Below are 72,089 nucleotides of genomic sequence, written 5' to 3'. Positions count from 1 at the left end.
TTTCAATCTCTCTCTTTCTAGGCCTGCCAAGTTATTTGCCATCGCCCATAAGTGCACTTTTATTTCCATCCAAATTAGAAAAATGAGTGTGCCATGTCGAGTTCTGACAATTGGGATGCTTGCCCTTCACCACTCTTTCAGGACCACTATTGAGTGGGACCAGAGTGTAGCAGCAGTACATGTTAGGCTTACACACACCTATCATGCTGATTCATTCATGAATCATGTTGTCTCACGCATGAGACAATCTTGGTATTTTCCCTACTCTGTTAGCTTATGACTGCAATGGTGTGACACTAGAGCAGCATCAGTGGATGACACGGGGATTTGGGCTACTTTCATGTGCAGCTTACTTCTGATTCTGTTCATGCTTCATCCTGGGTGTCCCACTTCCATCATACAAAAGGATTGCTTCCGGGCCTGGCCATATTTATGTCTGGGCTAAAAATTAGTATTAATAACTCTGGCTGGCTGATCATTTAATGCTCCATGACCAGGTGCTCTGTTTCTACCTGGGCCCAGGTAGATGAAATATCTTTGCTACAGAACCCTGGAATTTTAAGTGATTCTATTTCAGGGACTATTAATTCCACATTACACAGATACCTCTAAAAGAATACCATAGAACTACCACAATATATACCCAAGTGGCAGGGCTTCTTACATCATAGCGTGAACCTACTGCCAGGCTGTTTCCTTCTTTGGGCCCCCAAAACTGGAAGTTTTCCTTGGCTTTCAGTAAATGTGTTGGAGCAATATTCTCAAGTGTGAAACATGCTGCCTCTGTATACCCTGAAAAGGCCTAACAGGTGATGGGTTTTCTCCTTATTGGTGGGAACAGAGAAATGTGATAATCTGTGTTTTACTATGAAATGAATGTTCTAGGAGATCTTAGACTACTGGACACCTAAAAATTTTACTGATATGGCAGACCACTTTTTGGAGCTTATGATTCTTATCAAAACCTCCAATGTACTTGCTACTTTTTAATCAGATGTCTTGGTTAACATGAAGTCTTTAACACAGTAGACCAATATGTCATTCTGCAAAATATCTGGAGAATGTTAGTCCTTTTGAACTACATTTTGAGAGAGTGTAGTAGCCTAAGAACAAGAATAGAAACATATATTTCTTGCCTTTCCCATATAAATGTGAACTACTTATGGTCCTCATTTTGATAGGTATAGAACAGAGCACATTTACCAGATCAATAGCAATATACCATGCACCTAAGGTTGTGTTCATATGCTCTAGCAAAAATATCTGGTGTCACAACTGCAATTGGGCCTTTTATTTGGTAGAGGTTGAGTAGACTAATGTCATTCTCCATGATCCGGCTTAGTTCTGTAGAAGTTTGATTGGTGAATTAAATAGATCTATTATGGTAAATACTAATTTTATATCCTTCTTCTGGGATGTGACATTGCTTTTCATTTAAAATCTTGCTCAGGAGCGGAGAACAATTTTAAGGAATCCCATGTCATCTTGCACAGTGTAATAGTTCCTGCCCCACAAGCCAAGGAACCAATATAAAAGTTCAACCAGCCCAGGTATATGTCCATTGTAAATACACATTCAGGTACCTTGAAAATGATCCCTAGATGTAGTGAACCAAGTGTGAGTTGGACCTCAACCTCGACTCCATTTATTACTTGGCCTCCATATCCTTCTTTTCTATCAGAGTTTCTAAGATACATTTCCAGGTGTTAATGTCAGCACAAGCCCTGTGTCCAATGGCCCTCAAAACGTCTGGGCACTCCCTTTCTCTAGTGTACAGGTGTCTGAGTAAAAGTCTGCTATGAAGAAGGACAGACATGTTATATATACACTTGCCTTGCTTATACAGGTTCTTTGTACCCATCAGTCAACTGATTCTGAGACCTGGCTCCTGTCTGGAAATTGAGCAAGAGATCATGACTTTATTGGAGCAGATTCCTCCAGACTCCTGATTATCAATCATTGATTTGTTCAGGGTATATAAGTGAATCAATAACCTTGTTGACTGCCCATCTATCTTGCCTCTAGGAAAGCAGTATTCTATTAAATATGTCTATAGCTCTCTGCAAATGAAGCCCTTCTGACTTATTCTCTGACCTGCTCTTCAAAACGATAATTGCTCCTGTCTTGCTTCCCATTTTTAAGCACCACTCTGTGGCTTTTATTATTTTAAAATCTTAACATTTCCATTGTTAGTAGGAAGCTAGGTCTATATCCACATCACACGCTGCAACCCTTCCTTAAAGAAACAGTCCTCACTGAGCTTTTAAAAATTCCAGTGCTTCTTTTTATTAGAGCATTCCTCATTGCTTTGATAAATGTAGCACTTTCATGGCCCTATCTCAAAACAGTTGCCCAGTGAGATTTTGACCATTAATTATTATATGTATTGTAGCATATCCAATTCTTTGAGTGCTTTGATTCCCTCTTCACTGCTGTAACAGCTTTTCTAGCATTTTTGTCTCATTTAATGCAAGTCATTGACTTTTCTGAATATGCAAGAAGCAACAAAGCAGTGTAGTTTTTAGTATCATCTACCAGGGTACTTTCCAGGATGTTAAATTTTATATCTCAGGAGAGTATTCCTATTTTTATATAATCTTCCATTTTCTGATTTCCATTCCTTTACCTTTATCCAGCATCCTGAGGATACAGTCGCATGTTTACTCTGCTTTATTTCTGCTGGTACATGTTGGCTGTGTCCCACACATCCTTCAGTATATAACAAGCTTCTACCTTAGAAGGCTTTGTATTTCTCTGGCCTAATGATTGGGAGACTTGACCCTACTTGTTAGTCTGATGACCAGAAGTAACTGTATATCTTAAGAGGGAGGAAGAAGAGATGTCTATTCTTGCAAACAGAGGTCTCTGTATCATTTTTTTAAGCAAGTGGAGGGAGCTCTAGCCGTTTACATAAGGAGGATTAACTACTTCCACAGCCCCAGAGGTTTGGGAGAATCTGAGGATTAATGCTTTTCTGGTGCATTATCTCAGATATTCCCCTTCAAAGTCTCAGAGTCCCACTCTTTCCCAATTTAGGACATAACCTTAGCAGAGCAAACATGCCAGTATTGAGAATTCAATCTTTTCTGGAGCGCTGCTACTCTTATAATTAATTTCTGGAACTGATTCTCAGCTTTGTTTTCCCTAACTGCAGGAGAGGGAGTCTTTTTAAAAGCTGCAAGGAGCCCTTCTTCACACCCAGTCTTGTATTGCTGATCAAGTAAGTCAAACCTTTCAGAATGTTTTTTGTTTGTTGGTCTCGGTGCATCAATGATTCTGTAGTACACATACCTATTATTTTCCTCAAAGCTCTCTAACAACTCTCAGATACTTACCAGTGCATTTCCATCCTCTAGGATCCCATCCTAGTTCACTGCTAGTGAACTTGCTAACATTGCACCACAAGTATTTACTAAGGGCAATTAATGCTCCATGTAATACCAGTGATGGGAGCCTCATTGCCAGCCAGTCAGTTAGTGATCCAGACCCAAAATACCATTTACAATATACTTACTAGGATCACTTCTGGCACCAATTATCATGGATCTGGTTCCCTGGAAAACAGACTCAGAGACTTTGATGTGTGTGTGTGTGTGTGTGTGTGTGTGTGTGTAGAGAGGTGATTGCGGCACGATCTAAGTAATAACAGCTGTCAAGGATGCAGAGTGCAAGGCTGGATAGAAGGAGCAGCTAACTGAAATGTAGTTGCAAAAGTTGCCTCAACTGACCTCATGGGGAGTACTGAATCTTGGGTGGCCCTTAAGAATCTTTCAGAATAAAGTTAAGGGACCAGGCCTCAGTATCCATACCACAGCCAGTTATTGCACATAGAACTTTTGGGAGGAGTATAACCTTGATTGAGACATATTTCTTCAAATATGGGGTATTACTGGAGAGAAACTCAACCATGAGCCACCGGCAGCTAACATTCTGGGCAGTTGGAGAAATGAGTGCCTTGGTCCTGAAGATCAATGCAGTTGGCCTAAAACAATGCTCTCTCTCTCTCTCTCTCTCTCTCTCTCTCTCTCTCTCTCTCTCTCTCTTTTTTATGATGATAGCAGGAAAATAAAGGAAATGATAAGAAGAACGTTCATTGATTTCTGATAAAAATCTTTAAGAACTATCAGTTCTGTCACAGAAAAGAACAAGATTGTGCTAAACTTTCCTCCTTATTCTGTTAATTGGACGCACAGTACAAAATATGACCTTGACACAGAGGAAAGTGAGATGATAAGCAGTAGTTTGAAGTAAAGAGTATTACCAAGAAGTTCTAGGTTTAGTTCAAGGAAGAAGGTAAAAGAAAAATGACTGAGGATATGGTGCAGTTTCATTTTATCAGAACAAAGTTAACTTTGTCAGACATAAGTGTTATGAGAGAAAACAGCATGGGTAAATTAACAATTAGAGTTGATCAACATTATGAATCTACAGTAAGGTTTATTGAATACGTTTTATAAAACAGGGAGTATATCCTTGGAATTTGAAAAATAAACTCACATCAAAATAATTTAGGTTATTTAACCCTGATCACACAAGTAAGAGCTAATATGAGCATTGGTGACTTCATTGTTAGATTCAAAATGAACGCACGTGTGCATGTGTGCATGCGTGTGTGTGTGCGTGTGTGTGTGTTGCATTACACGCCTTAGTACAGAATGAAGTATCATGAAGTTTGAATCTAAGGTAGTAATTATGAAAAACAAGGATAAAGGAAGCAGGAAATCGAATCTCAGACCAGAGGCACATGTCAAAGTGAGTCATGGGAAGGGACAAGTTTGAACAGATTGAGTTTGTTTAAATTAATGGCCCCAACATTCCAAATGTGGCTGCAAATGGTGAGAGGCTACTGGGATACAGAATTGTTGACTTGAAGTTCTCCAGAGAAACTGTTGAAAGATTTCTAAAATTAGAATTTTTTTTCAAGCTTAGTCCTTTATCACAAGATCTTTGGCAAATATTTCTGTTTATAAGCTGAAGTAAATTTAAGCAAGAAACTACAATTTTCTTTGATTACACCACAGCAATTTCAAGACTGTTTTCCTTGGGAATCTGGTTGGTAATTACTAAAACTCCAAAGCTAATTATTTTGTTATGCTAGTGGGATGATAGCTATGGATGAAAAGTCTTTCCCATTAACAGGCTCGATTTGTAGGCACTAGTAATTTCACATTCACCCTAAACCCCTCTTGTTCTTCCCACCCGTCAGAGTTGGAAGGAAGCAATAGTTCGACTAAACTACCCCTTTAGAGAAGGAGATTTTATTTAAAAAATGTTTAGTCAGAACAGAAAATAATTTCTCTTTTTAAGGCTCAAGCAATCAAACAGTATCCACGTCATCTGAGAGATTCTGAAAACACAACGATGCTATATTTTAATGGCAAACTGGTTTCCAAGAGGACTGAGAACAAGGCAAGGCTAAATAGATTATAAATAAGTTATATTAAGTAAACAACCATAGACTATACTAGTGTAAAGAGCTAATATTTGACACCTCACACGAGGAGGGTGCTGTATCTATTAGCTGTTAAATGTGTCGTGAGGTGTGAGACTTCAAATATACAAGAACATAAACATATGTGGACAGGTACTGCTCCACAGTGAAGCAAAGGACACTGTGTATTTTTAACAATATTATGTTCAGGTAAACAAAACAGCAAAATTATTTAAATAGAATGTCACAAATTCAAATAAATAATTATTTATTTAAATGAGTTAAGTTGTTTTTTGTTTTTTGTGTTTTTTTTTTTTTTTTTGAGTTGTTCTCTTCTCAGACATTAAAGGGAAGTTAAAGACATCCAAGGGAACAAAGAAGGTAACTAAGAATTTAAATGGCAAATATCAAGTCCTGCCAAACTAAAGCTTACACAGAAAAAAGCATTCTTGCTACATTTTTGCATCTTCATGGAAATAGGACACAGTCTTATATTTTGGAAAATGGGAATAAAAATAAGCCTCTAGGGCACCTTGTTTTGTCATCTTGGGAAAGGTTACTAATATTGCACTGTTTCTTAGTTTTCCCATTTAAAACAGGGCAAAATATGCAATCATGCTGGTGATGGGGAAAGATAACACCTCGTTACAGTTAGAAACATTTGCAGTCCAATATTACTAAAAAAGAAAATATGATTTTATTTTCAGCATTTCTAAATCTCTGAAAACAGCATCTTCCTTACTAGTGAAATTTACAGCAAAATGATCCAACGGAATGATTAATTTAAACATGTCTGCAACATATATTTTGGTGGACAGTGCTCTGCTGTATAAAGCCTGAATTTTTTGTTGGTGGGATTTAGGACTGACTTTGATTCTAATCCTGCATCTGCTATGTACCAAGCTGTCTGACTTCGCATAAAATATTTCAGTTCTTAATATTTCAGCTCTTCACCTCGATAATTTCAGTAGCCTTATCTTTAAATTAAGAATAATAATGCCAATCTTACAGAATTTTAAAGAATCAAACCACATAAGCAAAATATCTACCACAAACAGAAGATGCTTAATACACTTTCTGTAATTTCCACATGCAATTCAACAGGAAAACTACATAACTATAGTGGTTCAAATATTTTCTTAAAATTTAAGGTAAATTGTAATCATCACTGTCCCAGATTATTAAACCTTTCTTTCTCTACCCATCACCCCTAAACAACAAATAGCAACAGCAAGAACTAATCGAATCTGCATTAATACTGGCTGTTTCTGAATGGGATCTTGTTTTTATGTTGTGAAATAAAATTGCTGCTGAAAAACACATCATCTCAGGTAGGCATCATCGATATTATTATGTAAATTATTTTAATGAGAAAGTAATTTATTGTTTCACATATTAGGTCCTTCACATAAAACATGTTAATTATCTGATTAACTCAGCTAAGCAAAATATGATCTGATTGGCTGCATTCCAACTATGGTTTTATGTTGTGAAAAAAATCAGACCTTGAAATATGTTCATTAGCATGGTGACATTTGAGTTCAAAATAATTATATGTCATTGATAAGGCACTGATGATTAGAGTTGCTTTATGACCTAGTAAAAATTTTGGAAAGAGATTAAAATATTTAAAAATACTGATCAAAGCTAATAGTGTGCTGAATAAATATGAGGTCTGACAATTACATTGACAAACTCATCCCAGAAAAAGTGCTGCATACCTCATTGCTGAATATCACTATAGTCACCTTTGAAGTACTCCCCTTGGGGAGCTCTGCACCAATGCCAGCACTCAGTCCACACTTCAAATCAATTTTGGAACCCTTTTTCTGGAATGGCCATCAGAGCTGTCATCGCATTACCCTTGATGTCCTGAATGTCATCAAAGTCTTCCTTTCAATATTTCCTTTACCTTCTGGTAAAAAAAGAAGTCATGGGGGGCCAGATCAGGCAGTAGCAAGGGTGTTCTAATATAGTTATTTGTTTACTGGCTAAAAACTCCCTCACAGACAGTGTTGTGTGAGCTGGTGCAATGTCATGATGCAAGAGCCATGAATTGATGGCGAAAAGTTCAGGTCGTCTAACTTTTTCATGCAGCCTTTTCATCACTTCCAAATAGTAAACTTGGTTAAGTGTTTGTCCAGGTGGTACAAATTCATAAAGAATAATCTCTCTGATATCAAAAATTGCTATCATCACAATAAGTTTGTGAACTTAACTGTCAGACTTCGTATGATAGACTAATTCTTAACCAGTATCCAAATTCATTCATGTGTATTATACTGAATTGAATGAGTAGCCTTAGAACATCCATGAAGTAGTTCAATGATCAACCTCCTTAAAGTGACCCTCAGACTACAAATGCTGAGACTTTCAAATAATCCACAGCTTTATTATTTAATCTATATGAAACCCCATGAATTATAGAAATACAATTAATGGATTTCTTTTCATCAGAATTCAATCTCTAACAACATTTTTAAAATTATAGTTCTGTATTACTCTGAAATTTAGCTGTGTTATTTCACAATGATGAGTTGCTTTCCATGAACTCCTATGCAAATAAGTACAATTGGCTAAGACCAATTTATTGTCTAAGAGTTTGTATTTATTGTTTTATTTTTTATTTTATTTTTATTTTATTTTTTTCTGACACCAGGTTTGATTTCAACATAAAGGATACAGTAAATAGCCACGTTAGTAGAAAAGCTAAGAACATCTTGATTTGTAAAATATCAACAATGACTAAAATGTAGTTTTCCAGGCTTTAAAATAAGCTGTAATTTTCCATCTTAACGATTTTTTAAAAATATGTATGCAAAACAGGAATTGAAGAAATGAAGTTGCTGAATTGTGGAGATATATGATAATTCTGCAATTTTTTAATGATGGTCAATGAATTACTGGTTAGATATATGAGGGATTTCCAGGATATAAACATCAACTGTGGGCTCTTTCCCTGCTGAATTGATAATCTTTATTGATCTGTATTCAAGTCTACTGCCTGTACGTACTACTATCTTAAATCTCCAGTTGAGTCCATGTAATGAAATTTCCATTTTAGTTATTTTTGTTTTCAGTTCTATAATGTCCACGGTTTATTCCTTAGTTTCCATTTGTTGATTGAGATCACATATCTGTTTGCTCATTATTTGCATATTTTCTTAACATTCTTTAGACATATAACATCAGCTTGGAAACTTTTGGTGCTTTACTCAACATCATGCTTACTTGAAATCCATTTCTATTGACAACATTTTTTTCTCAGTATGCATTACAATTTTATATTTTTTTGCCTATCTACTAATTTTTGGTTAAAAATTGAATATTGTAAATATTATATTGCAGTACTGCTGTATTCTCTTTTGTTCTTCTGAGGGTTATTTCTTATAGCAAGTAATTAAATTTTCAAACTTTAAAAACTTCTCTTCCATGGTGTGAAGACACTGATGTCTCTGGTCAAATATCTGTGTGTTTGTGTCTGTGTGTTTGTGTGCGTGTGTGTGTGTGTGTGTGTGTGTGTGTCTCCTTGGGGATCTCCTTAATATCTATATAACTTCACAATCAGCCAATATTTTATTTTATTTTTTACTTAGAGTTGGCAGTCAACATTATTTTATATTAGCTTCAGGTATACAGCATAGTGGTTAGACATTTATGTAATTTATGAAGTGATTCCCCCAATTAGTCTAGTACCTATCCAGCACTATATATAGTTATTATAATATTATTAATTATGTTCTCTATGTTGTACTTCACATCCCATGACTAATTTGTAACTACCAATTTGCACTTCTTAATCCTTCCAACTTTTTCACCCAGTTCCCCAACCCCCATCCCATCTGGCAATAATCAGTTTGTTCTCTGTATCTATGAGTCTATCCCTGTTTTGTTTGTTCATTTATTTTGTTCTTTATATTCCACATGTAAGTGAGATCATATGGCCTTTTTCTTTCTCTGTCTGACTTATTTCACTTAGCGTAATACCCTCTAGATCCTCCCATGTTGTCAGAAGTGGTAAGATTACAATTTTTTATGGCTGAGTAATATTCCACATAATCAGCCAATATTTAAATAGAAATTATTCTCAGACATCTTAAACCAGTGAGGCTTCCATCCTTTTCTGATTAGGCTATGTTTTGGGTGAGAAGTTTATTAAAAATCAAAACAAATCCCCAACTCTCTCCATGCTTTCAGTTTTTATTTCCTGAAGCTTCCTAGGGTCTCCCACATCTGAGTGATTTCGAAGTTAGCCTATAATGATGGGTAGGAGTGTTTATTGCTGCAATATTTCTATGGTCTTCTTGCTTCCAAAATCTTCTCCTTACATTTTTAGTTTTTTTTCTGTCACCTACTCTTAACTGACTCCACTATTTTAGGCAAGTAAAACTGGAGGTTTTGTTGCCTAAGCTGCAATGGATGGGAATGTGCCTAAACAAGAAGATCATAAATGTTCCACTTTTTAAATCATTCAGTAACAGTTGCTCATGAATAACAACTTCTTAAAATTTTACCTGTGTTTGATAATTTTCAAGTGTCCTGAAATGGTTGTTTGTAGTTATTTTTTCTAGTTTTATACTTATTTTCTGCAAAGGAAAATCACCCAATCACCTTACATTACCATTACGTGAAATAGAATCTTAGACAAATATTTTAAAAAGTAGTCAATATGTTTATTGGCATATGTATGTTTGGAATTGTCTCCCCTACAGCTACACAAAATATTCTGTAAGGCCCATAACTATCGTGTTTATTACCACATGATGAGCAGTTACATTATTGCTTTGAGATTTTGAAACATGGACTTAATTAAGAAATTAGAATGTTTAAGCCAAGTTAGAATCACAAATTTGCATTAGATTTATGTTAAGTATTCTCCTCCCTTCCCCCTATTCAGCATCCCAACTCATTCCCACTTCAACCTATATAAAGGTATAGCTTTGTTAGATTTTCTAGCGTTAGAATAAGCTTTGTTGGTTCTCCAGCATCAGTCACTTTGCAACCTCTGCAAGGTGAGATCAGTGGAGGACAAAGGAATTGAGAAAGAACAATGAGTGTTTTTCTTGAATCAGTGAAATTGTAAGTTGGCTCTGTGCTTTCTGGATCTGGCAGAAGTTCAACGATTCCTTAAAATTTCCTATTACCAAATATTGTTCATTGAAACCCCCTGTATTATGGAAAACACACATTTTTCTCTAGCAGGCTATATCTGCTCCCTTTCTGCTTTTGTTTCTCTGCCATACCCAGATATTATGAGGTTCCTACTTTCTAATAGAAGTCCTTTGGATAGGACCTCAGGTAGTTCCAGGCTTCCTCCCTCTCTCTCATGACCCACACGTAATCCGAAGGAAACATTTGCATATTCCATGCTCTAACAACTTCTGGGAGTCTACACTCTCCCAGTATAGACATCTCTTCTCTCCTGCCACAAGCTGCTTTAGTTTCTCAGGTGTGAGTCAGGAAGAAATATATGTTTTTCATATATCTAAGAGACGTTTAGGAATCTTTCTTAGTGGTTCATCTGAAGCTCACTTCACCGCACTCTTACTGAGAAATTGATAAAACTCATGACAACAGCTCAGAACAATTTTCTTATCCCTGTTATGTCCTTAATTGGGCTCAGGTGTCTTAAGAGTTGAGAAATTGACTATCAATAATCTCCTTTGTAAATTATGAATACAGAGATCTCACTTTGAAATTTCACATATATACTATCTTGGTGTCTTGGTCAAAATATCAGTTTTAGATCTTATTTTATGTAATGTAGTATATAGTTCAGTGATTTTTCTATTAGAAGCAGCTTACCTAGAACACTTAAACATTCTACCTTAGGAGTGGTGAAATTCTTATGCTAACATTTGATCTTTTTGAATAATTAGATCTTTTTGAATAAGCATGTATTATGCAAACTATGAACTATTAAAAAAAGACATTGAATATGAGGCTTAGAGGGAAGCAAAGAGCTTAAAATTCAGAAGCAAGTATATTAAGATCCAGGGGACCGGATGAAATTGGACTTTTATGCTGCTTCTGAGAAGCAGTATAGTGCAATGTTCAAGAGTGGAAACTATAGCATTATAACGTTTGCATTTTCTGCTCCAGTGCTTACTAGTATGTCATCTAGAACTCCAAGTCTCTTTTTTGTCATCCATAAAATTATGTAATAATAGAACCTACCTTATAAACAACATAGTATGGTTACACAAATTGAAACCATACAACACTTTCAAGCACACTTGAGCTCTTTTGAGTTTTACTACAATTATTATTATATATTTTAAATTTCCAGTTTAAAAATCATGGAAGTACCAAGAGACAATTAAGTTGGTAGATATTTTCTGCAAAATAGATATTTAATCACAGTCCTTGGACCAACTGATTATCCCTACTACCTATATCAAAGGTGATTAAATTAGTCATGGACTTCAGGCTTTCTGGTTTGTCCAGGGACTTCTGGTCACGGATACTGATTTTTCTCCCAGATGAAACTGTAACCCTATTAATATGACACTTGGCTCAAGAACAAGGCAGGCCTCAGCTAAATAAGTATTTTCTATTCTTCTTTAATAATTATTTAAGCTCTGTGTTACAAAGCAATTTCACTTTAGATCTGGCAAGACCCTACCTTGCTTTAGAGCAGCCATTCCCAACCATTAAGGACTCTGGGGATCAAAGAAAGATGCAGCAAGATATGCTGCTCTGTATTCCATATTGATTTTGTAAGAGTTTTTTCTTTAAGTAATTATATTGAGAATGTAAATTAGTCTTACTGTGCATATGTGCATGTTTGTGTGCACATGTGTGTGTGGTCTCCTCTTACTAACACATAATCAGCTGAAATAATGCACATTGTTGTTTCCTAGCTATCCAATGATATAATTTATATCACTAAAATATATGAAATTGCTGTACAATAACTCCATTGGCAGTAATCTAATGCTTCCGGTAGTCTCTGTAGAGTCTGTAAATATACATCTCCAAATGTAAATGTTTATTTATATGACTACATACCTATGGACCTTTATGTAGTCAAAATATTCAATTATTCTGTTTTCTAGAAAATACTAGGTATAATTCAAATCTTTTAGATTTTTATCAAAAATCTCTCAAAGCTTGCCATATGATTGGTAAATAACTCTACCTTCTTCTGAGAATCATTTAATACCACAATCATGATTATATCTTTACTCACATCATGATATCTCAATGTACAGATGGAATCAAAAGAAAAGTTCTAAACTTACTTCTTACTTGAACAAGTAAGATGATTGAGAGCAAACACTCTGAAGATACATATCTACCTATCTATTTTTATGATTATAATTTAAATTACATAATGTGTTCTCTACAATTGCATCTGCCTCGAAAAAATTAAAACACATTTGTATTTATTCTAGAAATTCAAGACTATCTGTCTATTTCACACCCAGACCTTCTTTGGCTATAACCACACAGGAGAATCAGGTGTTTCTACTTTAAGTCCTCTGCCATCATTACTCATCTACTACCTTCTCACTCTCTGTAGTGATGGAAGGTTGAACTGATGGTGGGGAAGTGAGAATTTTGTCATCTGCTCAGTTTCCTTTTCCAAGAAAAGGTAGAACTCTTTCTTTCCTCTTCCTCTGGTTTCAACTGTCATAGACTTTCACTTATTGTCTGTTTTTCAGTTTAAATACCGAATTCTGCATGTATCAAGGAGTTGAGACATTCACTGTTTTAAAATATTCTTTCAGAAGTTTTGAGTAACACTGTGAAAATGTACTCATCTCATGTTAATTAATTCAGGATTAAATCTTATATGAAAAATATGCAGATTTCAGAATGTGAAATTTGTAGAAAACTCATTTGAAAATTGTTTATATTTTGGAAGTTCACAAATGTAAGAGTTATTTAACTTATGAATATTCTTGACACCTCCAAGGCTCTGTTCTTTATTCTAAAAAGAAATAACTATAGTTTTAAATTTATTTTAATCATGATAACTAATCATTGAATATATTTTGACAAACACATCCATACAGCAATTATGCTTTCCACAGGAAATACAAAAGGTAAACAGATTAGAAACAATTAATACCGAATATAGATATAGATATAGATATAGATATAGATATAGATATAGATATAGATATAGATATAGATATAGACATAGATATATAGATAGATAACTATTAGGCCAACTGAATATTTGGTCTTTTCCTTTGACCTCTCCTTCCACATATCATCTTTTTCTCCCATAACTCCAAACAGATAAGGAAATGACTGGCCAAAAAATCATGAGTGGATAATGACAACATGATCTAGAGTTGAAATGTCCTGGATTCAAAACACGTCTCCATAAAAAATGTGAGCAAACCTAAGTAGTCCTCTTAAATGTACTGAGCCTCAGTTTCTCTATCTATATAAAGGAATTAATAATAGCTAATTCATAGAATTGGTGTATGGATGATAACTGGTATGTGCTGCTGAACACAATTTCTAGTGCATAGTATACTCTCAATAAACATTCATTAGTTTCTCTTATTTTCTTCTGAATATATATGACAACGTATCTTTTATAATGCAATAATTGCAAATTCAATATTTTTTCAAATTTTTTGTCTTCAGATGTGAAACCAATTTATTACATAGTATTAATTTCTACATTGGGTATATTTAAATGTAGGTTAGTGGGTTAAAAACAAGTCAAATTCCAGATATTTAATTGTTATTTTAATCGACATATAAATATTAAACACTATGTTTATGAAGGATTATATTCCAAAAGATTTTAGAATTTTAAGAAAGAAATAAGATATATGTACTCAAAAGATAATAAGGCAGTCTATGAATCTATAAGTATAGGCTTTACATCTTGCTTATTAATGGACTCGCAGTGCCTGCTTCAATTCAACTTATACTAAGTACTGAAAAAATATTTGATTACTGAGTTATTAAAACCATAGAGATGATGATGGCCCTAGGGGTTGAAATGCAGAGAAAGGGGTGATTATTTCCTGGAGAAACAGCAGAGAAATTTTTATGATGAAACTGATTCCTAAAATCATAAATTTTAAGTAAGGAAAGTTTAAGGACCATCAACTCCAACCAACTAATTTTTTTGATAAGTTTTACTTTTGGTATAATTTCAAATTAAGGAAAAGTTGCAAGGATTGTACACTAACTGTCATAAAACCCTTAGCAAAATTACATGTTATCTCACCTGCTTTATCATTGTTATAAAAATGATTTGAGATTAAGTTGAAGATACTGAGACTCTTAACATATTATTATTGGCTGCATCTTCTAAAACAAGGGTCCTAGCTATATAACAATTGTATTATTATCAAAATGGAAAAGTTAATTTTGTTACAATTTTTACCAAATTTCATGAATAGTCTCAATAATGTCTTTTATAGCTATATTGTTACTACTCCTGAAGTCAATACAGAATCACACATTTTATTTAGTTGTCATATTTCTTTAGTCTTTTTAATCTAGAAGAGATCCTCAGGTTTTGTGTGTGTGTGTGTGTGTGTGTGTGTGTGTGTGTGTGTGTCTAAAACATCGTTTTACAAGTAGAAACTAGTTGAAATCACCTAATTTGAGTTTGTCTGATGTTTCTTCATGGTCAAATTTAGATTATAAATTATTTTTGGCAGGAATACAATGAAGTGATATAGTGTCCTTCTCACTGTATTATATCAGGACACAGGTGATGCTGGTTTGTCCCAATATTAATGATGTTAAGCTTGATAACATGTTTATCATCTAGATTTAGCACCCATTGATTCATTATTTTTACATTGTTTCTACTCCAAGAAATATAAGAATTTAAGAATGTTTATTTAATTTTGTAGTATGGAGTCATGGATTCTTATTAAATAAGTTACAATTCATTACTATCATTATATAATCTGATTTTCAAATTATCCTTTTTATGTCCTTTTGATATGTCCCGATCATTCTGTGAGTACTTCCTTTCATCCTGGTACCATGAGATGTTCCAAGAGAATCTTTCACTTTCCCTGTTTCAGCCCTTGATTCAGCCTTTTATCCATTAATGGAGAACAGCAACCAACTTATTTTTAAATGAAGGAATAGAAGAGAAATGCATGTGAAGGATCTTTTTAATCTAAAATATTGAAAAACCATATCTTTTCTATTACAACTGAGAAAATTCATAGTCTTAACGTCAACTATAGATTATTGTGAGCTGGTACCCAAAGCATAGAAAAGAAAACTCAGACCACAATTCAATTGGTACTTTTGACCCACAAATCTCTGTTATCTTCACAATCTGAAAGAAAAAAAGTAATCTTATTTTCTTCCCTCTTTCAAGCATATTTCTTTCTCTGCTTTTTCATTTTTTTACTGGCTCCCATTCCAACTTCTGAATCATGAGAAGAATAAGATTAAAACTTTACCAAAGATAAATAAGGCTTCTGTTTTCCTTTTTGTACAAATATCCAAGACAAGAAATCTCTACATATCTAGCTACCTGCTTAGATTTAGCATGTGTTTTAGAGGTGATGGTATAGAAAAATAACACACATGAATTAAAGTTTCAATAAATTATCTTGTCCCAGCTCTTTCTCCCATATCAGAAGATCATTTTTGCCTGCTATCTTAATAACGAAATAGTCAACATATTGCTGCATATTTGTATGTGATTAAAAATATCAGCAGGGGTTGACTCTATGTAAAATTGCTTTCCTGCTGCTCTGGGTTCTTGTGAAAGCTAGTGAGTAAATCAATTCACTTTAAGTATATATGAATTTGAAGTGTTCACTCTTTCCGGGACATGGGCTCATACATTGAAAGAAAAGATGCTTAAATCTAAGGACAGGAACTCGGTAGGTACTTGGGAAGGTGGTGTTTGGAGAAAGGGTCAGGATCTTTAGAAGGTGGAACAAAACTTTTTTTCTTGAAATATCACAGCCTCAACACAGAGACCTATTTATATTAATAATGTGCGCGTCTCGATGACTGCATTACATTTTTGAAACGGGAATTGTTTAAATCAGACAACTTAGGACAGGTAATAATGCATTGCTGGGCTATAAAACTAGAAGGTAAAGGTGTGTGGGTATGGATTCAACCCATCTGGAGGGTATTCCCAGAGCCATTGCTGAATAAGTAAGAGGGATTCTCATTGGGACAATTTTTGCTTGCAGCTGGTGAACTGAGTCTCCTTCTTTGCTCTGGAGGCTTAGAACTTAGAATGTTTGCAAAGCGTGAAACTCCTGTTCATGCAGAAACAGATAGAGCTGGGAGTTAACGTTCATTTTTAATTTCCTTAGGGATGATGTAGGTTCAATTATCAGCAGGAAAGGTAAGCTGTCTTTGTAAAAGCTAAGGATAATGACTTCTACATTTCCTTACTTAATGTGGTTCAAGAAGTGGACACTGACCTTCAATGAGTACAGTTTTCATTTATTGAGTAATGAGTAATTTGCTGTCAAATTGTTTCATCAGCCCTGGGATTAGTCACTTGGGATACAATGGATAAGGAGTTTAACTGTATTATTTTCATGGTATCAGACCATTGGGATTGAGTCTAATTTAAGAAAGCACAGTAGAATATGTATATTCTGTAGATTCTTAAGAAAGAATATTATAATTCTTTTGAAATGGTGGTTATAAAAAGTCTTGTGAATTGAATTACTTTTTATAAGCCGACTTGATTAACAGGGAGACAGTTCCAAATGGCAGTTGAACCTCTATGGCTGGACTGTCAGAGAAAACCTTGCAAGATATTCTCTTCACAGGAAAAACAAAAACAAAAAAGAACCCTGAAATCTAACAGGATATCCAACATTTATCATCACTCAGTTTTCCTCCCATTCATCTCTACTTAATTCAAGGAGAGCACCTTAGGATCAGATAAATTTACTGTAGCAGACCTAAAGTAGGGAAAATGTTACTTCTGAGAGAAATTATTTGAGACTGTATAGGTTTAGACATGAGTTGATTCTTCAAATAAAAATGGCACTCCTGGTCCTATTTCAATCTTAACATCAACTATTCTGTTTCCATAGACGATATCCATACAATTTGGGTTTCCCTTAGCTATGAGCAATATACATTATCTACACACCAGGATCTTTCCTGAGAATTCAACCAGTGTTTTCTAACTCCATCAGATCGCTAACTGACACTACGTAACATAGAGTCATGACCTGATTCTATTTGTTTGATGTCTTTCTTCATATCAAATTATACCATTAGAGTATTACAAATCTAAATCTTGCTGGCTTTGATTCCTTCTTAATTGTCTTTGTTAGTTTATAATTTAATATCAACACTATGCTATTGGCCTTTAATGAGGATAATATAAGAAACAGTTTTATCGTAATCATTTATTCTATAATCTTACCACTGAAAATATTATGCAGTAATTTTTCAATTGGTATTAGTAGAGATCTTCAAAATAAACTCCCATATTTTACATGAGAACAAAATTGTCAAAGTTATCTTTTCAAATATTTTTTCTTATTTTTAAATTACAGTTGACACACAATATTATATTAGTTTCGGGTGCACGATATAGTGATTAGAACATATGCAGACTGAAAATAAAGGGATGGAGAAAGATAGCTCATGAAAATGGAAATAACAAAAGAAAAAAAAAGAAAAGAAAAAAGTTGGGGTAGTAATACCTATACCAGAAAAAAACAGACTTTAAAATAAAGGCTATAACAAGAGTCAAAATTAGTTTTTGACCTGATAGAATTAAGTAAAATTCTATAACTATCCACATTCCCTATTTCCTTTGTTTTTTTAGGAAGCAGGGTTGTAATTTAATATTCAATCACCCATACTTTGATGTAAATTTTCCCCCCCATTTACTTTTCTATTCAATTTTGGTATTGTATTCAAAACCACCTACTAAATTTTTGGAATATGAGGGAAATATGCATTTTATAAAAATACGTTCACCAAAATAAAAGTATTCTGCAAGGTAAATCTACCATAATCTTTATTAACAAAAGACAAAAAACTTACTAAATATCTCTGTAAGCTGGAGGATGTAGAAAGGGGAGATTACTAAAATTTCTCTGAGTCTGTTTTTAGCTTTCCTACTTCCCTGCTTTCTATAAGTTAAATATTTACTAACCTAAAATATTGAACCAGAAATAACTTCTAAGGTTTGGTTAGCATTTACTCTGTATAATTTAATATCAAAGTTTGTCTATTAGCTCACATAGATGGCTCATGCTGCTTGTAATGCAGTAGTTATGAGTTCAGTTCTTGAATGAACCATTTATACTTGTTTTATCCCAACACCTCAAAAATCACCTATATCTTTGGCTAATTATTAAGCAAACATGCAGACACATTAGCTTAAGTGGATATGAAAAAGTAAAATATTAAATATGCAAATGTTAAAAACATCAAAGATACAAATAAAACAGTCTTTTAAAATGTAGCCAAAAAAAGTCATTGCCTAGTTTTGTCCAGAACAAGGGTATTAACAATATTATAAATAGGAGACCAATGCAGAATACATACCTGTAGGTGCTAACAATTGTTTGAATATATGTAGATCAATGTTGTTTTTTATATGTAAATTAACAGGCCTAAAATTACTATGCTAGCATTGCAAGATTTTCCCACACCTCTAAGAAGCATTCTACTTACAGATAATCACCACTCATCCTTCCTCTTGTATCAGAATCCATTATTTTTACATATCCTTTCTTATGGCATAGGGTCAACAATACAGAATACACAGAATGTTTCCATTTAAACTACTTGGTGAAAAATATAACCTTGACCTCAGAAACTTAATTCTTATTAAACTTTTTGCTCTTTATTTTAAACACATTAATTACAGGCTGCCTCAAGAATTGAGGATCAACCCTTTTTTCTAGCAATTTCTTGGATGAAGGCCATCAGATACGGATATACTTGAACAAATTACTCTGGCTACTGATAGATTTATTTATATTCATTACACCATTGGACTATACTGAAGAGAATTATAAGATACAAAAATGTGAAAATATTATTTTTTCCTGTAGGAAAATACACAGGGAAGCAACTTTTACACTATGTGGTGGCCTCTTTGTGATACTTCAGAGAAAGGATCAGCAAACTATAGCCCGAAGGTCAAACCCAGTCCACTACTGTTTTTTTTTTTTTGGTTTTTTTTTTGTAAATAAACTTTCACTTTCACGTTACACAACCATATCCATTTATTTACGTATCTTCTATGGCTATTTTAATGCTAGAATGGTAGAGCTGAGTTGTTGCTGCAGAGTTTATATGGTTTGCAAAGCCTAAATTATTTACTATCTGGCCCTTTACAGAAAAAAAAAGTGTTTGATATCCTCTGACACTGAATAAAACTTTCACTAAACAAGTCATTTAATAAATTTTCTGGGCATTGTGAACTTATTCATGATAAGCTTTCCTCTTTGCTTTGGTAACTAGGAAGTTCTTAATCAAATTTGGTACCCACCACTAGTATAACTGTCATTATGCTAAGTAGTTTGTTTACTAATGTAACTCAATCTTCATCTTATGCCACATTAAAATTTTTTATTCCTCCTTATTTTTCAACTTCAGAAAATCTTGTTTGGCTTTATGTATCTTTGTACAAATTGTCATAAAATTTCTACGTTCTACAAAGAACACTGTCTGATTTATTTGCACTCAAATGTCCACCTCTTTTCACAAAATTATTTTTTCCCCCATAATAAGTGAGGCGGAACATTATCTTGTAGGAAACATTATTTGGCAATTAAAGATAATGTGATTCTTAGTTTAATATATGATAATTCAACTCTAAGACTTTTTTAAATCAAAGAACTTGTAATTAAACATTCAAAACAAAGTATTTAAGGAGTTAGCAGAAGGATAGTAATAAGACTATAGTGATCAGATTTAAGCAGACCTAGGTTTAAATCTTGGCTATACCAGCTTTGAGACAAAGGTAAGTCATTAAACATTTGGAATGTGAAGAGAACATAATAAAATCTCATGTGCTTAATATGAGAATTAAGTAAGATAGGACAGGGGCATTTGTCTGTTTTGTCTAATGGTGTGTCACCACTGCTTAGCATATTGCAGGTACTCCAGGTATAGATAGATGGACGGATGGATGGATGGATGGATGGATGGATGGATGGATGGATGGATAGACATGCTTTGCAGATTCATGGTATACATTAAGTACTCAATAAACACCAGTTTCTGCTTTCTTTTTAGACACATTCTTCACAGTAGGGGTCTTTAGTCTTATTTACAAATAGTTACCAATGACTGGAGAGGATAACTTTTTAATCTATCATGCTGCCAGGCAGAAATAAAAGAAATTCTGCTTTTAGCCAATGCCACAAGGGCTACTTTAAAGTTTGGAACAAAAATTCCAAGAAATATGTTTCTTTGTGGGGCTTTTTAAAACTCATATTCTTAGCACCTGGAGAGATGATCTCATCACTGTAAAAGAAGAATTGAATGTGCAGCTACAGTAGGTGGACTGGAGAATGGGGAAATAGGTTTGGTCTACTACTAGAAAATGAGTTCAATCCATTGACTGGTGGTAAAAGAAAGAAAAATTATAAACAAGTAATCAGATCATATCATTCTCTTGTCTCTTGATTGATTCATTTATTTATTAAATAAATACTTATAGATCATTTGTGATATGTTAAATAATAGTTTTACATTTATTAATAAACTAGATAAGGTCTCTGCCCTCTAGGAGAATGCTTACAATCATCAGATAGGTGTGTTTTTTCCTCTTTCCCAGATCTCTTAACTTTTCATCTTAATGGATGCTTTTTCATCTTCCTTATAGACTGCATGTTCCTGTGACCCTCACCCCAAGTTCTTGAAACCCTGCCCACATGGATGGTATTAGGATGAGGGGCTTTTGGGAGGTGATTAATTTTAAATAAGGTCATGAGTGTGGAACCTCCATGATGGGATTAAGGTCCTTATAAGAAGAGTAAGACACTAGAGCTCGCTCTCCATCTGCCTTGTGAAGACACAGCAAGAAAATGGCCATCTGTGCCAGGAAAAGGACCCTCACAAAAACCTGACCATGCTGGTACCCTGATCTTGGGCTTCCCAGCTTCTAGTACTGTGAGAAACAAATTTCTGTTGTTTAAGCCACCCAATCTGTGCTATTTTTTTTTATAGCAGCTCAAACTCAGAAATCTTGCAAAATACCCTATGATGTTTATTTTCACTTGATGTAATCTTCATAAAAAATACTGGAATGGGGGAGTACAGAGTCTAGTTTGTGCAGTCCTTATCTTGTGATGAACTCTCTTTGAAGTTAATTAAACAGCTATGAGCTTTTAGTTCATTCCAGCTTCTCAGAGTTGTCCAGTTTTACTTAGTTAAAGATGGAAATACCGCTACTATAATGTGATAAATTTGTGTCCACTATATAGGATAACTAACATCTCATTCAACATTAAATAAGTGATTATTTAGGATTACATGACTGCATCTATCTCCTAGAGATGACCGTCAATCAAAAAATACATTTTTTCCTCACTCACTTTGAGAACTAACAGAGTAAAATAACAATTAAAAAACAAAACAAAACAAAAAACTCTTACGTTTTTTAAAAAAAATAATCTCTGGGTGGAAAGTAATAGCAGAGTTGATAGTAATTAATAGTCATATAATTGCTATAATTAGGATCTAGCACACAATTAAAATATTAGGAAATGGGAGAAGCGTGTATCTTTCTTCTGGTCCCTGAACCTGGCCAATTCTTTACACCATTTGGAGGGTAATGGTATTTACATGCTTATTTGCTCTTTTTTTTTTTTTTTATTAGTTTCAGGTGTACAAGACAAGGTAATACTTAGACGTTCATCATTTATATCTCTCACACTGTGAACCCGCCTCCCCCCATCCACTATCCCTTATTTGTTCTTTTAATATGATACATAAGAATGCTTATAATGCTACTTCTAAACAGAAAGATACAGTGTTCTATATCCTTAAATTTTACAGTAGAAACTTACCAGTCCAGGCAAAGCTATGCTCCATGTTTTAATCCATTTAATCAGTATTAAAGTCGTGGGCTTTTTGTTGTTGTTTTAATCAATTTGTTCTATACAGTTTGCAACTAAAATTAATTCACCATTCATTCGGGATTAATTTTCAATTCAATTTCTTGACCAAATTGGATTTTTACATTAAATTACATTCTTACGAATCTAAGTTGAGTGTGATTATGATGATTAATAAGGCCATGTAACTTCGTAAATTAACCATAATTGGCCACAGTGATTGGTAAGGTAAATTCCATTATAAAGGATTGGATTTAAGAGACTAGAGATAGGGTGGGTGGATGAGGGGCTTTTACATTTCTTTTATTGATGTTTTGTGGAAATATCCATTAACATAAATGGATTACTTGCCAACTTGTTTTACTTGCAAACTTATTTCACTTGGTTTAAACCTACTGTTTCTTTTTTTTTTTTTAATGAATGAAAGAGCTAATGACCAACAATATCAATTTTCAAGTACTGCTTAAGATAGCAAAATAGTAACAATCCTTTAAATAGACCATAATTTCCACTAAGAATAATATTTGTCTGTATTCAATTTTGAGTACATTTATGCAAGAAGAAGAAATTGTTCTACATTCTAGTCTTAATACCTTATGGATATCAGTCATAGACACTACAGAATTTAAAACATGAAAAAAATTCACTCTAGTACAATGGAATTAACAACCATTTTAAAGTGAAATTGACTTCATGAATACATTACCAAATATGTATTGTATCTCTAGGAAACATGCATATTATCCTTCCTCCACCACTAAATAATGCACAGTTTTATTTTGAAGTTCATTTTACCTTGGTAACGTATATATCTGGGAGAGTATAACGGATAATCCTTTATTTTCCAAGTTGTCTTTATATAGCCCTTCCCTATTATGTTTGCTACCAAATTATAGACACACAAAGTGGGTGTGATGGTTAATTTTATGTGTCAACTTGACTGGGTTAAGGGATGCCCAGATAGCTGGTAAAACATTATTTCTGGGTGTATCTATGATGTTGTCTATGGAAGAGATTAGCATGTGAATCAGTACACCATGTAAGGAACAACACCTTTACTAATGTGAATGGGCCTCATGGACTCCATTGCTGGCTTGAATATAACAAAAAAGTGGAGGGAGGGCAAACTCTCTTCGTTTAAACTAGGGGGTTCTATCCTATGTTGTATTAGGTTCCTAGAGATGAATAACAAAGTTACTTAAAACCAAAGAATTTCATTTTTTCATAGTTCAGGTGGCTAGAAGTCTGAAATCAAGGTGCCGTCAGGGTCGTGTTCTCCAAAAGACTCTAGAATCTATTCTTTGCCATTCTCTTATTTAGCTTTTGATGTTGAAAACAATCTTCAGTGTTCCAATCCCTGCATCTATTGTTATGTGGCTTTCTCCCTGTGTGTGAATCTCTGTGTCTTTTCTCTTCTGATAAAAAAACCAATCATATTAGATTATGGCATTGAACATAAATCTGCCTAGTATTCTTCTGTTAAGTCCTTCAAGTAATGTATATTTTTCAAAAGATATGCAGACAGGTTTATCAGGACATCATGAACTACTAGCTTGAGCAAAGTCTAACAATCTGCCCAAGGATGGGATTCAGAACCAACCGTATAGTGTCACTGACAAAAGTCTTTAACCTTCTTGTTTTTCAATACGATGATTTAAACGCCAATTATTATTCATTTATTAATTTTGAGAGATCTGTGTACATTATACTACTGACATTTTAATATTTTATATCTTTTAGAACATCACATTATTTTGACTATAACATCAATATATAATAATTTATAATATTATCATTTGGTCTCAAGGATTATATATATTTTTAGCTTTGAGCAAAGCCTTATTATAGATTTATCAATTTGGCTTATAGTACAACATAATTCACAAGAGGGGTTTTCATTTAGTTTTGGTCTATGGTTTAGCTATATCTGGTTCAAAAAGTCAATTACTTTAGTTACTCCAGAAACTACACTTGAGCTATATATGTATGCAACTTTTATTTTCTCATTTTCCTTTAGTCTTTTAGAAGTTTCCGAGGAACTTTAAGCTCTATATTAATTAATCAATATTATGGGTGTTTCTGCCTGGAATGAGAACCAAGATGTAGAACTCCTTATATGAATTACCCTGATATTTTTCTTGGATTCAGTGATTCTTTCAGACTCTTTTGACCAATAAAAATACATAGAGTGATTTTTTTCTAACATTTCTTTGAGGATTTTGTAGAATTGTGGAGACCTGTGTGTGAATGAGATAGGTTACTTTTGTATCTAAGAGGGTACAATGTTGTACTTAAAATTGAAAAAAAAAATGTTAAAGATAAAAACTTACACCAGAATGTATTTTTTGGGGGTGTATAAAAATGGAATAGAAAAAGAATGTGAGAAGTACTGCTCAAAGAAATTAGAGTAGAGCTAGGAAAGTACATAAACATAAATCTAAGTCAAGAATGTCTTTGATAAAGGATGAATGGACAGTAAGATAAAAGAAGAGAGGCCAAGACAAAGGAGAATTCAAAAAGATCATTGTTTATTATGCTAAATGAAATAATTCAGAGAAATACAAATACCATATGATCTCACTTATATGTGGAATCTAAAAAACAAAATAAACAAACAAAACAAACAGACTCATAGATACAGAGAACAAATTGATGTTTACTAGATGGGAGGGAGTTGAGAGGATGGGTGAGAAAGGCGAAAGGATTAAGAAGTACAAATTTGTAGCTAGAAAAGAGTCATGGGATATAAAGTACAGTATGGGGAACACAGTCAATATTGTAATAACTATGTATGGTTTCAGATAGATTCTAGATTTATTGGGGTGCTAGCTGGGTGGGATATTGGTGGGATGGATGCAAAAGGTGAAGGGATTAAGAAATGCAAATTGTGAGTTTTAAAAACTGTCACAAAGATGCAAAGTACAGCATAGGGAATATAGCCAATAATATTGTAAAAACTATGTATAGTGCCAGGTGGGTACTAGAATTATCAGGGGGATCACTTCATAAATTATATAAATGTTTAACCACTATGCTGTATACCTGAAACTAATATACAATAATACTGAATATCAACTATTAAAACATAGTTATGGAGATATACAGGCACACCATAGGGAATATAGTCAATAATATTGTAATGACTATGTACAGTGTCAGATAATAGACTTATGGGATTATCACTTTGTGAGGTATATACATGTCTAATCACTATGTTGTTCTGTACACCTAAAACTAGGAAAATAAATAAATAAAGCAAAAAAGGAAAAGAAAAAAAAAAGACCATTGCTTTGATCAATCACAAAGTCCAGATAAGCTGTTAGAGCACCACTCTTTCATAGGAAGATCAGTATCCGTGCTAAAGATTAAGGAGTTTGAGGGCAATGAGAAAGTTAAGACTGGAAGGGTTTTCCATGGTATCCTACTGACATAAGTAACACACTCTAAATGTTTTAGCCTCACCATTGTAGTTTATTTGCTTTGTCTTTTGTGTAGCACTTAAAAATATTAAAAATATGGAACAAACATCTCAGCCTGGTTATCAAATTTTTTTTCTAGGTACATTAAAAAGCAAGCAGGGTACTTGCAAGGTAGGTTTTTAGATGGTTGGCAAGGACTCTAACAAAGGAAAAGACGGGACTGATGAAGAATAAAAGATCAATGATGCAAAGAAAGAAATATCTTCAAATCTCTGGTATACACTGGGAGCTCAGATATTTATTGAAATTGAAATCAGATGGTGTCAGTAGCAGAATTGGGACTAACATCAGGACAAAGAATTGTAGAGTGTGGAGCTATTTCAGCGAGGAAGGACAATTCACAAGAAGGGTGGCTACTGATGAAGATTGTAAAGTCCTAGTGAAAAAGAAACAGGAGTGTAAAATGTTACCTACTGTTTCTCACGGTCTCATGTACTGCACCCCTTACCTTTTCATTGCTTTAGTTTCCTTGTTGATTTTAAACCTATACTCTAGATAATTCTGATTTCTTTGTAAAGTGATAACATGCTTATAAAACATATCTTTACGATGCAGTCAGGAAGTTGTATATATATACTCAGAGTCAACTTTATCTACCAATATTAAGAAGCTTTTTTTTCTTACAAAAATTAAATAATAAACAGTTCAGATTTCTTACCTATCTTATAATAATTGATTTATGGGAAGCAGAAGTGAGCTGATATGTTGGAATGTTAGTATCACATTTCATACAATGCCAGAGACCATTTTACTTGCCAAATTAATTCGGTTGGCTTTGTTAGAGTTCAACCACATGGATGATATACAGGTGGAAGTGCTATAAACAAAATATAATGATAAATGGCAGTGTATCTAGAAGGAGGTGTAGCGATGTCAAATGAAATGTCACGGAAGTCAGTGCCAACCCGACTGACTTGAACAGCTTCACAGCCTGGTACACAGAGAGAACAATACAATGAATGGAATTAACATGCATCTAAGTCTCTTTCTTATGACACAGGGTGGCTAAGGAAATACAACTAGAAGAGCAAGAGAGATTCATAATTTCAGAAGGCCCTAGTTCTATATTCTTCACAAAAAGTGAAAAAGGATTAATTGCAAAAGATAATACGAAATTATATTACAGCAAAAATTTTAAAACAAACTGAACGTATGAGATTCATATAAATAAATAAGAACCGTTTTACAGAGTTATACTCAAAACACATTATATCTTTATGATGCAAAGATAGGTTAGAAAGGGTCAATGTTAGGATAGAAACAGAATTACATTAGCTTTTCTTAGTGAAAGAATATGAGATTTATTTTTCCCCCCTCTGGGTACCTGCATTTCCCTAAGTCTCACCAAGCCACACTTGATTAAGAGGCTCAAGGTAGCAGATAAATAACATGTGACTTATTTTAAAAATCATACTTTTTGAAGAGGAACATGTTTGAAGTCTTTCGGGGGGGGGGTGCATTGTGGAAGTTTATTCATCATTTAACAGATATTGACTGTGATTTACAAGGGACGTATAGCAAGACAAGAAAGAGATGCCCCCGCGCCTTGCCCTAATAGAACTACTTTCAGAGGGCAACGTGTCCAGAGTTTGAATTCCAGTTCTGTCACTGTATTGTGTTGATTGTAGCAAAATACTGAAAATTGTAGGGGATATATATATATATATATATATATGTATATATATATATATATATATATATTGCTTTTTATATATAAAGTGGGGCTAAGAGTACTTATCCTGTATGGTTGTTGTGAGGATTTAATAAAATAAAATACATAATGCCTAGTTCCCCATCTATCAAATAGTAGACATTCTCATTGCTTTCCTTCTCAAATGCAGTACCATTAAATAATGTGACAGCACAAAATTCCATAGTACAAAGGAAACCAAATAAAACGTTGACTGTTCTTAACAGCAATTGAAGTGACAAGACATTGCTGACAATTTTATTTTTTATCAGGGATTGGTAATTTGGAAAGAGAGGCTACTAAATTCTTAGACAAGTAAACTTTTAAGGTAAAGAATGAATTACTCATGCATAGAGTTGAGTTCAACAATTGAAATCACATTCATGTATGAAAGATGTCTATCCACTATACTGTAGTATGAACTTTGAATTTTTCTTCCAATCATGGGATTTAAGTATAGTGAGTCCTCGATATAACTTCCTGTGTTCTTAGATTTTTTTTTTCCAAAATAGGTTCTCATGTGCCTGAATATTGGCTAAGCTCAGGTATAGGCTATGTTCTTAGAAATTGTGAGATGTTAAACATTTCACATGGGAATAGTCTGTGTTTTAAGGCCTTTTATATAATGGCATAACATTAATGCTCACATTGCATATTACTTAAGTAGGTGCCTGCCGGGGAATAAGCCTTCCAAAGAAAGAGCTGTAGAAATTATCCTTGATCTGAATGGACATAATTCCCATGATCTTTTATTTTTTCAATTACTCTTCAATTCTATTTAAAGTATTATAATGTTAATATTTTAAATTGTACTACCAACGTGAAAGTCCAAACTGCAATGCAGAAACCCATCAGTTTAGATTCTATTAAGTAAGGTCAGACGCTTAAAATGAGAAAAAAAAAAAAAAAGATATGTTGCCTATATTTATCTTCCATCTGCTCAGAAACTATTTAGACTGCCAACACACTGATGCATCATTTATTTATAATAATGCGTTAATCACAATAATGAGCAATCTATTTTCAGATGTTAAATGAACACTCAAGAATAGGAAACCCTGTCATTTAAAAGGCCAGTTAATGAGAGCAAGGTGGAAAAATTGCTTGATTAGGCAGTTGACTTTTCTAATACAAATGTTTTTGATGCCATGAATTTAGTCCACTAAACAATTGAGCTTCTTTATGCAGATTTTCAAGAAATTAAAGAGAACAGACTGCTTTTAAGAGGAAACTTTAAGTACAAATTCTTTCCTGATAACTTTCTCTGAACATATTTAATGCTTTGTAAATATTGGATAAAAATGAATAGGTATGGTTTAGGGAAGTGAAGAATGGGAAATTTTTAACCTCAGTTGATTGGATAAACTAAAAAATGGCAGTACAGAATTCAGCAGGTCGATTTCATTGGAAATATTCTCAGCTGTAAGGATCTATTTATAGACAGGCTCCTATATTCATACCTCTTTGTCTGAAATGGAAATTTATGTTTGGGAGTTTTACTCAACCACCTATTATGGATATTAGAAGTCTTTATTTTCATAGATTCTACCACATAATAGACTTCGTTTACTTAACAATTGTAACCAAGTTTCTTGTCACATAAACAGTCCATGGTCCAGAACAGAGGTTGGCAAAATATATCCCGCCAATCAAATCCAGCTTGACACCTGTTTTTGCATAGACTGTGAGCTATGAAGGGTTTTTACCATTTTAAATGGACAAAATAAATCAAAGAAAGAATAAGAGCTGTGACATGTGACAATTATAAGAAATTTAAATTTCAGTGTCAGTAAATAGTGTTATGGTACCACAACCACACATATCCATTTACACACCATCTATAGCTGCTTTTGTGCTACATTGGCAGAGTTCAGTACAGAGATGTTTTGACTGGCAAAAAAGGAACAACCTTTATTGTTGCTAACCTTTTTTGATATCAGAGGGATTATTTATTATGAATTTGTACCATCTGGACACAGTTAACCAAATTTACTATGTGGAAGTGCTGAAAAGGCTACGTGAAAAAGTTAGATGAAAATTACCTGAACTTTTCACTAACTCTGCATGGCTCTTGCATCACGATAATGCACCAGCTCACACACCACAGTTTGCTTGAGGGAGTTTTTAGCCAGTAAACAATAACTGTATTGCAATACCCTGCCCAATCACCTGGTCTGGCCCCCAATGATTTCTTTCTTTACCTGAAGATAAAGGAAACATTTAAAGGAAGACATTTTGATGACATTCTGGACATCAGGATAATACGACAACAGCTCTCATGGCTATTCTAGAAAAAGAGTTCCAAAATTGCTTTGAAGGGTGGACTAGGCACTGGTGTTGGAGCACAGCTTCCTAAGGGGAGTACTTGGAAGGTGACCATAGTGATATTCAGCAATGAGGGATGTAGCACTTTTTCTAAGAGGAGTTCGCGAACTTAATTGTCAGAACTCGTACGTGCAAAACAAAACTTTCTTCTGAATATCCCCAACCATATGTCTTCCTATTATTCTCCCTCTGAGTTGCATAAAACTATACCTCAGTGAGAATGAGTAGGATCATCCAACCTACAATTACAGAAACTCTTTTTCTCAGCATGCTACATGAAAAATGGTACCTTGGCTCTATGTACAAACAGTAACAGCAGGGCCTCAATTACTATTTTTCACATGTATGTCTATTTGTTTTAGACACCTTCTCTGAAGCTTTTCTTCTGCCCTCCCTTTACTCCTTTATTTTAATATTGTATTGGGATGCTTTGGGTCCATCTGTTAAAAAATTATTATATTCTTGTTCTATAGGTAAAATTATCTGTAGTTCATAGACACTAAATGCCTTAGTTCCTCATGACATTGGAAAGGGAGGAGGTATCAGATGCACTTCTGTCCACAGAGTTTTGAATGACTTGGTAATGAGCCTTTGTTAATGATTAAACAGTATCACACTGCTGATGTGAGTAATCTGACACTTTCTATATCTGAGTGAAGTGGGACAATCTTTTGGAACATAGTTCATTTGCATAATGTTCCCTCCAAGATAAAATCTACATGGTTATGCAAACACTACATATGTTTAGAAGTTAGATGCATTATGCATGCCTATTTAAAAGATTCAATTATTGGAATCTGTAGCATTTTTTTTAGCCTCCTTCCCTACCTCAATACAGGAGGTCATGCATTTGAATTTTCCTGACTCAGAGGAAAGCTGTGATGCAGGAGTCAAAAACAGAAAATACTCAGAGACATTCTGCCATCTTGTAAACTGATGGGGAAGAGGCGACTTCTTGTATTTTAAAGAGAGTGACTTGGAAACTCCCTGAGCCTGGGAAGGAGATCAAGGCATCAGGAGCTGCCTTAAAGTAGATTTCTGTTTCCCTAGAGAGGTGGCAGTAGCTAAGAGGAAAGTTCTTAACACTAGGCAGATGCAGGTTCTCAAACTCAGCAAAGATGTCTGTTCATCAAGCATAAAATAGGAGCAGCTTGTATATTGGATATCTAGGACCCATCTTGTCTCTGACTATGGGGTGATTAGTGGTAACTATGAAAACTGAAGATTAGTGCCCCTTCTTCCTTTTGTCAAGCACTACTTAGGCCTCCTTAGTTCTGAGCAATGTTAAGAAAGAAACTAATCCTCCAGTTAATTCCTGAAAAACACTTTTTGTGAAGGTAAATAACTAAGAACTGCGGATAAAAGTGAAAATTACAGATTCTATTCAGATGAGCCCAAATGGCCAATTCTATAAGAAGTAATTTAATTCATCAAAAGCCTATTTTTTGCAAAGAGAGAAAATGTTCTTGTATACTGCTTATGGCACTTCTTTAATAACATACACTATTTTAGACTGGACTTAAATGTAGTATTTTATTTTCTCACCTCCACTTATTATTGATGTTTTGTTTAGTCCATAAATTAATTTTATTTCACTTGGGGCCTCTGAATGCTGTTCAACAATAAATATGCAGAGATTAGAAATGGTTGTTATTTTTTTTCCTTTCTAGTGATTCAATGACAATAAAGAATTTCAATTTTTACATACACGGCCACTATCTGAGGTGATATTTGGGAACAGGCATTGGGTCACCCAATCTTGTTTTAGAAAAAATTATATTTTAGTCATGCATCGGACAGAACATGGTATTTGAAGACCATTAATAAATCTGTCTGTAAACAGAAAGTTAGAATAAAATAGACTGAATTGCATACAATATGTTGGACTTATCAAGGATAATTTAATGTGACTGATCATTGATTTCTTGCAAGCCATAGACGAAGGCCTTCTGTGAAAATTGGGAGAATCAATAATATGCCAGCTAGATGTGATATGAGAGGTATTAAAAGACCCTATTTTCTAAAAATATGTCCCAAAGACAATGCAACACTACTAAAAAATGTTTCTACAAGTAACAGCCTTCTTATCTTTCTGTCCTTTGCCGGTTTTTCCTTTTTATTTTTTAAATTAAAACATGCTTGGGCATATGAAATAATCTAATTGGCCAGCTACTGAAGGTGGATTTTGTGGTTGTCTTTGGAGCTGAATCAACAGGAATAATAGGTGTCCGTTCTCAGTTGAAAAAGCTTTGAGAGGGGAAAAGGCAAATGTCGCCTGCTCTACAGTTCCCCTTAGTAGTTATTCTGTCCACAGAACTGTATGTGTCCTACTTATACTATTAAGTTCCTTCAAGTTCTTTTTTTTTTTTTTATTTCTTTGGTTAATACCTTGATGATATTGAGCTCTGTATATAGTAAAACTCTGGTGGTGTGGCATTCAGTATTTTGCCTCATCCCATAATCCAGTGTTTATGTATTTTATATTTAGTATTCCTTTTACTTTATGAACCAAATTATAATCAATTTTTTAAGAGGATGTACCTTCTAACAAGAAAGTTTTGTTCCACTCATAGAGACAGGAGAGTGTAGTGTTATAGCACTCTACACAAGCTGCAATGGATTAAAAAAAAAAAAATGGCTCTTGTTTTCGAGGCTTGGTCAGTCATTTAATTTTTCTATTATACCAAAAATAAAAACAAAAAATTAAAGGAGATTGGTAATACTACCTACCTAATGTGGTTATTGGTAAGATTCTGCTATGTGTTTGTGTCTGTGTCTGTGTTTATATTTGTGTGTCAATTAGGATATTACCTGAGCACAATTAGTGCTAAATAAGTATTATTGTTTATTATTATGTACTGAACAAATATTCATCAAGCACCTATTACATGCCACATATTATCATTGGTACTAAAGATACAAGAGTAAAAACAACACAATACAAAACAAACAAAGAAAAAAGATTATATCCATATAAAGCTTATACCTTGAATTATGAGACTTAGCTATTGTTATTGCCCATTATTCCTTAAAGCAAAGAAAGATTCCACCTCATTGTCACACTAGCTAAAGAACACAAATGGAAGAGGAGTCCACAAAACTTCATTTTGCTTTGGAAGATTCATTTTATTCATTGTAGTACATGTGTGACCAATACCTGGGCAAAACAGCTGAAATAATTAAGAATGAGAGTTTGCTATGGACTGGATCTAATCAAAAGTTGGTGCAGCCTCTATGGAAGGCAGTGTGGAGGTTCCTCAAAAAGTTACAAATAGAATTACCATATGACCCAGCAATTTCTCTCTTGGGTATCTACCAAAAAAATCTGAAAACATTTATACATAAAGACACATGTGTTCCAATGTTCATTGCAGCTTTGTTTACGGTGGCCAAGACATGGAAACAACCAAAATGTCCTTCAATAGATGAATGGATAAAGAAGTTGTTGTATATATACACGATGGAATACTATTCAGAGGTAAGAAAAGATGATATAGGAACATTTGTGACAACATGGATGGATCTTGAAAGTATAATGCTAAGCAAAATAAGTCATACAGAAAAAGCAGAGAACCATATGATTTCACTGATATGTGGTATATAAACCAAAAACAACAAAAGAACAAGACAAACAAATGAGAAACAAAAACTCATAGACACAGACAATAGTTTAGTGGTCACCAAAGGGTAAGGGGGGTGGGGGCAGGAGATGAGGGTCAGGGGGATCAAATATATGGTGATGGAGGGAGACTGATTCTGGGTGGTGAACACACAATAAGATTCATAGATGATGTAATACAGAAATGTACACCTGAAATCTATGTCACTTTACTAACAATTGTTACTCCAATAAACTTTAATTTTAAAAAAAAGTGTCCATTGTTGCTGATTGCTTTTCTGACCATTTGTCAGTAGTTCTAGTGAGTCATTGACAGCCTTTACTTTTTCATCATAACAACATATTTCCTTAAACCCTGACACAACACCTATCATCATTTGGCACTGTTTTCAGTAGTCAGTGTAATGGGAGTCCATCCACTCTACTGGACTGGGAGAGGCCTTTCACAATTATATAATCCAAAGACCAACTGAGATCAAATAAGTCCAATAAAACTTTACTAATATTTTATAGAAAGAAATAACACTTCTGAAAATACCGCAGTGCAATGTTTATTGCTTAGAAATTACTTATTTATGTATTATAATATTTTTTTTTAAATGGCTTTCCCTACAACTGTCTTCAGTAGAATCAGAGAATAACTTTAGATAACCCGCGTACAATTTCAACTACTCTCCTTCAGGCAACAGCTTGATTGACTTATGTAACCTTCCTTAGTAGGTTAGGAGGAAAAATCATAATTTTGAAGAGTCATTGGATTAGATGATCAAAACAACATAAATTACAGAATTTTACAGTTGAAATGGACAATATGGATCATCAAAGACGGCAGCCTTTAAATTTTATTTATTTATTCTAAGCTGTGTAAGGGGTGATGGCAGTGGAATTTACTGCAAGTGAAGAAGCCTTAGTTTAAACTTCCCTGTGAAATGAAGTCCTTCATTTCACATTTGAAGAAATTTAGGCCTGGAGAGGTAAAGATATTTGTAGACCAAGTGAAAATAGGGCCAGGAGTAGAACCAAAGCCTGCAGATGTTTATTCAAGTTTTCATTTTCTTTTCTTTTTTAAAAAATGTATGTTAGGAAGCCGCATTTTGCACTACAACTAAATTGAAGGTTAAGCTAGGTAATGCACTACTGTTCCAATGGCAATGTCACATTTTCAGTAGTGCACGTAGGCTGGGAGATATTGTTACAAGTGCTTTGGAAAATAAAATCTGCCACAATCCTTTTTCTGACCACAAGAGTTCACAGTCCTGCAACATGAAAAATACACTTATCCCATTCTACGCATATCCAAGTTTTATCCTATTATTGCATCAATTTAAAGTCCATGATCTCATCAAAACATGGTTCAGGTGCATGAGAGTCTCCAAAGATACAGCTTTGGGGATACTGTTCCTCTTGATCTGAACATTAAAAAGTTAAATGACACATTATCTTAAACATCACATCCAACAAATAATAGTGGAACAGGCATAGGGTAACTGCTGTAGACAGTCATGTTTATAAAGGGCAGGAAGAGGGAGTCACAAAGCAATCACAGATGCACAGCAATTCTGAAATACAAATCGGCAACATGCAGTTAGTTCCTTGATTAAGGCTCAGTCTTACTCTCTGGGAATGATTCTGCCCAGTTCTTGGTATCATCTTCTGCCCTTTGGGTCTTCCCTCAGAGCCATCATTTCTTTTCCATAAAAAAAACAGCTGATCTTTGCAGCTGAGTAGTTTTCTGAGATAGCTTCTTTTTTTTTTTTTTCAGAGAGAAGTAGTTCAAGGGTCTAAAGGCCGTTTTCAAACTTTGTACTGCCTATATCTACAGTGTTTTCTCATCTGCTTAAAAATTTGTGGGATCCCTATGAGTCTTACTGGAGTTTCGTCCATTATACAAAAAGCACACACCTCCTTTCTTTGATATAAGCACCTCTCTACTTGGGGCATCTTGAGAATTTGCTACGGTACAATACCCCTAGGAGCCTTTGAAACCCAATTGGAGATGAGTATCTCTGAGATTCTAAAAGAGCCTTCTATTTGAAAAAGTGTCCTGCTTTCTATCTTTCTGAGGTCTTAATGAGATTCATTGCAGTCTTACTCTGTGCTTCTTTTTTAAACCATGTTGTTTTTCTGAGAGTATCCTAGATTTAACATCGACTCAGAAGTTGTTTTTTTTTAAATTAGAATCTTTTGACATCTAGAGATTAAAAATGAGGAAACAGTTTTATTTTGAAACCCATCATGTCCCTGATATATATATATATATATATATATATATATATATATATATATATATATATATATACACACACACACTAATAGAAGTTGTTTTATACACACGCAGACACACACACACACACACACACAATACCAGGGGTGCCAAAAATAAATGTATACACACTTTAAGAGATGTTATGTATGTATTACTTTTTGAAGTTGAATTGAATTATGTAGCAACAACATTCACTCAAAAGATGGTGTTAATCAAATGAATGCTAGCATCATTCATGATATCACAATTTTTATATAGCTTTTTTCCTTTCTTAAAATGTGTATACATTTTTTGGCACCCTCTGTGTGTGTGTGTGTGTGTTTGTGTATACATACATATATATGTGTATATGTATATAAATACACACGCACATATATAATATAAAACAATGATTTTAGCTGCTTCTCTTTTTTGTCAATCTGTTAGATTAAATATTATTTTTGTGGTTTTTTTTAATTAAAGTTTATTGGGGTGACAATTGTTAGTAAAATTACATAGATTTCAGGTGTACAATTCTGTATTACATCGTCTATAAATCCCATAGTGTGTTCACCACCCAGAGTCTGTTCTCCTTCCATCACCATATATTTGACCTCTTTACCTTCATCTCCCACCCCCCACCCCCCTTACCCTCTGATAACCACTAAACTATTGTCTCTGTCTATGAGTTTTGTTTCTCATTTGTTTGTCTTGTTCTTTTTGTTGTTTTTGGTTTATATATTACAGATCAGTGAAATAATATGGTTCTCTGCCTTTTCAGTCTGACTTATTTTGCTTAGCATTACAATCTTAAGATCCATCCATGTTGTCACAAATGGTCCTATTTCATCTTTTCTTACTGTCTAATAGTATTCCATTGTGTATATATACCACAACTTCTTTATCCATTCATGTATTGAAGGACATTTTGGTTGTTTCCATGTCTTGGCCACCATAAATAAAGCTTCAATGAACATTGGAGCACACATGTCTTTATGGATAAATGTTTTCAGATTTTTTGGGTCATATCATAATTCTAGTCGTAATTTTTTGAGGAACCTCCACACTGCCTTCCATAACAGCTGCACCAGTCTGCAGCCATTCCCACTAACAGTGTATGAGGGTTCCTTTTTCTCCACAGCTTCTCCAACACTTGTTACTATTTGTCTTGTTGATGATAGCCATTCTAACTGGGGTGAGGTGATATCTCCTTGTGGTTTTTATTTGCATTTCTCTGATGATTAGTGATATTGAGCATTTTTTCATATGTCTATTTGCCATTTGTATGTCCTCTTTGGAGAAATGTCTCTTCAGGTCCTCTGTCCATTTTTCAATTGAGTTGTTTGTTTTTTTGTTGTTGAGTTTCATGAGTTCCTTGTATATTTTGGATATTAGCCCCTTATCGGAGGCACTGTTTCCAAAAATATCCCATTCAGTTGGTTGCCTCTTTATTTTGTCGATGGTTTCTTTTGCTGTGCAGAAACTTTTAAGTTTGATATAGGTCGATTCATTTATTTTAGCTTTTACTTCCATTGCCTTTGGAGTCAAATTTTTAAAATGTTCTTTGATCTGAAGGTCCATAAGTTTAGTACTCATGTTTTCTTCTATGCAGTTTATAGTTTCTGGTCTTATGCGTAAGTCTTTGATCCATTTTGAATTAATTAGCTTGTTTTTCTTTCTTTTCTTCAACTTTGTTGAAGTATAATTGACAAATACAATTGTAATATACTTAAAGTGTACAACTTGATGATTTGATATATATAACAATTGTTAAAAGATTCCCACAATCAAGTTAATAACACATCTGTAACCTCACATATTTACCCTTTTGTGTATGTGTGTGAAAACATTTAATTTCTACACTCTTAGCAAATTTCAATTTTATAATCAACTATAATCACCAAGTTATATAATAGATCCTCAGATTTTATTCATCCTATAACTGTAAGTTTGTGACCTTTTACTAACCTCTCCCAAATCCCCCCACTCCCCCACCCCGGGCAAACACCATTCTACTCTAAGAGTTCAACTTCTTTTTTTATATTCCACATATAAGTGATATCATCTAATATTTCTTATCCTTACGTAGTCTGGCTAATTTCACTTAGCATCTTCTTTATTAATTCATCCTTTGATGGACACATAGGTTATTTTCATACTTAGGCTATTGTGAATAATATTACAATGATAATGGAAGTGCAGATAATCTCTTCAACATATGATTTACTTTCCTTTGGGTATATAACCAGAGTAGAATTTCTGGATCATATGGTAATTCTATTTTTAATTTCTTGAGGAACCTCCATATTGTTTTTAATAATGACTACCAGTTTATATTCTCATCTACAATGTTCAAGAGTTCTTTTTTTTGTACATCCTCACCAACACTAGATACCTCTTAAATTTTTGATTATAGTCATCCTAACAGGTGTGAGGTAATATCTCCTTGTGGTTTGATGTGCATTTTCCTGATAATCTCAAGGAGATTACTCCCTATGTTTTCATCTACAGGTTTTATACTTTCAGGTGTTTGTTCAAGTCTTTAACCAATTGTGAAATGATTTTTGTGTATGGTATAATGCAGAGTTCCATTACCATTCTTTTGTACATGGATATCCAGTATTCCCAACATCATTTACTGAAGAGACTGTCCTTCCCCATTGTATAATCTTGGCATCTTCATCAAAAATTAATTCACTATATATGCAGGCTTTGTTTCTGGGCTCTTGATTCTCTTTTATTAATCTATTTGTCTGTTTTTATGTTGATACTATACATTTTGATTACTATAGTTTTGTAATATAGTTTGACATCAAGATGTATGATGCTTTTAGCTTTGTTCTTCTTTTGTAAGAACGCTTGGTTATTTGGGGTCTTTTGTGATTTCATATAAAATTTAGGATTTTTTTTTCTATTTCTGTGAAAAATGTCATTGGAATTTTGATAGAGATTGCGTTAAATCTATATTTTCTTAGTTGCCTTACATGTAGGAGACACTCAACTAGTTTCCAGATTTATGTCAGAGAGAATCAATCTGTGCTTAGCTTTATATTTGGTGCACCTGTACGAGGATGGGAACTCAGAAGTCTCCAATTCTCCATCTTGGTGACATCACACCTTTTATGCTTATTTACTAATTTTTTGTTTCTCATTTCATTATTGGTAGCTAGAAGAAGCTAAGCATGTCATGCAATATTATACCTTGACATCCTCTCAACTGTGTCATAGAATTAATTAGGTTTATTTTCTGTTTTCTGAATTTTCACAGGTGGTAGTGAAATAGTTGCTCAACTTTCTATCACTGCGTAAGAATCTTTATCCTCCATCACTCAATTTAATTTCCCTCCGTTTCCTTTGAGCCTTCACACACCTGTAAGGGTTCTTTCAGCTTCTGCCAAGTCTCAAGGACATTCAGATTCTGCCCATCATTGATTCCCAAAGGTAAAGCCACATGTTTTGGATTTTAATATAGCAGAATCCCCCTGTTCTGGATACAAACCATGCCAAAATTAGTGACCTATAACATCAACAATTGTTTATTATTATTTCTCATGGCTTTGGGAACTGACTTGCCTAACTAACTTGCTTAGTTAGGCAGTTCTCCTAGAGGTCTCTCATGAGGTTGTAATCAGACATTAGCTGCGTCTGGAGTCATCTCCAAGGCTTTCTTACATATTTGAGACTTGATGGCTGTAGCCTGGAATCTCAGCCTCATCTCTGCATGATGCCTAATCTTTCTTGCATTATTGTGACTAGATTCCAAAAGTAAGTTCTTCAGAAGCCTCACTGCCTGTTATGACCTAGCCTCAGAAATATAACATCACTCCCACTATATCAGTCAAGGCTATAACAATGTTCCACCCAGATTTAAGAGAAGAGAACATCAGCTGATTTTCTAGATAGAGAAGTGGTAACATCACATAAAAGCCCATGAGTGATAGAATACAGTGTTACCCAGGTCTTTGGAAAATACAATCTGTCATAATCATTTACCAAAATATGTCAGCTATAATGTATCACATACCAATAATAAAACATAAAGAAAAAATTAGAATAGTGATATTAAATTTCATACTAAATGAATAAAAACAGCTCAATATATTTATTAAAAAATAAAACATTTGCCACAATAGGGATATTTGAAAAAATTAACTATCTCATTTTTTTGGTGTTTGAAACAAAATATATGATAGCTGCCACTATGAGAAAGTAAATATTTCACAATAAATGAGATAAGTCATATTAAATAGAACAAATAAATATTTCAGACTGTCTTGAAGAGATAAAATAGTCTGACTATAAAATAGATAGCTTCGTAAATTCTAAGATACAGTTATATGATAAAACATAATTTCTGAAAAACTGAATTGTATGACTTTTGACCCTGTTTGCATAAGAGGGCGTCCTCTTTTCGTCCAGAGATTTTATTGTAAGATAAAGTGTATCAAAACAAAGTAAAAATGAATTTTAAACTTTGTAGCTGCTTTTGGGCAGCAATACAACATGCTTTCAAACAAGAATTGGAAAAAAAGGGCCTAGATTAACAGGTTTTAAACTATTAGAGTTTTTATGACTGTTGCATCACAAATCAGGAATTAGTTAAGTCATAATTATATGAGGTTCAAGTAGATGGCCAGCTCAGAGAATGCCTTTTCTTAGCACCCTCCTTTTATGAAGTCAAACTTAACTTCTCATAGTAGCTCTATCTGTATATCCCTCCCTTGCTGTTCTTTGCATTTAGGCTTTTAAAGAATTCCATAAAAGGAAAATATTTATGGCATGTCTAATAGGTGCTAGGCATTATGCAAGTTTTTTTCACAAGGTATCTTATTTTTTCTCTCATGCCCCCTTCCAGTATTTCTCATCATCATTTTGTCTTAGAGCTTGTTTGCTTGATTGTTGCTTGATTTTATTTAAATAATTACTTTCATACAATACTGTAGTCATATAAATGCATAGACAAACATATAATGAATACCTGTGTACCTATCACTTAGCTTAAATAAAATATTTCAAATTTATTTGAAGTTCTCTGTGTACCTTTTCATGATCTCAGTCCTATCCTCATCCACAAGTAATGTTTTATGAATTTATCACTTTTACACATAAAACAATTTTATATGGTTTTGCATATTTTAAAATGCAAAAGATATTATCACACCTACTGCAACATTTTTTCCTTAAGATTATGTTTCAACTTTTATCCATATTGATGCAGTAAGGGTATATTCATTATAATGAATATAAGAATGACTACTCATTACTAAACCACATCGTGTTCTGTGGTTAGTTTCCTCTTCTTTTAATACCTTTATTCGCCTGTATGTTATTGTGGGATGAAGAGATGTGAGGCACGGAAAGTCTGGTTCTCAGTCTTTTTTTTTTAATTTTTTATTTTATCAGGGAATATTGGGGAACAGTGTGTTTTTCCAGGGCCCATCAGCTCCAAGTCATTTTCCTTCAATCTATTTGTGGAGGATGCAGCTCAGCTCCAAGTCAAGTCACCATTTTCAATCATAGTTGCAGGGGACCCAGCCCACCATCCCATGAGGGAACCGAACCAGCAACCTTGTTAAGAGCTCACGTTCTAACCAACTGAGCCATCCGGCCACACCTCTGGCAGCTCAGCAGTAGCTCATTGTCTTCAATCCAGTTGCCCATGTGGGAATCGAACCGGCAACCCCATTGTTTAGAGCTGCCCTGGTTGTCAGTCTTTTAATTGTATATTTACAAGGATGTAAATAGCACTTTGATAAATATTTAACTTATTACAATAAAAGGGAAGAAGGTAATGAAAAAAGAGGAGAGTTTAAGAGTAACATGGTATCTTGAATAACATATACTATTTATTCAAACATATTCAAATATGTTTGCATTGTATCTACTGAATACTAGATACATTGTACTTGACTCTCATTTTCCAATATAAAACAAAATAAACTTCCTTGAACGTACATTTTCCTCTGTCTTACTCTCTTTACTTTCCTTTGGTTGTAGGGAAAATAATACCCTAGAAATAGATACATCTCCTGATCCCTGGAACCTACAAATGCATTAATTTACAATGCAAAGGCTCTTGAAACAATGATTTTGCGTAAGTGATAAAGGGTATCAATTTTGAGATCGGGAGATTATCCTGGATTATTCAGGTGGGCCCCGTCTAATTATACGAGCCCTTAATATTGGAGAACATTTTCTGGCTGGGTTAGACAGATGTGATGATGAGAAAGGGTCAGAGAGAAACTCTATGCTGCTGGTTTTGAAGAGACTCAATATTACTTGCTCATGTGGCTGTGAACCAAAAAATGTGGCAGCCTTTAACAGCTGGAACAGACAAGGAAACAAATTATATTCTAGAGCCTCTAGAAAGTAACATAGCATTGCCTGTATCTTAATTTTAGCCCAGTAACTCCTGTGTTGCGCTTCTTACTTACAAAACTGTAAAATAATAAATTTGTGTTGCTTATGCGGCTCTATTTGTACTAATTTGTTATCACACCATATTACATGCTATAACAGCATATTCAAGACTCAAATATATCTGTTTTATTGATAACAGACATTCTAATAGGTGTAAAATGGTATCTCATTGTGGTTTTCATTTGCATTTCCCTAATTACTAGTGAGGTTGAGCATCTTTTTATGTATCTGTTTGGCCCTTTGTATATCTTCTTGGGAGAAGTGTTTGTTTAGGTCCTCTGCCCATTTTTCAGGTGGACTGTTTGTTTTTCAATTGTTGAGTTGTATGAGTTCTTTATATATTTCAGATAGTAATCCCTTATCGGAGGTATTGTTTGGGGAATGTAAATTGGTACAGCATCTATGGAAAACAATATGGAGGTTCATCAAAAAATTAAGAATAGAATTACCATATGACCCAACAATCCCTCTTTTTGGTGTCTGCCTAAAAAATCTGAAAAAATTTATTTGTAAAGGTATATGTACCCCATGTTCATTGCAGCATTGTTCATGGTGGCCAAGACATGGAAACAACTGAAATATCCTTTGATAGATGATTGGATAAAGATGTGGGATGGATATATATATCAAAAGATGAAATAGTGCCATTTGCGACAATATGGATGGATCCTGAGAATATCACGCAAAGCAAAGTAAGTCAGATGAGAAAGTCAAGAACTATATGATTTCACTCATATGTATGATACTGAACTGAAAGCAACAATCTAACAAACAAAACAAAACAAAACACTACAAGAAAACACTCATAGACACAGACAAAAGTATGGTGGTTACCAGAGGGAAAGGGGGCTAAGGAGAGGTAGAAAAGGGTAGCAATGACTTTGGGTGGTGAATACATAGTGCAATATACAGAATTCTCCCAATAAGCTTACTTGCTTCTTCTCTTTCCATCTCCTTCCATTCATCACTTAGTTGCCAAAGTAATTTTTTTAATGTAAGCACATAACATAATTCCTGTATAAAACACTCCAATGCAATCATTAATATATATACGATGAAATTCAAACTCTAACCTGGCTTACCAGTTCTACATTATATAATCTATACACCTCCCCAACTTCACAGAACACTCCTCGTATCCACTAATCGTTAACTAGAGTGCCCTTTGAAATTGTTCTTTTTTCTGGCTATAATCACCTGTCCTCAAGATCTTCACTTGGGTGGCAACTTATTACTCTGATTTCAGTTTAAAGGCGAGATCTCACAGAAAAAGAGGCCTGTGGTCATAAATAAAAAGTAGTCATCTTGTCAGTATCACAGTCCCTGTTTTAAATCTCTATATAGAAATTAACTTTTTTTTTTTCTTTTCATGTGCACTGATTTGTTACCTACTCTCCACTGAAGTGTAAACTCCATGATGGCAGGGATATTACCTACTTACTGCTATATCCCCAGGTTCTCGAAGAATGCTATTCACATATTATACCCTTAATTTGTGTTGCATGAAGGAATTAGCTGCTTTCCAATTTTAAGATTCAAAATTCTATGTCTGTGTAAACCATAAGCTTGCTCAAATATGCATATTTTGGTAATATCTGCACAAATGCAATATAATCGGAATCGAGATCATTATCACTAACGTACACGGAGTATCAATCTACTTCAGCCAGATGTTTTGGAAAGAATATCCTGATGCATGATTTCTAGGCTTTGCTCTAACCTAGATTATCTCACATTAGAACTTCATTTCCTTGAAATCCTTTTATTCATTGGTAAAATTATGTAGTGGGTATAACATTCTGAGAATGTTATAAATTCAATACATTACAACTAACAGATTGCATAATGATGATGGTTAAGGAGCCTTATCTTGATATAGGATTCACTTTAAAAAAAAAAAAAATTTCCTGTTCTATGTTTTGCTGAGATTACAGCTAAATCAATAAAGGTAGATGACTGTATTACCCAGTTTCTTTACTATTTAGGGAAAATACATGGCAGTTGTTACTTGTAGGAAATATTTTCCTTTACTGGTAAATGAGTTCAACATTAAATAGTATTTCCTAGGGTTCTACCTTTGATAAAGACAATCGTACTTCTTATAAAAATTAAATCTCTTCATTAACTTTGAAAATACTTGCATTACAGTTACTTCAGTATTACAGATGGAGTGATTTATAGAGTGTAATAGAGAATACTTACCATTTTGTAACCACAATCAGAGTGGTATGTGCCACAGAATAGAAGGTAATGTCACTTTAAAAAAGTATTTTCTTGCCATAAGATAAAATATTTCGCTTCAAGTCACTTCACCTATATGTTAATTAGTTTCTTTAAAATACAACAAAGATTCATGAGACTTCACACATTCTCACACAAAGATTCCCTATGTGGAAAGAAATCTTAATTACTTTGGTAATTTGGTAAATTGGTAAAAGTCTCTTATATCAAGAATAGAATTTTCTCTCATCTATACTTTGTTCCATGGCAAGATATTTAATAAAATGAGAGAACTTGCTCTCAAAGAAGTTTAATTATTTTTTAGCATATATGCAATTTACTAGCTTTCTAACATCAGACAAAACCAAATATTTTATGAAAGTCCTGAGAAATTTGATTATATGTTGATGAATATAAAAAGAGGATGTCCTGGAAAATAAAAGACACAACTATCACTTTGCCCTTTATCACTTCATAAATAACTAATTGCAAAATACATGATTGAAACATAACAGGGTCATGCAATTATCAATTTTATCAAAACATGCTGAAAGCCTTGCACATAACAGTTTTAAATTCTGGATCCAAACCTCATGGAGATGTAGCAAGTCCCACCCCACTCCAATCTGTATTTTCTACATCCATACAGGTTCGGCAAACGTCTTCCTTTTGTCACCCATCTCTTACCTCCCTCAACCCAGAATCTAAAATTTCAAATTTGGCTGTTGATTAATTAGTGACCTTGATGGATGAGCTGTGGCATGGTAAATCAAGTGCAACAAAATTTCAAAAAGATGTATAAAAATGAGAATACTGACTTTTGGTAAAGGTATTCTTTCTGAAATGAACAGAGCTGATGGTGGAGTGAACTAGTAGAATTCTTCTGGAAAGCAATCTGATAATTAGGAATAGGACCCAGATTCCACAATTATTCCTAATTTTACTTTTTTTTTTCCTACATCTATCCATTTCTTTCTGCCCTGGATTATTTTTAAGCAAATTCCAAATATACCATAAATCCATCCATAAAATGCAATGCATTCTTTCTAAGACATGGATTCTACTTTTAAAAATATCACTGAAATACTATCATACTACTCAGAAATCAAAATAAATTATTTAATAGCTTCATACAAACAGTAAGTGTCCACATTTTCCCGATTGGCTTATAAATCTCTACCTCTTCTTCTGTTTTCCTCCTTTTCTTCTTTAAAATGTTAATTGAATCGGTTGTTGTGTTTCTAAAATCCTTTTTAATCTATATTAACATTTGTTATCAGTCTCTTGGCAGTGTAATGTAGACAATTGTTTCTATGTTTATTTGCTTGTTTTTGCATTTACCTACTCTACAAAATAAATGAATTGACTTCATCTTTTAAAATGAATAAAATACATGAAAGACAAATTTCACTTTGACTAAAACTTCCAATTTAAATAAAAATGGAACAATCAGTTTAGAAAAGTGAAATATTTGACATTACAGAGTGAAATAAATATGTTTACTGATGTTTAAATATTTAACTGATTTTTATATTCCAAGTAATATCATGTGATAGCTAGGCTACTCCACTCTCTCCTCTTTTGTATGTACTGGCAATCCCTGCATTATAAGGGTTTCCCTCCCTCCTCCCGTTTCTGTTTCCCACCACAATTAGCTTTCTAACTCTCTAGTGCATTTAAGGAATTTACTTCAATTAACTTGGGGCAAGAGGTTGTGTTGCACAGTTCTCTGACATAGCCAGATATTGAGTTGCTTACAATAATTCCATTTTCTAATAAGCAAGTTGGATTAAAGAAGGACTTGAAAGAATGAAATACACTGATTAATAACCCATTTCCACCATATTTTTCCCAATGTGTATTGTCAGAGGTAAAGAGAAGTTTAGGATTGATTTATGAGGTGAGTGTACATTTGCAAGTCCCATCCAGCAGCATAAGAAAAAAACAAGTAGACACTCAATCTCTGCTAATAGTTTTCCATTGCTACATAGCTTCCATCTTATCATTCCGTACAGTTGGTGAGCGGCCAGATTTTGAGCCCTAATAAATTTTGTTCTAGACACCACAGCTATCTTTCTCCAACCATCCATAATATAACAGCATTCCACAAACGATATCTTTCCATTAAATACTCTACAGAAGGATTCTATCTTTTACAAAGACATAACAAAAAATGAGTCCGGTTCTATACTTTTTGTTTAGAATAAAATACTTTTGTTGTTGCTCTTACAGTAGGCAAAATTAAACATAGTTAAAGACTCCTGTTCATACCTTTTAGTTATTCTTCACTTTTTTCAGACACTCTGCAGATATCCGATGTCTTCAAGCTGTCCAGCCCAGAGCTATCTAGGGTCCTGGTGGTCTTCTTTCTCTCCTGCCAACAAAAAGTTCCTATTCTGTCAAAAGGTAGCAACTTTCATTTATAAAATAAATGAGTCATGGAGGGAGTAATGTACAGCATGGTGAGTATAGTTAATAATACTATAATGCTGATTTGAAAGTTACTAAGAGTAATTTTAACAGAAAAAAATATACATATACACTTTATATATATAAAAGTATATATATATATATTATATATACACATATATACACATATATACATATATATGTATATATATACATATACATATATATATACATATATATAAAATTGAAACTGAAAACTGTCCCTGTTCTATATCCACGACTAATAATATATCTTTTTAATGTAACAAACTTTCCCATATTAATGTGATGATTAATGAATATATGAAAATCTACCATTTATTGAACATCTGATGTTTACCACTGGAAGTTTAGTTGTTACACTAAATATTACATTTAACATTTGCAAAATCATATCTTGTAATCCTCACTGTCTCTGAGGAGGACATTTATACTCTTATGGGTGAAGAAACTAAGGTTCAGAGAAACTAAGTAACTTAGCAAAGTTTACAAAAATAAGAGACAGTAAACCTGGGATTTGAAACCAGAAATGCCTCCTTCCAAAGCCCATGATTCCCCCACCACTCCATTTCCTATCTCAAGTCTTCCCAACCTCCAAAAAATATCACAGACTTTGGAGAAATTTGTCTGATTTTACACATTCATTCTCATATGGTGTAAATGTCTCACGTGTGCATGAATTTGGCAAGCAGAAAACTGCTGTTACAAATGCCAAACACAATTTCACAGGATATTTGTAGATTTGGTAAATGGCAAAATTTAGCTTTTTAGCACATCTTAAAGGAAACTCCGTATCATGGTCTATCTTCTGACATTCAAACAAAAATAGAGAAGTGTATTTTTAGAATATAAACGTGTCCTGACAATATGCTGCCAACAAAATCTACTTGAGTTAGATTTTTTAAATGTCCTACTGAAATGTAAATATCACCTTAGGAAATAATGATATGAAGGCAAAGCTTGAAAATAAGCTACGTGCTTATCAGCAGTTACCTATCATCAATGGAAAATGGAGTATTTAATTCTTTTTTAGTAGACTCCTCTAAAAGTATTTTTTTCACAGCTACAAGGATTAAGTTGTATCATATGCTACGTATAGAAATGTGACTAATTTATTCAATGCTCTGGCCACGAGCTACCTTTTTTTACTGCCATACTAACAACTATGATGAGGAAGCATAGTAACAACAAAAACAACACGACAAAAAGCACTCCTTCCTGGTTGGCAGCATAGAGAGAACAGGTGAAAGGCTACTGGGTAACTATCAATAGCAGGACAGTGTCTTAATATCCAAATACAAATTATGCAGGTTAGTCTATAAAAGTATTCATGTGAATGTCCTGAAAAAGAAAACAATGGTTGCTACATGGAAAAAGTGGAAATTAATTATTAAATCGGTCTACACTCATAAGGACCTCTCATCTAAACAATAAATATTTCAAGTTGCATTTTGACCTTTCCCACACCTTTCACACAGGCTGCATTTCTTTTACAAAATGCTACAGAGAATGGAAGCGTTGTCAATTAAGTAAAAAGGGTGTTTGCATCAACCTTTTCATGTGTGGAATTAAATGACATTTTAAGGTTAAAGTAAAAGTCAAACATTGATTTTTTTTAGTGTCCTCCCCTAATGCACCTAATGAATAGAGATTCCAATAAAAACCTTTTAATCCATTTTAAACCTTCCAGTATCACAAGACTTTTCTTTTCTTTTTATTATCAAACTTTTTTTTCCCCACTGACAAAGATTCAGGACAGAAAGAAATGCTAAGTCAAGATGACCTAGGAATTCAAATCCAGAAAATCTCTAAATTGATGTATTCTAAAATTAAGTTAATTAGATGAATCACATGTATGCATATACCCTTTATAGATCACTAGACTGGAAATTCAGAATTCAGGCAGTATTAGATTGGATGATGACAATTTTCTGGGAGACTAAAAAGATGCTTAGATCTCCCTTATTTACCTACAAGGTATAACACAGAGGATGATTATTTGTCTATCTAGTATTTGCTGTATTCTATAAAATCAGAAGGATTAATATAATGAAGCATAACAAACAAAAAACAACCAAAGAAAGTATGAACAAAGAGGCTGTGATGTTTGTCAAGCACGGATCTCGCCCTTCGCACCAGCAAAGAAAATTAATAAAAAGTTACCTGGTGCAATATCACAGCTTCCTATTTCACAGGCAGTTTGTGTGCAGAAGGGAGCTAGCAAGATCCTCTGAACCAACTTCAGACCACAGCAATTCTGACATTTTAAGATTGCATTAGAAATTTTTAAAAAATGTCATCTTCCTTAGGTAAATGATAAGGACTCATATTTCTTACGTGTATGGTAATCCCATTTTTCTTAAGAAAATTATGTTTATACTGATTTTTTGTAAATTATGTGGTAATATCTATAGCAGGCAGGTAGAATCATGTAAAGGGTCTCTTAATAAGCAGTCGGCTTAATTTCATGCCATTTAAGTATGAGAACGACTGGTCTTTTATAATAGATAGTTAAATTCAATAAAAGCAAATGTCTCTTTCATATTAATACTTTACATGATTGTTTCTTCTGTGACTCGGATGCAGGATTAGTTTCTAAATGTGAATTCACACCTGACGTTATCATGAGCCTCAGTAAAACACTTTTACTATTCTGTAATTTCAATTATTGTCATTCGGAATATGTTTCTTTAGAGCAGTTAACCAATGTTTCTAGTTCTACAATTAACTCTCCTTTGTTTTAATTAAATGTCAGAAAGCCAGAAGTACTAGTCAAAAGAAACAAAAAGAATAATTTGTTGGCCTACTTTTAGGTGTGGGACTATTCTGAAACCTTAATAATAGTTAGCTGTCCATAGGAGACGCAATGAAGCTACTTGATTTAAGATTTGGAAGATATTTGAAATGTTCTTCTGAAGACTAGCTAAGCTTGGGAATGTGTATGTGTGCATGTATTGTCTTTCACCTTCAGTAACTTGTTACTTGTGTACTTGTTACATTCACCTTCAGTAATGTAAAACTTGTCATTTTACATTAGGGAGAGACTTAGTTCACTGACACTGTAAAATTGAATCTCCTACCTAATTCTCAAAATTTTCTCCAATTCTGGCTTTATCGGCATTTGTGAAGCTTTGAAAAGATTGGGAGAGCTAAATATGGGATACCAGTCACACTGAAGAAAATAAGAGTATGAAAGATTTACTCTGATAAAACCAAATTCTAAGATGTTGAAGATCTCTAGACTTCCAGAAAAATTTGGAGTAGAAGGATCATTTTTAAATACTCATTTGTTCATTCATTTATTCATTGACGCCTTCATTCAAAAAAATTTATTGAATATCTACTATGTGCCTGACCATCATTAGGTACCAGTGAGAAAAAGACAAGCCAGCCCGATCATTGGCTCAAGGAGATTTCTACTTGTTGAAATAGACTAACAATTCCAGCACATAATGTGTGGTCTGATGAAGATAAATTCATGTTGTTATAAGATCGTAAAGGAGGGACAACCTAATACTTCAGAGGAATGATTAACAAAGATTTTCCAAAGGCAATATCTAAGTTGAGCCATGAATAGCAAATAAATTGTTAGTCAATGTAGGGGGTTGGGTGTAGGGAGGGTAGTGAAGTTGGGAGATTGAATGGCATATGTGAAAGCCCTGGGAAGAGAGAGCCTGCAGCTGGGGCAGAGGGTGCTGATTGTAATTCAATCTGGTTGCAACACAACACGGTAAGAGAAAAAGTTGTAATATTAATAAATAAGGTTAGAGTGCTAAGCAGGAATTTTGCTGAGAAGTTTAAAATGTATCTTTTAGGATATGGAAGGAGTATGATTATGGAATGTGTTTAACAGATTGCGTTTTAGAAAAAAAACAACCTAATGGAAGTAGAGAGAATGGATTAGAGAAGAAATACTGTAGGGAGATGGAATATTTCAGAGGCTAGTTCAGGCATCAGAAGATGGAGAGTTGAACGTTTAAAATCCGCGCTTCTCAAAGCGTGTTCCTGCACTAGCAACATTACAGTCATCTAGAAACTTGTTAGAAAATATCACGAATTACAATATGAACTATAATAAAGATGATAATTTAAGTAGAGCTTTGCCATTTAAACTTTACACGTACAATATTTAACTCACAAAGTGACGTGAGGTTGAAATGAGTTGATCTCAATTTTACAATTATCAATGGTTTACTAAAATCACAGTATCAGAGAATCGTTATTTTTGTCTTAATAGATATTTATTTTATTTCAAATTCTGAAGAGCATTGAAAATATTAGCACATTATGCATACAAATAAGTGATTACATTATTGCCTAAGTGCTAGATAATAAAAATAATAATGGTAATAATAATATAATAGCTAATACATACCTAGCACTTACTGTGTGCAAAGCAATTTTCTGAGTGTATTACATGTATTAAATCACTTAGTACTCATAATAACCTTAGCCAGTAGACATTATCATTCCATTGTACAGCGAAGGAAAATGAAGGAGAGAGAATTTTACGCAACGTGCCAAAGTTTCCATAACTCGTAAGCTTCAGAACTCAGATTCAAACTTTGGTTACTCATGTGCAATGTCCACATACTTAACCTCTGAGTTTTTGCTGGAAACTAGTTGAGATGTGCTGAGAAAATGGAGATTTCATCCACTGTTGGGAAGCAAATGAGAGGGCTTTTTAGAGGCAATAAAGGCCAAGAAAATAAGGATGGCCTACTGTGTTTGTGTGTTTGCATGTACTGTGGGTTGAAGTGTTTCTGGTAGACCAGATTAGAATGAGGTGAGACGGTACAACAAAATTATCTCGATTTGCTTTGCTGGCAGGCTTCTGCTCTAACCCCAACATTATCGATGAATAACAATCTGAATTTAGAGTCTGTTCTTTACATAAATTTCCAAAGCACACAGAAAAGAGCCTTAAACATTCCTTTTCCATCATTTGTTCTTAAACAAGTCCACAAAATATCTTTGCTGTTCCAGGTCTGAAATAGTACCGGTGTGCCATAGCTGTGGAAATGTATGGAGTCTTGAAATTGGAATCAAAAGATATACGTAGAATCCAAATTTTTCATTAATTTACGGTGAGACTGTAGCCCTGAATTCACTTCCTCTTGCTAAATGTCAGTTTTCTGATATGTATAATAGGAGAATACTTTTTTCACAGTGTCATAAATGTTAAAGAAGATCTTATATATAAAATGACAGTGATTAAAGCAATACATGAACAAAAGAGACCATTTTAGTTAATTAACTATTAATTTTAATAGCCAGTTAACTCTTTTGGAGAAGTTATACATTTTCAAAAAGGTAAAGGGTGGTAAAAGACAATTATCACTACAATTATACTGAAATATCAAACCTGTGACTTGTGAATTTATCATAAATTAGCAATCCTTGAAGGATACTGAGATTGAATATTGATGAGAAGTTGCATTGATCTGTTATTGCTTCTGTAACAAAATACCACAAATTTAGTAGCTTAAAGCAACACACAGATATTAGTTCAAAGTTCTGTGTGTTAAATGTCTGGATTTGGTGTGATTGGCTTCTCATCTGAAGGCTTGACTGAGAAAGAGTCTCTTTTAAAGCACAGTTGGGCCTTGCACGTTATTCAGTTCCTCTTTATAGTTATAGACCAGAAATCCCCATTTCCTTGCAGACTATCCGCCAGGATGCTCTCAGCTCCTGCAGCCCACCTGCTTTCCTTGCCATGTGGCTACCTCCATCTGCAATGTTGAATCTCTGTCACACTTTGCTTTTAAGGGACTCAGACGTGAGTAGCTCAGACTCACCTAGAATAATCTCTCTACTTTTGGTCTGGGTACTTAATTGTATGTTCAAAATCTCTTCAGAGCAGCACATTGTTTAAATATCTGGGTAACAATATATGTGCATCAAGAGGAGGAAATCTTAAGGAACCAACCTAGAACAGAATTCTGCCTCCCACAGGGGTCATTTAATGTTTCCCCTCGCTGGAATACTCAGTCAAGTGCTCTTTGAATATTCTGCTTGATCCAGTGGCTTAAGCTGTTCTCATGTCTGTCAACTTCTGTAAGGAAACCCTAACACTTACCCTCTAAGTGCCATTGCTGAGTGCCATTATGAAAATCCAAAAGAGTGTGACAATCCTGAGTTCAGACAAGTCCCAACACATATTCTATAGACATATTTTTATACCCCTTTAGCCTGAACGTGGGATTCATTTCCAAAATCTTGATTCTTTATTTCAAACAAAACCAAAAAAAAAAAAAAAAAAAAAGTTTGTCTATTACACAGGTGGAGTCAGAAGCTAGGTGGAATAAAATAAAGCATTCATTGATCAGAAAAATGTTTCTCAGAATCTAGATATTAGGTAAAGCAGAGAGATAAGTTCAGATACTGTGTTTCCCCCAAAATAAGAGCTAGCTGGACAATCAGCTGTAATGCATCTTTTGGTGCAAAAATTAACATAGGACCTGGTCTTATTTTACTATAATGAAAGACTGGGTCTTATATAATATAATGTAATATAAAACTCAGTCTATTTTACAATAAAACTGAGTCATATTAATTTTTGCTCCAAAAGACGCATTAGAGCTGATTGTTGGCTATGTCTTATTTTCGGGGAAACATGATATAATGGTTGCCATTTTCTTTCCCCAGACTCATGATGAGGAATTAGAGTCTTAAAATTTATGTAAAACAAAAATTGGCATTCAGCCAGACATTATAACAAGATTTAATATAGTGATGGTTCCATGATCTATCACTGTCTTCCCGTTATGAATTTATACAGGTGCTGCTCTAACAATGGCTTTGTAGAATGTTTGCCCAAGTGGTGTCCATTACACAGCTGGGTCAGAATATCTGGGGAGAATTGTTAAAAATGCAAATATCCTGACCTCTCCAAAGGCTTCTCAAATCGGAATCTCTAGAAACGGGCTTCAAGAATCAATCTGGATTTCAACATACTTCCCAGGTAACTGTAAACAACATTGGTTTGAAGAATTGGGATTAATTAAAATGTTTCTAACTTTCAATGTGTTTATTATCAAGGTTGACTACTTAAAGCCCTAAAAAGAGTTAGAAAAATGGATCAAACCTCAAGGTTTAAGCTCTGAATCATCCTTCCTTCTTTGCAATGTGTTCCAGTAGCTTAGCGATCAGGTCTACTATCAAATAACATGTTCTTCTCATGAGTCATTGTAAAGTGATGTTGTTATCAATAACACTGTTTCAGCTGGGATTTTATAAATCATCTAGAACAATTTTCTTATTTTAGAGATAAGAAAATTGAGGCCTAGAAATTTTCTGACTAAACCCAAAGTCATTTTGATATGTAGTGGGGAGATGATGTCTTGTAAGCAATGTTCAAGATCTGAATTCCAGTGATCTTTCCAATCCATCACACTGTCTACCTTTTTTTTTTTCTATGTGAATCTAGCCGGTATTGAAAAATTCTCTGGGGAAAAAAAAAAAAAGAAAAAAAAAACTGTTAAAATTCAGAATGCTCACCTACACTCATGGTTTCATCTTGAAGGCAGATAACTATGGTTTTCCAAAACTTTGACTCATTCCTGACATACTACCAGGAAACCACGGATTTAAAAAAAAAGGTTAGTTAATAATACTACATTTTTATTCAGATCCAGTAAAATAAAATATCCAGGACTTGAATTGTTCCATATACCATGCTTAGTACATTTTAACCTAATTTTATTTTATATGTGGTTTTTAATAATTTTGGTTACAGATGTCTAATGCTTTAGTTTTATTTGTGCTGCCATATTTATAAGTAGATTTTGCTTACATTTTAAATAGTTTTTGAACTTCAAAATTATTTGGTTTTATTTAACTGAATTTTCTATTTTTATATCATCAATCTTTTATCTACCTATCTACCTACCTATCTATTATCTATCAATCACTATTTTAGGGACACATGAAATAATTCAGAAATTCACTGCATTGGAGTATTATAAAACATTCAAAACAGTCTCTCCTTTGGACCGTTGTGTTTTATAGGGATTCTCCTAAAACAGAGGCTCTTCTAATTTGGGTATTTTTATGTTCTGTGTATTCACAGTTGAAGAAACTGAAGGCACTGGAGATAAGGTAAAGGGATAATCATATTAGTGACGCCAACTCTGAACCTAGACACCCAGACTGCCCTCCATTTGTTTACTATATTGCAATATATTTGTCAGTTTGTCTTTTTTTTAACCTTTAGTAAAGTTTTATATATCATTGAAGTACTTTTTTCCACAAATAAACAGAAGTTACCCCCTATATGATGAATAAAGAACAATAAAATCATACTGAAATATAGTTTCTGTGCTGTAAGCTTCCTTTACACCAGCCTAAAACTTTATGCACAAACAAAATAAAAAGTATTACATATCATAGATATTTAGTCTTCTAAGGAAATAATAAAACCATGTAGAAGTGGAAAAATTTGTCTTGATAAACACACACACACACATACATACACACACACAGCTGTTACCAATCCTAGGTTCACATTCACTTAGGTCAACATTTTTTTTTGCCTAAATTTAAATATGTTTAGAAGATTAAAGGGTTATATTATTCAGTTACTCAATTGTATAATGTTATCTACCTTCAGTTCTTGAGTAAATGTATTTGGGAGCTTCAAATTTTGGGACAGAATGGAATAAGATCTTTTGGAATAGAGAGTATTATTTTGAGAGATTGGCAAGTCTGGCCATTGTGACATAATCGGGGTCTTTGAACAATATGCAGAGATGAGGAAACCACAAAGGATTCTTGGAGGTGTGTGTGTGTGTGTGTGTGTGTGTGTGTGTGTGTGTAGGAGAGAGAGAATGAGAAAAAAGAAAAAGAGACACAGAAAGGATAATGGGTAGATGACTTGCCAGTCTTTGGCTCTCAGCCCAGGTTTCAATGAATGCAATAGATTTCAAATTAAAGTTACTTTCCAAAAAAATTAAATTAAAGTCCCAAAATATAGTTATTTTGTTCCTACTATGTAAAGCATCATGACAACTCAGGAAAATAAACAAACGGTCCTAATTCTCTTTACATCTATATAGTTAGTCCAACTAGGAAGACATAAAATGATATATTTTTTCAACATACATAATCATAAAGCCACAGAACTTTTGTAACTGTAAGAAACTCAGACATCATAGATTTTAATTCTCTAAGCCCACAAAAAAAGGAACTGAGTCCAAAGGAGGTAAAGTGATTTGCCAAAAGTCCCAGAGAAATCTTATATTTTACACATACCCAAAATAGATTTTTGTGACTGAGCAGAAAAATGGGTGAAAAGGCAGTCCAGGGGTAGACTATAATTGCTATTGTTGCAAATTTGTTTATGAATAACTAGTTTAATTATAGATGTTAACTGCTACAGAATCTCTTTGACCTTTACTTGGTGCTGAGTTAAGTTCAGCACATAACTATGAACTATTGATTCACTTTTCATAAAGGTGACATTTAAGCAGGCTTCTCTCCTTCTTAGGATTTCCCTGATTCCCCTCATTGTCAAAACCAATGGGAAGTAGCCAATCAGAATAATTTCCAAAGTCACACTCAGAGTGAATGCTATGGGTTTAGCCAACTGACACTTTAGATTCCAAAACACTAGGTCACAGTCAAGACCAATTAGAAATCCTCAGTGTTCCCAATAAGCCTTATGCACTTAGTCCAAACAAAGCAAGGGCCACGTTCTCCTCTGCGATAGTTGAGTACCAGCTGCCAGTTGCAAATGATCTTTGCAGTGACTTTTAAAAATCTTAACATGATTAGGAGGCAACTCAAAGTGGACCTGAGATATTTCAAATTGGCTGGTTAAAACACCTACGGTCTGAACATTCATCATTTTCACTATAGAAGTTTATGTTATTTTTCATCTCAATCCACAGAAGCCTTCACTTAGTTCTCTAGTCAATCAGCTCAATTTAGAAATCTTTTCCTCACCAAAAGAAGGGGATATAAAAACATTCTTGTCAACAGCAATACCAATTCACTCCAGTTCCAGAAAATGTCTCCAGAACCCCTTTCTGGATAAAGCTCTACCTCTCGAGCCTATCCTTCTTTCATGTCACCTCTTTAGTCTCTCTGTGTAGAATGAATCTTATTGTACAGTGAGTCTCAGAAGAACGACTAAGAAGCCTGTGAACTTGCCAGGGGAAGTGTCTTATCTACTGCACTCTTTCTGATGAAGGTGATCAGTGCCTACTCAGCCTTCAGGGTTTAAGCTGCATGGTCATTGTGCAATTATGAAATCCCAGGGCCCAGATTATACTTTCACCTTTACTCATCTTCTCAAAATATAACCCAATGATGAAATCTTATTCTGGAGCAGGTCAGGATTTAGAAACTAAAGTCTAGATCTTACGTTATAATTTTCTTGCCTGCATGTAACGACAAATAATTACCACATATCAGATATTTTTCTGAAAAGGTTTGAATGTTATTGTTCATTTAGATATCCAGGAAAAAATAACACACATGTTAACTTGTTAGTTATTTTTCCTAAATTCTATGGTGAAATATCACAGAAAACCATGGGAGTATGGTGCTATAGTAGAAGGAAGGTGAATTACAGCATAGACAGAACTTGGCTCAAATCTTGCTTCTCATTCCAGTTAGCTTTTGACAGGAGGAAAATCTGTTATCTCATTTAATCTGTGTCTTTATTTGTAAAACCATAATAGCAACTACCATGCAACTCATTTCTCTAGATTAAACAATGTAAGATATGTAAAGCACAGTACCTATGACACATGTAGATGCCCAATAATAAATTCTAATTAGTCATTAAATTTATAATTTCTTTTTCAGAAATTAAAAAAATGAACAAAAAATGTTTAATGTAAACATTAAGCAAGCTCTTTATGCACAATTACTCTAGTAATACTATTTAAATAAAAGAAACATAAAAGGATTACCACTGTTCATTAATGCATAATCAGTTTTAAATGCAACAAAGAATCTATTTATGGACTAAACTATGTATCACTGATATCCATATTGAGTATTTAATTTTGTTTCCATTAACCATAACAAGAATATGTAAAGGTATAGGTGAAGTTCTATATGGGAATATATATAGATATATCATGTTTCCCAGAAAATAAGACCTAGCCGGACAATCAGCTCTAATGCGTCTTTTGGAACAAAGACTCCGAAAAGCACACTAGAGCTGATTGTCTGGCTAAGTCTTATTTTGGGGTAAACGTGGTATACATGCACACACACACACACTCACACACACACACACACACATACACACACACCACATTGTGGAATTATACTTAGACATCTATTGCATAAAAAATAAAAATTGCCTAATTCAGCAAAATATTTGAAATCATAACCTCGATATATTGCCTTTAGGTACTCATCAGAAATCAAAGCAAAGTTGTGTCAATTGTTTGTATAGTGAAATCATAGATGGCAAAATTTGCCTCTGCAGAGACATTTGTAGCATCTGGGGTCCCACAGAAAATCAAAAAACGATTCAGAGTTGTAAATAGATCATGAAAGAGAACATTAGCTTGGGGAAATAAGAAGGTCTGGCACAGTAAAGGCCAGAGAAAGCCAATCCAGGAAATCAGGATTTGCTGGGAAAACCTCATGTCTGTGGTCGGCAAAGCCTCCATGTCTGCTGCTGCTTCTTGGCAACAGTGCCTTCCGCTTCTCAGCTACTTAGTGGAACTCTCAGAAGTGTCTCTCACTGGGAAAACTGAACCTTGAACCTCACTCTCAGAGATTCTGGGATATAGAGCTACTAGTCTTTTAACCCCTGAGATATAGGAGAGGGCATAGAAGAAAAATAATTTAGCTATCTAAAGATAACCTATCACAGCAGTGACATATGCCAGGACATGGTCTCAAACTTGAACTAATAAGATTAGAGCATGTGGTGAGAGGTAATTATGGGGAGAAGAAAATAAATGTCTTCAGTTATCCCTACAAATATTGGGGTTTATTTATTTGGATTTTTTAAAGGGTGGTCCTAGAGGAAACATTCTACCACATACAGAGGTAATAAAGCTCCAAAATTTAATCAACACGTGAAAAAAGAAGTGATATTCCAACGTTACTCTTTTTTTTTGAATACCATTTCAGAATATGTTCAATAAACTGGTAGTGAATATGTTTGAAAATGATTGTTAGCATTTTAATTTTATAGGTGTATCGGTTTATAAAGATTTAGGATAGATTCTTTTAACTTTACCTTCCTCACCCCCTCTAAAATTAAACACATGCAGATACACATAGAAATAAGGCATGTGTACACACACATACACACACATACACAGAGTTAATTATATATTATATGTAGAAGACAGAAGCAGATGGTAGAAAATGTGAATTCCTAGCATCAGACTTTGAGACCACAATATTATTCTACAAAAACAACAAACAACACTTATGTAAACTGATAGATATATAACTCATTAAGAAGTCCAAGTATTTCTAGCAATTTATTAAGAATTGAATCAGTGATCTATCTAGACAATATTAATCACACATTTTGCTTGAGTCTCCTATGCTCAGATCATTTTAGTTTTCCAGAGAAGATAAAAGAGATAAGAAGATGAGATAAGAAGATAAAATAATTTAATTATCTTTGGCAAAGATCTCAAAAAAGACAAAAGGAAATTATATATATATATATATATATATATACACACACATATATGTAATATACACACATGTGCACACACAAACACACATACTGAGGGTGACAAGAAAAAGTATACACATGACTTGTATTCATCTTTTGTTATTGGTATGCATTAAGTATTACGATTTTAATACAGTTTTTTCCTTTCTGAAAATGTGTATAGTTTTTTTGTCACTGTGTGTGTGTGTGTGTGTGTGAGTATGTGTGTGTGTGCGTGTGTGTAAGACAGAACACAGTATGGGGATACAGCTTACTTAATATAAGTGAAAACTTAAACCAAGTTAATCAAACAAACAACTAAGTAAAATGCTTCTTACTATTCACAAGGGCACCCCAATACAGAATTATTTAGATTTGGAAAGCATAGGATTCCAGCCTGTTAGAGTGTATGTGCACACACATACACGTTCATACAAATAAATACACACACACACATACACACACAAAGCAAAACGTCATCTTTATCACAAAGGAAGACAATAAACAATAACACTCCAAGACAGTATAAGAAATAAAATACTAAATGAGCTGAGACATTAAAGGAAAAGTTGATATTGCCATGGTATTGGCTTTATAATATCAGAGTCTATGAAAAGAACCTCAGGCTGATAAAAATAAATAATAAACTACCAGATTGTCAAACCAACCTCAAATATTAATGGAGATAAAGCTTAGCGTAGTGGTCAGAACTGCTAATTCAGTTAATTTAATGAATGATCAGTGTTAATGCATATTGGGGGGAAAAAGACAAAGCAAATGAAACAACAACAAAACCGAGGTCAGGAAATCATGTCCAGGCGTCATTTTACTTCCCTTGGCAAGATTTCCTTTAATGCATAAAAGAAGCTTTGTTTTTACACTCTACCTAAATGTATTCTGTTTCGGTTAAGCTCCATAGACTTTAATGCTCAGAAAACACTTTTATAAAATCTTGCCTTAATTCCCATAACTTTTTTCTTAACCATGATAACATAAAACAATCCTGAAATTTGGCCTGGAGTAGGGTCTTCTGTCTAGAGTCATCATTGATTTTTCTTTTCTCTATTCTTGAAAATTTAGATTCAAGTTTTAGAATGCCAAAAATCAGCTGAATGTCATTATTTATGGTTACTTAAGAATAGTTCCTTATTCTACCAAATGTACATGATCCAGAAAATAAATATATTGATTTCCTCCCACAGAACCATCAGCCTAACCTGTTCACCAAGCAAAGTCCAGCTCATTACTACAGTAAGGGAGTAGTCCATCACGATAGTGTCAGCAGTTGCTGAGAAGTGGGGCGGGGTTAAGGCTAGTTAATCATAGCATTTGAAGTTTTTGGTTAGAATAGTTTAAGTTGGGTCTTTCCATGTGGGATTTGATTGGCATTGGCCAAACATCGTATGCATATTACAATAAATAGGTTTTGATTGGTGGGCACAGAGAGAATACAGTCTTGATGAGTAAAGATGACACTCAACACAGTCTTGATGATACGCAAGCAAGTTACTTCAGTCGAGTCATCTGTTGTCTCAAGAAACTCTCAACTTAGTTGTACAGGTTATTCTCGTGAGAAGTACACTAGTTTAACAATCTATTGTTTGGATTAATGGTATTTGGGGGAGTTCCTGAGACTGATAGGAAAGTATTTACTGGTTTACAGCCCCATCTTCTTGGATGAGCCCCATCTTCTAGGAGAGCCATGTGGATGCAGGGCCTCTGTTTTTAGTCTCCATAATGAGGCGATGAGGCTGCAGGTTTTCAGTTTTCACTACTGAATTCACACAATCCAGAAATTCAATATATCAATTTGTATATGAAGATATACCACAGTCCTTCACGAAGAATATAGAACCATCTTCTCATTCTCAGATCCATTCAAGAAAACATAGTTCGTACATACAAAAGACTCAGGTCCTATGTTTAATGTAAACTTGCCCATTTAATCTCTTGAGACATTAAGCCAAATATAAGCACAAGCCAAGGCAGGGCAGTGGCACAAAGAACTTTCTCTCTCCCTTTGAACTCTGGGGATGTGAGAGCTGTATTGGCCAATATCCAAATAATCTTCAACCCCTATAGCCCTAAGGTGGTGAGGCAGAAGACAGAACAAGGTGGAACTGCAGACGCTACAGGACTTTCCTGTTGTACAAGGAGACTGACAACCGTCAGGACAAGTAGGGGAACAAGACCTCTGGACCACATATGTGTCTCCTTTATTATGACTCAGATGACTCAGAACCAAGCACAGCTATGTGTGAGGGAGGAGGTTCCCTGCACCAGTTCAGTCATGTGAGTATGTCCATATGGTAGTGAGGGAAGTGGGCTGAAGACAGAGGGAGATGGGACAGTCATCGTCTCTCTGACCTCAATTGCAGTGGGAGACCATCTAGACTCATAGCAACTTGCCAATTTCTCTGAAAGGGAAAATAAAAAAAATAAATCCTTTTTCTAAAGGATTTATTTTTGTGGAAAAATACATGCCATTTAATTTGGCTAGATTGGATTATATTTCCTTGTACTTGGCTGATATACACACTATATATGTGATAAATTTACAATAATAGTAAAGAGAAAAATGCTTGCATTTTCTAAGAGCAGTGCATTTTCTCAGATAATTAGGAAAGTATAGATATAAAAAGTTTGACATGGGACGCAAGTCCAGAGCATTATCTAAATGGCCTGGATCAGGTCATATTTCGATTTATTTTTGACTTAATAGCTATTTAAAAACAATGTTTGTGTAACTCTTTAAACATTTTATAAAACGCCTTTACTTGTATTGCCAGCATTTTTGACCTGTAAAAAAAAAAAAAAAAAAAAAAGTGTCCAAAGGGAAATGTAAAAAAGCAAAGAAGAGACATATGTTATGCATAGGGAGAGATATATATTATGGATCCATATGTTATGGATCAGGAATGTTTCCAAAGAACTGAAAATCCTATAAAATCTTTAATGGTGTTATAAAAATGCATATTTTCTCAAGAATTATACAATGCGTAAACAACTTTTGAAAACATAAGAGTGTACTGCAGACACTAAAAATTTCTAAAGGAATTTAATTTGCCTCAAATTCTACTTAGCATGCCTGAAGTGACGTTTATTTGACAGAAAATAATTTGATATAACCATCAAAAGAAGAACTGGCTGATGAAGACTTTGTAAGTGGTTGAGAATGGGAATCAGAAAGCAATTGTGAGGCTGAATTTGATAGTTTCATAAAAATAGTATTCAGGATTTAAAAGAAATTTAAACACCGACTTTCCTCTATTAATAATAGAAATCACAACAAATTTCTTCTTTCCCAAATAAAATGCTCAGTGAACTTGTGAATTTTCTCATATATATGTAAATATAAATTGTCATAACTTTAAAGATCTTTCCAATCCTTCCTGTACCAAAAATTGCTGTTAGAATACTTGGTGATACCTTTTAATTTTTTAAGTTTTGATCTGTTCCTTTGCTTCAAATAATTTCAACCAGATTTTGTTCAATAAATGTCAAAATGATGACAAATGACAAAATTTGCCACTTTAAAAGTACTTAATGATTTTATTCTCTCAAATACATCATTACAGAATCAGCACTTATATGTTTCCTATATATATATTAATTTTTATAAAGTAACATCAAAAGGCAATAAAATATTCAAATAACTTTAAAATTCACTGTTATATAGTCTGAAAATAGAGACTTTGCTGAAACAGAAATATTGACAATCAAATCTTGCCACATCAATTAAGAGATGGAGAAGGGTGAAGTTAACATTTGTCCCTAGGATCCTAACTCTCATTTGACGTTCATCTGACTCTATCGTATTCCTACTCTAGGTCATTAGAACTAGGTAAGCACCGTGAGAATATAGCCTTTGCTAGAATTGCTCAGTTCCGTGTGTCCTCTTACATAGAGTAACTTGGGACATATTAGGTTCACGGTGAATGTTTGGAAAATCCACGTTGCACAACATTTTGCTCATTATCTATTCTTTGCAATAGATACAGCAGATGAAAATTATCTAACATAGAAATATATCCCAGGACTTGGCAGTGGAACAGATGAACAAAAATCTAAACCCAGAGACTGCAAATTTCAAAGGGAAGTCAGTTGAAGGAAGTGTCAAGAGTAAAGGAAAAAAAAAATAGTTTGGGTGCCAGGTAACGGGAAACACTGCATTGCCTGGACATGATTCAATCGAGAAAGACAGATTCAGTCCCAGAAAGGCTGGGATATTATGTAGGGGATTAATCTATGTTCTCTTGTGTAAATCAGGATAAGGAGTGGATAATGATTTTTAGATTAAAGCGTTGATTTGATCACCAGCAAATGATCTGTTACTGGGGCCCATGAAAAAATAAGATATGGCCAACATCAAGCATGTATTGATTTTCACATCTAAAGTTCCTGATATTTGGTTTCTCAAATTCTGATAATTTAGAGCAAAACAATGCTTCCAAACATATAGTGGGATAGAAACTATATATAAGGCTAAATAGTTCTCGCTTCTAAAAAAGTAATTACCCAAAGATTATAAACTATGCTGGCAGATAATTCTATCCACCAACATTCTCATAATTGTGCTTAGTATGTTGGATGTGCCTACAAGATTCATTAGAGCTTGGCTTCTATTGATTCCAAATGTATGGTTCCGAATCTAGGATAAATATCTTCTAAATGGTATTACATATAAGCATTAAGAGGATCCTAAAATAGGACAGGATATTTGACTTAATTTTTTAAATATTACTAAATTGTTATTCATTTCTAAATAAAAATAAATTGTAGTTATAGTTTGGTAGATATGACTCAAGTGGCGTAAATAAGCATACATTTTGAATCCTTATCTTCCTTAAGGATTGCCTGCATTAGGAAATAGTTTTCCCTCTTATGAAGCACTGAACAATACAGTTCTAAAATAAATACCATACTTCAATATGTAAAACTTAAGTGATAATGTACACACATATAAGACACAAAATTGGGAATTATAATCATACTGATAATAGTAATCATTGCAGTACTTAATGTGGACCAAGGTAAGTCCTTCCTATATAGAATCCTATTTCATCCTCAGGCTTGGAAAAGTTATTTTTTCTAAGGGTAAGTTGCTAGTAAATAGCAGCACAGTTTCTGAATAAGGGCATATTTGATTCTAATGCCATTACATTATATGCCTAGAAAGCTTAAAATATGAATTGCTAAGTAGTTATCAGTGAATGTAAGATTTAATCCTTTATAATAACCATATTTATCATGTTATCACTCTAAAATTACATACTTTGTTTCCCTGAAAATAAAACCTACCCTGAAAATAAGCCCCAGTTAAGACTGTCAGCCAGACAGACGCATTTAGTACGTTATGAAGATATTCCAGAAGAAGAAGACATGACTGTATTTGAAAAAAATGTAGGTTGTACATGAAAAAATAAGACATCCCCTGAAAATATGCCCTAATGCATCTTTTGGAGCAAATATTAATATAAGACCCGGTCTTATTTTCAGGGAAATCTGGTATTGAGCTGTTCTCTGTCATACGGTAAACTAAATATATAATACAATTTTTGTGTGATTATTTGAAGTACTTCAGTATGCTCTAGCTAGATCTGTGTTTCTAGAACATTTAGTTTCCATACTGTAAACATGCTAGGGTGTGTTACCCTTGAAACACATATTGCTAGAGGAGAATTTATTTTTCAGTGTTATGACTTCTAGCTACTAATGGGAATTAGGGAGTGTAGTTTAACAGAAATTATTCTCCGTTTCATTTTCCATAAATTAGCACAATTAAAAATGAGCTATGTCTACCTAATGTGTGACAAATTAACTGAAATGTATTCCATTATAGCCTGATGCTGTGTATCTGTGCAAGAATTCAGTGGATCCGATCAACAAGGACATCTAGATCAATTAGGGTGTTTCCCTGCCTGAGTCAGCTCATGGTTGTCAGTGTGTCTTTGTCCAGAATACATAACTTAAATCTTTCAGCAGAAACTCTTCGGGGTATTCATTTTAAAGGCAGATTTTGAGGGTCTAGTGTTTCAAACCCAAACAATCAAGAAAAGAAAGGAATCAGAAACCAGAATCAGATTATCACATTCCAATCAACTATCAGAGGTCAAAACAGAGACGAGATTTGTAGAAGGAAAGCTCATACATCAGATCACAGTCTAGAAAGAGAAAAAAGGGGGGGGAAGATAGATCGGTAGGAAAGACGACCCAGACAATGAAAATATTGGAGGCCTGATGAGAATGTCTTTCCCCTTACCTATCCCTGTTGTACTCCAACCCCACTACCCTTGGAGCTACAGGTTTTGGGCACCAGCTAACTTGATGGTACTTCCCTTTTCTCCTACAACTCCCTATTTAATAAAAAAATGCTCCAGTATGAATTTCTGCATTCCTAAGAAGCCAAGAAATATGAGAACAAACTGGCCTGAGATCCTAAGAGAATATGACTACAGGAGGTAGCAGGTAAGGAAGATATTGGTTTCAGATCTGCAGCATATTTTAAGGTTGTATTTTCAACTTAGTTTCATTATAAAGATTATAGAGAATGGGGCTTTATTTTTTAATTAATATATATATAGTTATAATTAATATATATATAGTTGTATATAGTTATTTAATTAATATATATATATATATTTTTTTTCAACAGAGGGCCAAGCCTTCTCCTAGATATTCTAATTCTTAATGTATGACAGGGCTCAAGAATGTGCATTTTAATACATTCCCAAGGTATTTTTAATTAAGAATGACTGATAATCACTAGTACAGGTTAGGATTAAACGATTTCTGGATGTTTAGTTTGGAAACTATACTAAAACATAGTGGCAACATAATTGTTGATTTTAATTATTTAAATTAAGGCTGTGGGAAATAAGTTGTTGACTTATTATGTGTGGTTTTATAAAACAACATGAAGAATTAGGGAGATTAATTGATTTATTAAATTATTTTAGTATATAATAAAGTTTACCAAACAAGTAGGGAATTCTAATTTTAGTAAAACAGAAAGTGTATTAAACAAAAAGATTTAAAAAAAAAATTTACTACGTGACCATTCTCCCAAAAAGGAATCACTACTATTTTTAGTGTATAATATCATCTCAACACTTCAGGCATAAGTTCCTGAAAAGTCTCCATAATATGTGGATAAAAATCTGTTTTGTAAGATATTTTTATAGAAAAAAATGTTTAGGGAAGTCCATTAAAATAATGTTCAATATATTAAACACAATAAATCAGCATTCAAGAGGGTCCCCTCTTCCAAATCAACTGTTTGCTAGTATCTAAAGATACCTGTCCCATAAAAAAGCAGCGTTAGAAATTTTATGTTATGATTGGACATTTAGTGCTGTGTTCGCCATGTCTGGGAAGGTATATAAATTAAAGGCTTGTCTACCCTCTCCCCTGGATGACAGAAATGTTTACATTAATCAAGTTTAGCCAACTTGAACAATGTTTCCTTATTGAGCAGTGTAATTATTGGAGAGAAAAGGAGAATTAAAATATATAAAGCAAAAAACAAAAAGTTCTGAAAGACCATCAATTTTCCACAAATTATTGCAATTTACTAAGAAAGATTCTTCTATAAGCCTTATGTTAATAAATCCTTATCCTTGATATTTTGAAATAGCCCATACTTACAATGTCTATTGCAGTTGTTTTCTCTTTTGTTAAGGCAATTATGGTACAAGTTAATGTAAAAAACTCAGGGTCTTGAGTTCATATACATAAATATATGTTTTCATATATTTCATATATATGTGTATAATTACACACACATTTGTACATATACATACATATACTCGTACATGATGTTAGGAAAGGAAGGCCATCTATATTGTATTCGTAGCAAATTGTACTTCTGGACAATTTTTTGAGACAAATATAATATTATTATAAAATACATTAACTAAATATTCTGTGACTTTTGGAAGCCATATTTAAGAAATGCAACCTTTACTTCAAATCAGTTATATACTTGATTTGATCTTAAAATGCCTGAAACTTTTCTGGACTAAAAATTAGTACCCAACAAGATTAAGGAAACAATGTTTTTGTTTATCAGAATCTGTGGAATTTGTGTGCTGAGTACCATGTTTCCCTGAAAATAAGACCTACCCTAAAAATAAGCTCCAGTTAATATCATCAGCCAGACGGACACATTTAGTACATTATGACGATGTTCCAGAAGAAGATGACATGACTGTGTTTGAATAAATGTAGATTTTTTTACATGAAAAAATAAGACATCCCCTGAAAATACACCCTAATGTGTCTTTTGGAGCAAAAATTAATATAAGATCTGATCTTAATTTCAGAGTAATAGGGTATAAGACCTGGCAGTATTTTCGGGGAAACACAGTATCAGGGAAATGCCAGGCATATAACTTGTGATTCTAACAAGAGTGAATGCTAAGCAAGGACAGTGCATACTTTGACTCTGCCAAGTCAAATACGGAAGTAAGTTTCTATCAAAATTCCCACTGACAGCGTACTAGAGGTTAAATACGTTTATAGAAGGAACTTCTAGCAAGAAATGTGTGGTATGGTAAAGGAAGTAAAAGTAATCACTTTTTATTGGTGGAGTCACCATCTGGGGAAATGTAAGACAGTATTCTTAAGCCTTAGCTACCTCATTACAAACACACAATTAGTGTTTTTCAGCTGCTCATTTGTGTCTCTCTCTCCACCTGCATATCCTCCCGGCCAATTTTGAATAAGGACTGTCCCTTTTCCCAGCCCTCAATGTGCCAAACACTGAACAGATTCTGAAAGGCTTTGCTTCAAAGTGAAATGTAGAATTTGGCCAGAACCTAGCTGCCATGGAGACACCCTCGACTTTTCTTTGCAGTGCACATTTGTCTGCATTCAACATGTTTTCCCTTTTCATTTTCTTCCTAAGGGCACCTCTTGTTTCCCAACTGCTCTAGGGCCACTCCTCCCAATTTATGGATCAAGAGAAAAATGGGCATTTTCTTCTGTTTTCTGCTTCTACGTAATTAATTTAACTACTTTTGCATTTTAAAGTATATGACATTTACTTACTCAACTCTCTATCCTTGGTGTATCTATAATTCTCCACAATTCTCTTCTATTTCTATTGGAAACATCAGACGATATTTAACCTACTTCATTTCCATCCAAACATCTGACAGTTTGGTATTTAGCGTGTTTCCCTGAAAATAAGACCTAACCGGAAAATAAGCCCTAGCATGATTTTTCAGGACGACATCCCCTGAATATAAGAGCTAATGCGTCTTTTGGAGCAAAAATTAATATGAGACCCGGTCTTATTTTTGGGGAAACACGGTAACATCAGCTCTTGCACTGAAGATTCACCTAACATCCTGCACATGCTTAGCCTACTCATTTCAAATTATTCTAATTCACCTCTTCAAATCATTACTCCTTGTACCCATAACCATTTGGAGCTGCTCTTGATTTAATCTGAAAATAAGATAATGTTGAAAATCTCTTTTAATTCTAACCCGTCCAACTACCATCCTCTCTCTGCTGGAAGGCTAATAGCTTTATATTGTTTTCTCTGAATCAATCCACTTCTCCATTTAAACCCAGTCTCCATTCTGTATGCAGAATACTTGTTTTCAAAATGTAAATTTGATCACATCCTGTATCCTTAACCACATCTTCACTTTAAACAATTTCAAACTTTTCATCGTAAGAAAGATGGAGTCAGCATTAGGCTGTTAAATATTTTACAATCAGTTGGAGGAGGTGGCAGTATAAAAACAGCCTAATTTGTAGCATTTGCCAAATTTCCATAGTTTACTCCCATTTCAAGTTAACAGTGTGACATCACTGAGTGTAGACCTGGAAAAAGATGTGCACAATTGGCCATGGAGAGCCAGTGTAAACTGAGTCTAGCACATCACTGGATAGAGGAAAATTCCTTAACTTAAAATATTTAAATCTAAGCTTCGTCTATCCCCTTTGATCTTGTTTATCCAGACTGTCCACTGACCACTCTGAGTCTTTGCTTAGTTTCTCAAACGTTTTTTGTGTTCTGCTTTCTCTAGCCAGAAGGACTTTGTACATGCTATTCCTTCTGCTTGGATCACTTTCTTGTCAACTCTCAACCTTGCCAAAATTAAGATCTCAGCTCTATCAAAATTTTCTTAGGAAAAGCTTTTCTGATTCCTACTGCACTCAGACTAATCCAGACCCTCCTATTGTAAGCACACTGCGCATCATGTATTTCTTCCTCTCTCTTAACATTGCCATTTTTACATCTATTTGTATGACTGTCCTATTAATGTCTTTCTCCCGGACCAGATTGTAAGCTCTTACAAATACAGGCGTTATACTAGTCTGGGCTCATCATTGTATCATTAGTACCTATTCCCAGCATAGTTCTAAGCAATAGTAGTTTCTAAGAAATAATAACAATGATATATGTTGAATAAAAAAAAAAGAAGAAATCTTTACCATTCTACTGCAGAGTACTTAGCATAAACTAGAGGTTTATTTGATGTTTACTGAATGAGTAACTGAAGATTTTATATATTCCATTTTCTCATTTATGATGAAATGATGTAACCTTTACTACGATCTTTATTCCTCAACATTCTTCCATTCAATATTACTCTACCCTTACATGCTACCTTATAATTTTATACTCCATCTATTATATTCCTCAAAGTCTGTATTATAAATTATTTTGAATGCCATTGTTATAACCACAACCTGAATAAACCATCAGCCTTTAGCACATTTAGTATGGATTCTACATTCTTACTATTTAGGATGAATTAATTGGTGTTAAACTAGATCCTGTTCAGAAGATGTTGCATTGAAAAAAAAGATAATAAATCAAATAATGAAAATGATTTACATAACATTATTAAAATATATGGGATAGGAAAATCCATCCTCAACATAGATATTTGGTGAGGAAAATGTGATTGTTTACAAGTAAATATTCTGAGATTTTAAAAATTGTTTGGCAGCACTCTATCATAGACACTCGTAGGAATGCAAGTCATTATATAAAATGATAGATTTGAAGAGCTCACTCTGACATTCTGAGAGTCAGAGTGCTAATAACTGCTAATATGGATGACATGAATGAATGAACTCAAATAATTAAGAAAGTTTCTCATAAAATCACAAGCAACATTTAGCAAAAATATTGTGATTCTAATGAACCATGCTATGTAGGTGTTATTAGTTATATAAAAATAAACACACCACATCAATATCTAATCTTTCTTATTTGTGATGTATGATTTCTTTTTTTTTCCTGATACTATGTTTGATAGAACATCTGTTGAGGTTGTTTCTACTGGTGTTATGTTTTGTTTTATTGTGTTGTTTTGTCTCTGAAAGTGTGGTGACTCTCTTTTTGCCTCTATGTATTTCATTTAAAAAGTCAAATACCTCTATTTCTTCCAAAATTCAATTTAAAAAAAAAAACTAACTTTAAGAATAAGAGGGAGAGAATCTATTCTATCGAGATTTCTGTTTAAACACTATGTTTAAATTTCTTGTTGCCTAGTATTTTAGAAGTTAGTGGTATTTCTTTTGAAGTGTCAATCTGACTATTACCATAATTTTGATGGTAATTACAGTGGAATGCTCATATTTCAAAGAGTGAGATCAGAAGTTCATTTTGTTCTCTGCACTGAATGATTTTGGCAGTATTTCGTGGCTTTTGAGTCCTGAGTACATATATTTGCAATGCATTTTCATGTAACAAAGTTATTGTTTAGGTTTAACTGGATGGTTTGACCAGTTGACAATATTATAATAGCAAAGAGTTCAGTGGTTTAAACACATTACATCTACTATTACAATTGTATATGGAGCTTGTTTTAAGTGTAGACATTATCAGACAGATACCACATGTTCTTCTGTGGATATTATATTGAGTATAATCAAACCACAAATTGAATAATACACACACACACACATACGCTCTCTCTCTCTCACACACACACATACACACACATTAGCCTTTAATTAGGGAAATCCTAAAACAGATACTATGAAGGATACAAATAAGTAATATCACTCTTTTGTCCCCACTTGTGGCAATAAGACATAAACATTGAAAATGGATAAAAAGAGTAAAATGACTTCTGTGCTTGTGATTTATGGTGATCAGACTGTGGAGTAATTTATTCCCCAGGGACAAATTATTGTCAAAAATAATGGAACGATTGTTGTCAAAAGTAATGGAATAGCTAGTGGAGGCTAAGAACTGAGAGAACTGTGTCACTAGCAGACCTTTCATTCAAGAAATGCTAAAAGAAATTATTCTGGGTGAAAGCAAGTAACAACAGAAAGCAAAAGGATGGGAAATAAACCATACAATAACAGAGAGAGCAGGAGTGGCTTTAAACAAAAATAATAATGATAGAAATGAAGACAGACATTATATAATGATAAAAGGATCAATCCAGGGTGATACAATAAATATAAACATACACGTGCCCAACAAAGAAACATCCCTAATAATGAGACAAAATTCATCAAGCAAAAATTGACAGAATTGAGGAGAGCAAAACACAAGTCAAAAATAT

Source organism: Rhinolophus hipposideros (assembly GCF_964194185.1).
Source record: "Rhinolophus hipposideros genome assembly, chromosome: 12".
Lineage (NCBI taxonomy): Eukaryota > Metazoa > Chordata > Mammalia > Chiroptera > Rhinolophidae > Rhinolophus > Rhinolophus hipposideros.
Note: the sequence above shows the minus strand (reverse complement) of the source record.